Raw genomic sequence first — 72,089 nt, forward strand, 5'->3', positions numbered from 1 at the left:
TTTGCTACCTGTACATGTTGTTGAACTATTTCAGAGGAGCACAAGCTCAAATAAACTCATTTACAGGCAGCATTCTTGTGTCCTGACATTTATAAAACACACACACACACACACACACACACACACACACACACACACACACACACACATAAACACACACACACACACACACACACACACACACACACACACACACATAAACACACACACACACTTCTCAGAACTTTGGTTAATGCAGACCTTCTCATGTGTGACGTGTTTATGTTGTAATGTAATATAGTGAACACTGTTAGGCGCTATTGTCACCATCTTCATTATAGACAGACACGAGTAAATCTCCTGTACACATTACATGAACTCCGACTTAAAGCTACACTGTGTAACTTTTTTAGTTTATTCTTAGTTAAAAACACTTAGTTCTTTCAAAAATATATGTGCTCATTAATGTATATTTACTTCTTTCAAGTAATAAAGTATTCTCGTAAGTTAATAATATACCATTGAAAATACATACGGGTGAGGGGTTCGAATGCCGGTCGCCATGTTGCTCCCTCCATCTTGAAAGTACATTAGCCAAAGAGGGACATACCCGTAAATTCAAGCTTCGCCTTTCACGTTTTAACACTCGATGGCACCGTGTTGAATGTGAAGAGGGGGATTGCCGTGTTAATCTTGGACTAAATCGGCCACCGTAGGAGTTAAAACTAAATCAGAATTGAGAGGAACAGAAACTATTTACAGGATGGTCATATACCTTTACACCGCTAGATGGGGAAAAATATCACACAGTGTAGCTTTAATGTGATAAACAATGGCTCGATTGAAGCCCTCAGGAGCTCTGCGCTAGGAGGGAAACCTCGCTGAGAACGGGAGGTTACTTCCAAGGATCCAGGAGTTTGAACTGTCATCACGATATCTTTTAAATTATATTTATATTTAAATTATATATGGGTCTCAAAAAATATTGACAGCACGTTATTTTGGAATGAAGTTTCAGTTTTGTGTAATCTTCATGGATTATAATGTGTAAAGTTACAAAAATATAATAATTTATGCGTGACTATGACAATAATTCATGCAGGGCGATTTAAATCTAATTTACTTACAATACAACATAGGTGCTGTTCATATAATTAGAATATCATCAAAAAGTTTATTGATTTAACTAATTCCAGTTAATTATAATCATCAAAATTAAAAGAAATAAACATTTGTAATATACGTGATCCGTTACGGAAACCAGGGACACAAGTTGGCAGCACTACTTTCGAGCAAAATAAGAGAGAAGCGTTTTTTTTTTTTTTTTTTTTTTTTTGCAGAATCTGTTAGTTGAGATCACGAAGAAGCCTCTCTGTGTTTGAGAAAGCAGTATTGGTGTATTTTAAAGTACATTTTGAGGTTGAAATCGGCTTGTTTTCTGGAGATTCTAGCACGCAGTAGAGGCACTATTTTTCCTGTTGTATCAGTCATTACTATACTGTTAGGTGTTACAGTTTTGACCCATAGACCAGATATGCGAAATGAAGACCAGGAGTCAGGATGTTCAATCATCGGAGAGAATTTTACTGAAGAATAGTTTGCAGTTTCATCAGTAGAGTCAGCTTCAGAGTCTCTCAGGGCGGTGTCAGGCCAGACTCTACTCTACACAAAATTACCACACCAGTTATACCAATTTCAAGGGCATGATTTACATCATTACAAACACGTGGAATATTACTGATTGGCATAAAGTCTAAACAATGTGTCACACGAGAAAAGATAGGAGATGTTGTTGTTGTTAATCAGGATGTATACATCAGACAACCCCAAGATTGGGGTAGTGTTGACTTCAGGGGAGTCCTAGAAAGACGCCAAGAGGTCTAGAGTGTGAGAAAAGCGGTCCAATCCATTCCATAGACTTGCACAGAACATGTAACACACACACACAAGACTCTAGGGCACATCTCTCCTCCAAGGTTAGTGCAGCAGTGAGCTTATCAACAGAACAAGATATCAACACCACATGACAAACAAATCTCCAGAAAGAAAAGTATGACTAATGTCATCTACCTCATTCTATAAAGAAATATAAAGACAAAAATGTACTTCTATCAATGGGAAAAATCACACTATATAGATGGGAAGAAATCACAATTGGGAGACTCAAATCCCCCCACGCCTTCCTGTCCTAGGGTTACTAACAACAGGCAGGATTCACCTCTTAGAAGTTCTAACTTTCTCTCCAAGGCCCTGTTGGTCAGGACCCAGAGATAGAGGTCAGGCTATCTATGTCAGGACCCAGAGATAGAGGTCAGGCTATCTATGTCAGGGCCCATAGATAGGGGTCAGACTGTCTTTGTCAGACCGTCTCTGGAAAGCAAATTAGACACCATACAGCAGACATCATATTAAATAATAGTTAAATGTATTAATGATCAAATAAAATTGATTGTCAATAATTCATTATTTTGGAAGGATAATAACTCATTATTTAATTCATGAGGTTATTAAAAATCATTCAAAAGGATAAGATGCATATGATGAAGAGGCAAGGGTGTTCCCCCCCTTCAATACAACCATGCAGCTTTACAGGGGGTATGGCTTCCCAGGTGAAACAGTCGTACTATTAAATATATTAAAAATATACTTGAAATGCTTATAATACATTTGAATTTCCAACATACTTATTTGAAGTGCATTAAAAATAATGAGTATGAGTAAGATACATTATTATTATTATAAAGTTATACATAAGATGAGTGGGGTCAGGCTTTGAGTATTGTTTTAAATAAAAGTCTTTATTTAAAGTGAATTTAGTATCATTTTCAATGACCGCAGATTTCTAGTGTAGTCTATTTACTTGAACTTCTTAGGTAGTCTAATATCTATGGTTTCAAACGCAGCCAAAATCTGAATTTGAATGACCTGAATAAAGCTCTCTCTACGGGCCTGACATGCGATGCCGCGCTGAGTGACATATCACTGTCTCACGCAAATAATTGCAGATTAAATATTGCAAATCAGCTACTACATCATACAATCTGAACAAGTAGATAAAACAGAAGACAAACAGAATGTGGGACCGGACAGCCAAAGGAGAAGCAACAAACAGAAAGTGTGCCCGAACGACTTATTTCATTGGAGGCAACGAGATCTGCAAGAATCATTCTCAGTTTCTTATGGAGTTACTTTCCATCAACATCAAAGTTTGTCGTTTTGTGTTCATTCTAAGAACACGTACACATTCTCTCATGTTTAGACCTTCCCATACCTACCTAATGTTATTAACTACATTTACATTTATGCATTTGGCAGACGCTTTTATCCAAAGCGACTTACATTGGATTCAGGGTTCACAAATTTTCTTTTTTTTTTTTACATCATTGTCAGTTCTTGCTTTCCCTGGGAATCGAACCCATGACCTTGGTGTTGCTAGCGCCATGCTCTACTGGTTGAGCTACAGGAAAGCTAGTTTCTTAGCTAGCTTTTCTTACATGAAAGCTACACTGAAAAAAACAATAAGTAGAATTTACTAAGTTTTTGCAAAAACATTTTTAAAGTAAAGTAAATTTAACACCTAAGGAAATTAAGTAACTTTACTTAACTAAGCTGAGTAAAATTTACAAAGTGCACAAGTACATATAACTTGGCCTGTTAAATTTTATTGAGTAATTTTTACTTACAAATTGGATGTAGTTAATATAATGAAGTAAATCTATTGACTCTTTTTAATGCATTTTACTTGTTTTATGCAGTGCTGGTTATTTTAAATTAAATTAAATGTTGCCTTTATAATGTGACAAAATAATACTGTGACAATGTGCAGTTAAGGGTAATTTATTGACAAGAAATAAAAAATAAGCACATATAGAAACATGTAGCTAATGCTTCACTCTGGTTTAAATGTTTAAGGGGGGGGGGGTGAAACACTCAGTTTCTTCAGTCAATCTCATGTCAATCTTGAGTATCTATAGAGTAGTATTGCATCCTTCATATCTCCGAAAAGTCTTTCGTTTTATTATATTTGTAAAAGAAATATGGGCTGTACCGAGACTTTCCGGAAAAAACCGAGCGCCTGGAGGCGTATCGTGTGGGCGGAGCTAAAAAATGACATATGCAAAGCGGTGACGTCCTCAAGCGTGGAGAAACCCATCTCAGCTATCTCAGCTAATAGATATGATCCAGAATCTAATTCGGAGGCTGAAATAGAAACAGCAACAGCAGGACGTCCGTCTCTGTGGTAAGTACTGTATTTAGAGGCCTGTCAACATGACATGATTCGGTTTATGGACTATTGTATGCGACCAAACCTTAGTAGCAAGCAGAACGATTTTGCACGTCAGACTAGTGTAACGTTATAAGTTACATAGAACAGCAATGAAGTCCGATAGCGCATGACGAATGACGAAGCACGCGATCGTGTCGTTTACTGATGTTTACTCACGCGACGATAAGCACAGCACAGACATTTGAAGCAGTTTTACTTACCGGCTGCTTTCTGGACCGAACCTTTATCGCTGGGACGGCTCCGTCAAAAACACACTTCTTGGAGTGTGGAGATCCACTTTGCGATGCGACTGAAGTGATGTTGTGAAGCTTCCCGTCATTTCTGTGTTCAAATCAGTTCAAACGCAGCGCTGCCTTCCCGGAATGCTGTGCTGAAGCGTTGAAGTCGCCTTAATGTCAAAGTGGAGGAATGAAGTGAAGCGCGGCGCGGACTAACCGACATAAGTGTTCACGGACGACTGGATCTGCAGCTGAGAGACTGTTTACAGCCGTGCATTTCCTCTCTCGCGCGTGCACCCTACCGGGAGAAGAGCCCGTACAGCCCATACTAGGACCTTCCACTCTATTAACGTCAAGCCGACCCATACTCGAAAAAAACTCTCCGAAACTTGTGAGAAACCGGAAGGAGGATTTTTGACACAGAAATACTCCATCAAACGTCCAACATTAGTTTTTGAAACTTTGTCTATGTTTAGGATGGGAATCCAAGTCTTTAACAGTGTAAAAAGCTCAGTATGCAGGAAACATTTTTTCAACAACTTTAAACCCTCATCATCAACTCAGATGTTGTAATACAACATAAGAAATTTGCATGCAACTAACACAAGTGTAAATGTAAGGGTTACACACAACATTATGGATGTCAAAGGGTACAGGTTTTCTCAAGGGTACAGTTCTCCACAAAAAAACAAAAAACAAAAACAAGACAGATAATTGCTTTTGGATGGAAACATGTAAAGTCAGTCAAGTTATTTATTAGTATCAAAACATTAAAGCTCCACTGTGTGATATTTTCCCCCATCTAGCGGTGAAAAGGTATATGACCATCCAGTGAATAATAGTTTCTGTTCCTCTCAAAATCAAAAATGTTTTGTTAAAACTTTACTATAAGTTTTTATTTGTTAACATTAGTTATTCTATTAACTAACATGAACCAACAATGAGCAATACATTTGTTACAGTATTTATTAATCTTTGTTAATGTTAGCTAATAAAAATACAGCTGTTCATTGTTTGTTCATGTTAGTTCACAGTGCATTTACTTAATGTTAACAAATATTAATAATTGCTGAAGTATTGACCATTATGTAAAGTATCCAACTAATGAACCTAATTGTAAAATGTTTATTCAGTTCCAATATTTATTCAGTTTAAAAAATAAAATAAAAAAACAAGTGGCCTATTCAGGTAATTTATAGGAATAATTAGATGTTACTTACAAATCCACCTCCTTTTCCATCAACCTGAACCCTTAAGGATGGAAACGTGGTGATGATGCGCATTGCTAAAATGAGCTTTTCATCACTTGATGGGTAACTGTGGAGACAGAGAAGAGCAAAATCTACACACTGAACTACAACCAGACCAAAAATGTAACAACAGTATCAAAGCTGTATTATATTGTATACTGACAGAGGAGGTAGCAGTTCATTTTCATTTTCACATTCACAACATAACATACATATGGACCTATAATATTTAAAAACAAAAATACAAGTAAAAACGGTGTTGTGTGGCAGGGCAACTTTAAAAGTCTGTCAGAACCGTCTCTGCTGTGTCCTGATGGTGGAATCTGTCACACAGTTGCTAGGCGACAGGAGCAGTGGGCGGGAACGGCTGGTGACGTAAACAGTGAATCCACCTTAGACCAGAACGTTCACTTCAGTCTTCAAAGACTTAGAGGATGAAGCTCTGAACTGGGACACAGTTATGGTATAACTTTTCTGTTGTTACAGTAAAACTAACAGATTAATAAGACTGACTGAAGTTACATATAATATGACTAGAAAAATAACACACTGTTTCTCCTTCTGTTTCACTTCAGAGATGTAAATATTGTCCATCCTGAATGTCTAAATGTGGCGTGACAAACAAATGAGTGATGAGGATGTGTTTACATGCAAATATATTCATATCTCATAAACAAACAGGCTTTGCAATACAGGAAACAAAACAAGAATTTTCACTAAGAGATTAATACAATTCTTTTTTATGCTTTGAATTTAATTTCTGGTATTTAATTCACAAAATTGGATTATGGATTTAATTGATATAGTATTAATATAAAAGAAAATCTAAAGAGAAATCATATGTTCAATATTAGGAGATAACCAACATTTATTCAGACACTAATAAAGTGGTATTCATTCAACCATAAATTCCACACACGTGTAAACTTTGAACATGTTTTAGAAAAGATACGCTTAACCCTCTTTTATTGTTATCCCTCCTCAGCTTTTGACTCTTAGACTCATTGAATGAAGTCCATGTTTTATTTGTTTAGAAGGCATGTCTGAAAAAAACATCAGGTTTTAAAATGGATTATTAAAGGGATTAAAAAGTTGCCTTTTTGACTCAGGATCAGACGTATTTCATGTGAACAAGATTGGATTGCATCATTGTAAAGTTTTCTTCTGTTTCACGTCAGAGATTTAAATATTTTCCATCCTGGATGTCTAAATGTGGCGTGACAAACAAATGAGTGATGAGGATGTGTTTACATGGAAACATATTCATATCTCATAAACAAACAGACGGACTGTCTGCACACAGTAAACACAAGAATCTCAATCAAGTATTCATAGGAAATAATGACATGTTAATTCTGAACTAGAAGATGATTTTATTATTTCAGTGGATAATGAGAGTTCATCAACCTTTACTAACATTTTAAATGAACTGAGTGATCAAAATGAGCACTTTAATGTCTTCATCTCTAAACGCCTGCTGTCGTCTTGTCCATTATAATAAATAACACAAGGAAACATCTCTTCTTTCTGTTCGTCTTGTCTTTTTTTAATTCATGAAACCTCCTCTCAACACACAAACTCATTCCTTCATCTTGTACACATTTCTCTCTCTCTGGCCCCCGTTCCCACTGCAGGCAAAAGTGGCCCAAATCTGATTTTTTTGGGGTCAAGTGACCGGGTCAGACTTCTTCAGAGGTAGTGTGAACACTCAAATCTAGCCCAGATCTGATTTTTTCCAATGCGGCCGCAGTGTGAACAACCAAAGCGGATTTGATGCGGATATGATGCATATTTTACATCAATCTATGTCGACATTTGTCACAATTATGCACCAGCGAGTTAGCCCTAGACACAACAGACACAGACAGTAACATTAAAAACTTGACTAGATATAGAGAACAGCGATGGAGCGAGTCAGTGGAGGGAGAGTGAGGTGTTAAACCTCATTAGTATATGGGGAGATACTTCAGTTCAAGCTAAACGAGAAGGATCCTACCCTAACCGCTCCGTTTTTTGAAAGCACACGAAATGGAAGAACGGGGACACAGAAAAACGTGGCTTCAGTGACAAAGGAAGGTGACAAAAGGCCAAAATAACCAATTTTGCTCTCTTTCTTTTCATTCTTCCCCTCTTCAGCACCTGCTCATTAATGTTATGGCTTCCATTACACAAACATGTTTAAATAAAAGTGAAAATGCTTACTTCCTCTATAACCTCCCGAACTTTAGTGCAACAGTGTGCTGCGTCTGATGTCATTGATATTGTTCTTTTGCACATGCGGGTTAGTTTGAAACCTCAAACAGTTCAGACTGGAATCAGATTTAGGCCACATTTTAAAAGGTAATGTGAACAGCCAAACAAAAAATCAGATCTGAGCAAAAAATCTGAATTGAGCATTAGGACTTACAGTGTGAACGGGCCCTATAAGATCCGACTATGCCTAATCAAGTGTTTAAATGAACCGACTCAGTCTTTTCGACTCTTCAAATGAACTGACTCTTCGGTTCTTTTCCTCCCTTTTGAATCCTGCCTATGTCGTTCTCTCTGGACGTTGGTTGACACATTCTAAGGGAATACTGGGTCAGTCAGCACACACAGCATTTTACATTGTGTTCCCATACGCAATACGAGGAACCTCTCGATAAGGGAACGTACTCGGTTACTTTCGGAACCTCGGTTCCCTGACAGAGGGAACGAGTATTGCGTTCCGCGCCGTGTTCGTGCTTCTCAGGTATCGCTTCAGTCGATTTTAAAACCTGACACCTATGATGAATCAGGGTCTTTTATAGCCACCTGTATGCTAATATAAGCCCCCTTTTCCGGCGGGCTCTCTGGAGCGCCCCCATTGGTTCGTTCCTCTCAGCCGCCTCACCATAGGTTCCTGCAGTTGTCGCGGCCTGGCCAATCAGAACGCGCCTCGCGCCTGACTATTGCCGTGCAGCTGCACTGCGCTTTACATAGATAGCTTTATTAATAAAGTTTTGCTTCATATTCTCAAGAAAATTATTTTTTTCCCATACACAATACTCGTTCCCTCTCTCAGGGAACCGAGGTTACAAAAGTAACCGAGTACGTTTTCCTCTATAAACTCCAGTCACGCAGCGGCTCTTCTGCCACCCAGCTCCGGCTGAGGGGGCGTGTTCCGGCTGGAAAATAACGTCACTGCATTCCCTCTATAGTGGTAAAGGCCTCTGCCAGCTCGGTCGCACAGACCTTTAGCACCTGGCCTAGTACTCCGTCTGCTGGACCAGATGCCTTCCTGGGGTTGATGTTACCAAGGCAGAAACTCACTTCATGAGGGCTCAGAACGGGTGTAGTATCGTCGTTGGAGGGCAGGTAGGGCCACAAAGCAACCTTATTCTCCCTATCAAAACAGGCATAGAACAGGTTCAATTCTACATCTAGAGTGGAAGAAACACTCACAGAGGCAGATGTAATTCCCTTTTAGTCCAATATCACCCGCATTCCCTTTCCACAACTGCCTTGAGTCTGAGGAGGTGTTAAAAGTTGTCAAAAGTGCTTCAATCCTCGTTTTATAGCCCAATTTGGCAGACTTGATGCCTCTTCTAAGAGCCCATCTGGCTGTGCTGTAAAATCCTCTGTCACTAGACCTATCGGCTGCATCCCTGTCTTTAATCAGCAGTCGAGTCTCATGTGTTAGCCATGGTTTTGATTGGGATAAATGAGGATCAGCTTCCAGGATGTAACCCTGTCTACACAAAAATTAATGTAATCCATAACTGTGGTAGTATACCTATCAAAGGCCTGTCATGTTGATAACTCCCAGTATCTTAAAACAACATGTGCAGTGAAAACAGTCCTGTAGCTCAGAGATAGTATTTTTTGGCCATATTCCAACTGGTTTCTCCACGGGCCCGGAAGACTTTATAAATGGAGTGTACTGGGGATGAAGCATAAATTGAGTGTCAGCGTCCGTTCTGGCAGGCCAAGTAGTCAAGAGCTGCTAACGCAACAACACGGTCTCATCAGCTGATTCAACTCCCCTCACTGCCAATGGTAACCCAAACAGGGAGCCGTATTTAAAGCAGATTCAGTTCACTCTTACTACTTGCTGTTTGCTTCTTTGCATCCCACCACTTCCCCACCTCCTCTTGTCGTGTATAACAGGACATTTGTTTTGTCATCGTTGCTGCTCTGCTCATAGGAGGAATAGATAAACTCTCTCAGTCCTAAACTGTGTGAGCATTCAATAATGCTTCTGCTATCCTCTGACTCTCTGCAATTTCATGGTGCTCATGAATGGTCAGAGGACTCCCTGAACAGAGCCATACCGCCAACACAAATTCAATTCAGAATTCATCACCTATTTCCAATTTATTCAATACAAATATTCTATATAATTTTTATTGTCGTGTGTGTTCTTTACTTAATGGACCTGACAGAAGTGAAATATGGTGATGAAGTAAATAAGCCTCAGTCGATCATCTAACCCCAATCAGCTGTTCTGTCGGCTCAGTGAGCAGTAAGGCCAGCTAACTCAATAGCGGTGTCTGGGGTGGTGTAGTCCAGCCAGGTTTCCGTGAAGATCATGCTGCAACAGTTCGTTATATTCCTCTGTGTTGTAAGTCACAATCAAATATCGTCCATCTTATTTGCGGATTGACCGGGCTTTGGAGAAGAAGATCCTTAAAGAATAAAATTTGTTACAAGATGGTAGGGAGCGGGAGCGGGAGCGGGAGCGGGAGCGGGAGCGGGAGCTTAGATGGATTAGCCTTTACCCCTAGCTACCACGCCAGCCCGCTTGCCTCTCTTCTGCTGCCGCTCACAGTGTCTCCTCTTCCATCTCGTTTCTACGAGTGACCCGAGAGGTGGCTTTAGATCTCAGGATAAAAAGATCTGCTGTTAACATTTGTCCCTGGTGTTGAGTTCGAGAAGTTCAGTATGGCTAAACTGAAGTGCCTCAGTTAGATGGATATGTGAGAGAATGCACAAAAACAGCACCACCATGAAAACATTACGCCAGCTGAGAGTGCAGTTGGGGTTAGATATCTTGCTCATGGACACCTCGACACTTGGTCAGGTGGAACCGGGGATTGAACCACCAACCTTCTGGTTTGTAGAAAACCTACATGAAGCACTGAGCCACTGCCGTTAATAATTTTGATAAATATACATTTGCCAAAAGTGGTCCAGACTGAAACTGTTATGCTAAAGAGTGAAGTGAACTATGCTGCTCTGTTGCGGTTGTGCTGTGGCTGTTTCCTCTGTCTCCCCTAGAGGCTGCGCTGTGTCCTGCTGGTTGCTGATTGTGGGTTGGGCAACCGCTTTAAAAACACCTGCCTGATGTCCGGCTTCTATTTTCCACCTGCTCTTTTAGGTAGACGGAGCGAAAGCTCCGTGCGAGACGCGCTCGTACATCTTACTATGCTCCTGGAAGAGGATGAATCATTGTCTTAGTTTAAAAGTTATTTTGAGAGCAGATGGGAGCTTGGTGAGGGGTTTCACATTATTTATCTTGTCGGTAGTTTAGTAGCTAGAAGAACCTGAAGACTCACAACGAACTTGTCTTTTGTTTGGACGGGAGGTAGGCAAGTTCCACCTTTCTTTTCAGACATGTGTAGTCAGGGTTGTTTTTTTTTGTTATTTTTCCCACCATGCTCTGTTTGTTAAACTTTCATGAGTTTACACTTACAAATAAGTCAGATAGAATAAATGGTATGCGTATTTGGCATGCTGTCCGAGGAGAGGGCTCCGAGCTTGGTATTTGGCCCGAACCCAGGTACTCCCCCCGTATCTCTGGTTAGGAAATTAAAATAAAGTACTAAAGTAATAAAGTAAAATAATAATTAGTCCATGTTGCTGCTTATAGCCTTTATTTTGCAGACATTGTAGATTAACTGATACTGTTAATATGCAAAATAAAGAAAAAGAGAGGTGGAAGAATACACAAATAAGGAGGAAGTAAAATATGAAAATTAATTTATAAGGTAATAAACAAATGATGTGATGCGCTGAATGAGGGATGAGAGCAGATATAATAATCACGTAGTTTAAAGCTGCAGACAGAAACATCAGACTCAGGACAGAAACACACAACCTCTAAAGTAAGAACAACTCACATGTTCATTCTTCACACACAATTAGACTTTGAGATGTTCATATTGTCTGAATGATTATGTGTTTCATTAATGCTGCTGTTAAGAAACTGAAACTGTCATATTTTACTCCTAAATGAATCAGTGAATGTTTTGTAGACTGGAAATTTATTATTTTAATATTATTTTATTATTTTAATATTATTTTATTCATAAATGGATGTATAATGTGTTTGTGAAGTTTAAATGCATGAGAGAGTTATGTATATACTGCATGAACATACATTGGAATCATATGGCAGACACAGGGGAGGAAGAGATAATTTTGCCCATACAGGAATGCATACATTGTAACACGTGGCATTAGTGACGTATCATTGACTGATGGAACACATGTGTATGCATGAAGTATACATTCTATTTTAACCATAGGATGCAAGTTTTGCTACCTTGTAAGGAATTGTAAATCCTTTTGTCAGTGGTATATAATGCTCACTGTAAATGCACTGCCCCAGAGAAACAGAGAAAACGGAAACAGGGAAACATGCAGCTGGCATGACGACAACAAGTTTCTCTCCTATGCCTGATACATATGACAATAAAAGAGCTTTTTGACATGGCAACTGGTATCCGGTCCTGTGATTTCATCATAACGGGGACAAAGCTGTAAATTACAGATCAACATTTGGCGTCACGAACAGGATCTGCATTTCAGACATTTGTCTCAATCAATTCATCAGGTAAGACATTTTCTTTTTCTTAAAAAAAAAATACAATAAAATAAAAATGCTAAGTCTACCTGGATGATATATATATAGTGTTGAGACAGTGACTGAAACTGCTTAAAAAGAACTGTGCAATTTTAAAATACCAGTTGTGTTGCCAATAAATGTGTGTCAGGCATAGCCAAATTTTAAGTAATTAATTTGATGTGATTTAATAAGTTGTTCTGATCAGTGGGTCTCCAAATATTTGAATGAAGCTGGGTAAAAGTAGATCTTTTGTGCAAAAGACTGTCTTGTCAAATTTTCGGGAGAATAATCCGTAAAACGGTTAAGCAATTAGCTTGTTGTGACTATGAGGTGGTGGAATGTGGCGAGTCTGCAGTAAAAGGTGGCAGAATAAACTCTAAAACATGTCCACACACCAGAGCCGCACTTAGAAGAAGCGCGGGGAAAGTGCAACTTGCTGTGAAATAAGAGCGGTTTAAAGTTAAGGGTCTGTGCTAAAAGTAGTACTGTTTGAGAACCCTAGAACATTTAAACACGCTAAAGTAAAAGGTACCTGTCTAATAGTAGCTAGGATCGTGGGCCTTCTGATTTTGACTAAAGCTGTTCAAATGTTTGGGGAGGAGACTGATCTGACTTCAACTGAAAGAAAAGAGAAAATTTGGAATTTGTAAGAATATTTAGGATTTAACTTTTGTTTTCTTTCTCTTCTTTCTTTGTTTTCTGAGTTGTCATCTAGGGAGTGAGAGAGAGAGAAAGAGGGTAGGGCAGGACCCTTCCCTTCAGCTGTCACGCACACACACACACACACACACACACACACACACACACACACACATAGTTATATATATATATAGCCCTGCTGCTGAGAGCACAGAGACACAGATCATCTGCGAGATGGCAGAGAGTGGCTTTAACAGCAGAACAATATCTGCTTGGTATCTGGAGAAGAAAAATAAAAAACAAGCCAAGTTCTTGAAGAAAGGACTGGATGTTGATGCTTCTTTGGATGAACAGTTTAGATGGTTCACCATCCAAAAAGACTCTGTCAAACTTAAAGCCTTTCCAATCCTAGCAGCTCACTGGATTGTGAAACAAGGTGGAATTTGTTGCAGTGCGGATGGGAGTCCAGTTCCACTTGTTGAAGCAATGAAGCCCCAGATTGAAGCATATAACAAGTTGAATAAAATAATGTCCATTACATGTTCAGAAAAAGATAACACAATCCTTGATGATTCATTTGATCCAGATTGGACAAATATAATAGCCAAGGCTGAAAGTAAGTTTTTGCAAGCACAAGTAAACTCAGCAAAAACTGTAATGCCTCCTCCATACAACCCAATTTATCCAGCTTTGCCTGGACAATGTAAAAGTTATTGTAAGCCAAATGAAGGTCCAGTTGACAAAATATTTGTTGCATCTGCACAGGCCGCTCCAGTAATAACCAGATCCAAATCAGCCCATCCAAACAGAGACATGTTGCGTTGTACACCAGCACCTGCTTCTGATTGGGGTGATGACACAAGAGATGACATGATCACAATTGATAAGGTCAGTCCTGAATTTTCTTCACCTATTGTTAAATATGAAGAAGTAAAATCTGAAATGATGACAGAAGAAAGACCATTCACACCAGGAGAGCGTCAAGCAATTCTCACAGCTTTGCCTCCTTTGAAGAGACAAGATCCAAACACAGAGTTTTGGAGAGAACTAGATTCCTTGGTTGAAGCACATCAAATGTCACTGAAAGACATACACACCATTGTAAAAGCTAAAATCCCGAGAGACAGATGGGAACGCCTACCATCGTCAATCACAACAGCCCAATGGATAGACTTGTGGGTTGATGGCCAGGGACGACCCCTGGGTCTTTGGCAAGCCTTAGATGTGTTCCGAAAAGAAATCCAGGAGATCCTGGGCACTGGTAAGATACCTTTTACATCAGTAACATTGATTAAACAAAAAGATGATGAATCGCCAGATGAATATGCATTGCGTAAATGGAATGCTTATGAAAGATGGGCACTTTGTGCTAAGAAAGAACCAGATAGAGATGATGTACAGTTTACTGACACACTTGTGGATGGTTTAAGCACAAAATACCAACAAGCATTATTACTTGGAGTTAACCCAGGAGAAACATTTGACCAAATTATGCAATGGGCTGGTCGTCTGGAGATGGCTATCAGATCAAACAAGGATGAGGGAAACAAGCCAAATCGAAGAGGGGTGGCATTCGTTCAATCCAACAACAACAATGCGGATAAGATGTTAAAGGTTTGCAGCAATTGTGGAAAGCCTGGTCACATCATAACAGACTGTTGGTCTAAAGGAGGTGGAGCAGAAGGTAAAGGCCCATCGTTTAGACAGGACAGGGTGAAAACCAATGATAAGCCCCCTCAAGGAAAAACATGGACTGAAGCACAAGTTCGGCAGCTCATCAAGGGAATTATGAGTCTGCAATAGGAATCAGCGGCCCCCTGTAAGAGTAAGAAAAGAGACAATCGCCTTTTTATTTCAGCTTTGATAGGGGGCCATCAATGTGACTGTTTAATTGATACAGGAGCTTCCCTCTCCATAACTGATTTGAACCTACCTACAACCCATGAAACCATAGAAGTTGAAGGAGTTGGAGGAGATATCATGAAACTTCACAAAAGTATACCAGTTCCTCTGCAGATACATGAAGATGAAGTCTTATGGACACCTTTCTGGGTGGGACCGAATTCACAAGGAAGCCTTATAGGTATGGACATTTTACCATTGTTAAACATGATCATATTTACTGACAGTCGCCAATTAGCTACAGCAGCTGGAATAATACCCCATGAAGATCGCACATGTAATATAAGTTCTGTTGGTATAGCAAAACCAATTATCAGAAACTGGGGGAAAGAAGGCGTGTGGGGACTTCTGTGTAGCTTATATCCAGATGTTTGGGCTAAACACAAATTGGACTGTGGTAAAGCAAACATTGACCCTGTTGTTATTGAGGGACCGATACATGCCCCTCATAAACAGTACCCAATTCGACCAGAAGCAAGACAAGCTGTGGCAGAGATTGTGGCAGACTTGGAAGCTGAAGGAATTGTTCGACAAACAACTTCTACTACCAACAGCCCTGTCTGGCCGGTCAGGAAATCAGACAATTCATGGAGATTAACCATCGATTATACAAGACTTAATAGTGTTACGCCAAAACCACATCCTATTGTGGCTAACCCTGCTACCATTTTGAATGACATTCCAGGGAATGCAAGAATCTTCACGGTATTAGATGTGCTATCAGCTTTCTGGTCTATACCCATTGATGAAAGATCTCAGGAAAAATTGGCCTTCACTGTGGGGGCATTCCAGTATGTTTGGACAAGACTTCCACAAGGCCTTAATTTATCTCCAGTTGTATTTCATAGAGCACTGGACCAATTCTTAACGGAGCGAAAAGCTGAAATTGAGAGTTCAGGAAGTGTTTGCCTCCAATATGTTGATGACTTGTTGATTGCAAGCCCAGATGAAAACAGCCATATATTTGCTCTAAGTATAACTCTGCAAGCTCTAAGGAAAGGAGGATTTAAAGTCAACCCCGACAAAGCCCAGCTGGCTCAATCCAAAGTTATCTATTTAGGCCAAGAAATATCTGTCGAGGGAAGGAGGATGACAACAGAGCGTGTAGAGGCATTGCAGCAACTTCCGAGACCTCTGACAGTAACAGGAATACGAAAGGTGATGGGACTCTTCAACTATTGTCGACAGTATATACCTGATTTTGCTAGCATCACTAGTCCTCTCATTGATCTGTATAAAGGGGGGAAGCCTGGAGTGGAACCAATAGAATGGACATCAGAAGCTGAGGAAGCGTTTACTTCTATGAAAGAGAAACTGATTTCAGCCCCAGCCTTGGGACTTCCTGATGGTCGTTTGCCATTTCATTTGTTGACCAGGGTGGGAGATGAGACCTATTCAGCAGTGCTGTGTCAAAAACCAGGTGATCGGTACAAACCAGTCGGATACTTTTCTACAAAGATTCCTGTCACCATGATAGGTCAACCACGATGTATACAAGCTCTTGATGGTGCCACGTGGGCAGTGAATGCTGTGGAAAATCTGATAGGTGCACAAACCATCACTTTGCACACTCCACACAGTATAGTAACGCTGTTGAACAACACAAACATCAAAACAATCACTGATGCAAGAAGAGCAAAATGGGAAGCAACTTTGTTGAACAAGGACTTGAGAGTGGAAATCATCAGAGACACTTCTCTCAACCCCGCAACAATGATGTTGGAACCACATGAGGGAATACCACACGAGTGTGAGAAACAAGTAGAAAATGAAAGCCTTGGACCAGTTAATCCAATCCCGCTTGAAAATCCAGACAAAGAGTTATGGGTCGATGGATCCAGTTACTACATTGATGGAAAACGACACACTGGATGGGCAGTGGTTAAGGCTGATGGAACTGTTGTGAAGAAAGGAGCTCTTTCGGGACAATTTTCAGCACAAGTAGCTGAACTGATAGCGCTTACAGAAGCTCTTGAACTATCAGAAGGAGACCGAGTCAACATCTATACAGATAGTCGTTATGCTTTCGGAGTGGTCCATGACTACCTTGTCCTATGGAAACGACGTGGACTCATCACTAATAGTGGGAGTGAAATACAACATGCTTCTATAATTCGTCGCTTGATTGCAGCATGCCACCTGCCAAGAGAAGCAGCCGTGATAAAGGTAAAATCACACCAATCTGACAAGTCTAAAGAAAGTCAAGGAAACATGGCAGCAGATGCAGCAGCCAAAGGAGCAGCTTTACTTGCCCCTACTCCTGTTACCTTGGTACAAGAAAACAGAAAAGATAATCCTGACTTCCATCTTCTGTCATATCACACAGAGACAGAAAAAGAGAAAGAACAATGGGAAAAGGCAGGAGCAAAGGAAGATGATCAAGGTATTTGGAGAATTCCAACAGGACAAGTAGTAATGCCTATTGGTACAAGGAAAGAGCTAATGCAGCTGTATCACGGGAAGGTGCATGCTGGAGCAAAAGCAATGAAAGCTCAAATCAGCGAGACATGGTGGTGGCCTCGAATGATGAGAGACATTGATGATTACTGTAGGAGATGTTTGATCTGCATAAAAGCCAATGTGGGAAAAACTGTAAAGGTGAGGATGTCACATGCACCCAGACCAACGGGGCCATGGACAAATCTTCAAATTGATTTTACAGGACCATTGTCACCCAGTGGAGGGTACCGGTACATAATTGTAATCATAGATCGATTTACTAGATGGGTGGAAGCATTTCCGACAAGAACTTGCACTGCTGAAGCTGCAGCACGAGTAATGGTGGAAGAAGTTTTTCCTCGCTGGGGTCTTCCATATGAAATAGATTCTGACAATGGAACTCACTTCACTGGAAAATTGATGAAGGAAGCAATGAAATTAATGGGGATTAAACAAAAGTTTCACATTCCCTATCGTCCAGAATCTTCGGGGTTCGTAGAACGAACGAATCGCTCGTTAAAGACGTCTCTGACCAAAGCCATTATGCAGACTGGCCAAGGTTGGCATAAATTGTTACCTGCTATTTTGTGGAACTTAAGAGCAACTCCAAACAGAGTAACAGGACTAACCCCTTTTGAATTAATGACTGGGAGAGCAATGATTCTACCTCCTGATGCTCCGCCTCCCACGGGAACAGGAGGAGATTCAACTTTGTTCCAAGAAAAGTTACGACGATATCTCACTATGCTGGACAAAGCTACCAAAGAAAACACTCAGAAAGTGCGAGAAGCTCAGCAGCAGTGGGATGAAAAACACACCACTACTGACATTCAACACATTCCTGAGTTAGGCAGTTTTGTTATGGTCAAAAGAATTGCTAGGAAAGGTTTAGAGCCTAGGTGGGAAGGACCATATGAGATACTTCTAACAACAGATACAAGTGTGTGCCTTAAAGGGAAGGGTGTAGGAACAGATAGATGGTATCATTGGTCACAAGTTAAACCTTGTCTAGTGAATGAACAAAATGATAGCGATAGCTTATGGCCTGAAACTGAGCAATGTTCATCCATTACTTTTAAAGACTGGGTAACAAGGAGTGATATTAATGATTCTTCTGCTTCCATTTCAGGAATCAATTCCATTGACATTGATTAGAGATGGTTGCAAGTTATTATATTTTACACACTGCACCACTTACAGAACACAACCTTATAAACAATCAACGCCTGTTTACTGATTCACAACCCCAAGGGATAGGACTTTTTAACATCAACATTTATGTTTGTTTGTTATTTTGACCAGGAACTGGAGGAGTTCAGGGCCCGAACGAGTCCAGGCACTGGTGAAGATTCATTAGTTTTTACTTTCCTTTAAATGACTGGGGTTCATTTTAAATACATGCACATAGACATAATCACACACATAGAATGCGGGAACATATCACGGGTGGGGTAATTTAATTTTGTTTTGTTTAGTTTTATTCCCAATTCCTTATGTTTCTATTCTTCTGTCCTTTGTATGTCCTTTGTTTTTGGTTTGCCTTTTCTCTCCTCACTATCACTCTATTAGGTGGTGATGATGGTGTGGAACTGACGGTCGGTAGTTCCAAAGGGGGGACTGTAGACTGGAAATTTATTATTTTAATATTATTTTATTATTTTAATATTATTTTATTCATAAATGGATGTATAATGTGTTTGTGAAGTTTAAATGCATGAGAGAGTTATGTATATACTGCATGAACATACATTGGAATCATATGGCAGACACAGGGGAGGAAGAGATAATTTTGCCCATACAGGAATGCATACATTGTAACACGTGGCATTAGTGACGTATCATTGACTGATGGAACACATGTGTATGCATGAAGTATACATTCTATTTTAACCATAGGATGCAAGTTTTGCTACCTTGTAAGGAATTGTAAATCCTTTTGTCAGTGGTATATAATGCTCACTGTAAATGCACTGCCCCAGAGAAACAGAGAAAACGGAAACAGGGAAACATGCAGCTGGCATGACGACAACAAGTTTCTCTCCTATGCCTGATACATATGACAATAAAAGAGCTTTTTGACATGGCAACTGGTATCCGGTCCTGTGATTTCATCATAACGGGGACAAAGCTGTAAATTACAGATCAACAGTTTGATTTCTGAGTTTTTCAATGTGTTTCTTCCTCAGAAATGGAGCAAACTCTATATTTGGTTCTTCTTCTCATTGGTGAGTGTGTTTGTAGTTTTATTTCTGGTTTATAGTTTCATCAGGTTTGACCCTGTTATGAAAAGCATTAAATCAAACCCTCTCTTTCACAGCTCTCTGCTCCGTATCTGAATGTGTTCAGCGTCAGTATCACTTTATAAACGAGGGGAAGAACTGGACTGAAGCTCAGAGATACTGCAGAGAGAATTACACAGATCTGGCCACCGTTGACAACATGAACGACATGAACGAGCTGAAGAAGAGTGTGACTGGTGGAGGAGGTCTGTATGTCTGGATTGGGCTGCAGAAGACGAGTGTTAATAAATGGCAGTGGTCTTCAGGTGATCCTGCGCTCTATCTGAACTGGGGATCTGGACAACCTGATGGCACAGACGAGTGTGCTTTTATGAGAAATGGAGAATGGCATGATGGGGGATGTAGTGACAGCCTTTCTTTAATCTGCAGTTCATCTAACAACAGTAAGTGAAGATCCATACAATGACAATAACATTAATTTATGAAACCATAAATTGCAAAAAAAAAAAAAAAAAAAGGATTGCAAAATGAAGTGCTGCTACTGTTTATTGTGGTCATAAATATATGGGAGAATGCAGTGATAATCTTTTGTTGTTGATAACTGTGGGAATTTGCCATTGCCTAGATTTTTTTTTTCTTCAGCTGAAATCTAAACTGTAAATTATAAATTAAAAAATATCAAATTATTGTTTTGACCAACATAAATTGTAATGAATTAATGAATGTATACAATTTCAACATATCCCAGGTGGAAAAGGTGCGGTATTTAATGTATTAAAAATATACTTTAAATGCAGGTATTATGCTTATAATACATTTGTATTTCCAACATACTTATTTGAAGTGCATTAAAAATATACTGAATTGCATTTTAATATATTTATAAAAAAGTATATTTTAAGTACATGCTTAAATATACTTTTAAGAAATATGCTAAACACAAGCATACTTTTAGTGAAGTTTTAGTGTATTTATGCAATATACAGCGTGGAAAAAATTAAGAGACCACTTAACATGGATTTCTCTTAATTTTTCTTAATAATACATATATAATGCAATATATTAAATATTTAGCGTATGCATTTATCATTTTAATGTTTTCAAAATTGTTTTCAAAGTTGACAAATATATATATATATATATATATATATATATATATATATATATATATATATATATATATATATATATATATATATGTACATCTCTCATTATTTTTTTTACTCCAGGTAAGATCTGTATTTACTTAACTTTTTACTTTTGTGGCAGTTGTATTTCTGATACAAAATGTAATTTTAACAGCACTTCAGCTAACGTTAATAGCTACATTCAATTTGACCATCAGAACCAAGCTTTTCAAATCTACATTTATCAATCAATCAATGTTTATTTATAGAGCACATTTAAACACAATCAAGGTTGACCAAAGTGCTGTACAAGGTTTAAAAGAAAACAAAGTAAAACAAGGAAATAAAGAAGTAAAAGAACAAAAACATGCACACAAATAAACAATCAATAATAAACAAGGAAAGCCAAGCTAGCATACTAAGCAGTGTTAAAAGCCAATGCAAATAAATGTCTTAAAGGGGTCATATAATGGTACATGCACTTTTACAAGTTGATTTTATGGAAATGTGTGTTGGCCGTGCCTGTACACAACCATCCTATAATGATAAAAATCCATCCAGTGTTTTTTTTTTTTTAATCTCCTTATTGATGGCTTCCGATGCTGGACACTTATCAATATTGATTTTGCTTGATCTCAGTGCCGCTTTTGACACTATTGATCATTGTACCTTACTTTCTCGTCTAAAGTCTGTCTTTGGTGTATCTGACTCCGCTCTGAGCTGGTTTAAGTCTTATTTTTCAGATCGCAAACAATTCGTTGTGCTGGGTGGCTGCAGATCTGAGGTTGGCTTGGTAAAATATGGTGTACCTCAGGGTTCAATTTTAGGTCCTTTACTTTTTAGCCTTTATATTTTTCCTCTTGGCCAACTTTTGAGGTCTCTTGGTCTCGATTTCCATTTTTATGCTGATGACACCCAGATATACATTCACTCAAATTCTGATGTTACTTTGGCTGCTGCACATCTTTCTGACTGTATCACAGATATAGAGAATTGGATGTCTGCAAATTTTCTATGTCTAAATAGTGATAAGACAGAAGTGTTGCTTATTGGTTCGCCCTACCAGTTACGCAGAGTGAAACCGGGAGCCTTGCAGGTGGATGGCTCTGTTATACAGTTGCAATCTAAATTAAAAAATCTGGGAGTAATTTTCGATTCTAATCTAACATTTGAACTTCATGTACGTAATACTGTTAAAGTTTCTTTCTTCCATCTCAGAAATATATCCAGATTACGGTCCATGCTGTCTTTTCCTGTAGCTGAAAAATTAATAAATACTCTGGTTTCTCCAGAATTGATTACTGTAATGCCTTGTTAGCAGGTGCATCAAAATCTATTCTGCACAAGCTTCAATGGGTACAAAATTCTGCTGCACGTATTCTGACTAGGACAAGACATAGAGATCATATAAAACCTATTTTAGAGACCTTGCACTGGCTACCGGTGAAGTTTCGTGTTGATTTTAAGATCCTTATTCTGACATACAAGGCATTAAATGGACTTGCTCCTCAATATCTTTCTGAGCTTTTAACACCTTACATTCCTACACGTAATCTACGCTCGGCCGACGCTGGTCTTTTAGTTGTTCCGGTAATGCACCAAAAAAAAATGGGTGATAGGGCGTTCTCTTCAGTTGCCCCTAAATTATGGAATTATCTGCCTGCCAACATTAGAAATGCACCATCCTTGAATATGTTTAAATCCTTACTTAAAACGTATTATTTTAAGGAAGCATTCGGGTGAAAGGGGATTTCCTGTGGTTGGTTAAGAGATGTATTTTATGAGTTTGCTATGTCTTGGATTTTTTTATTTTTTTTATTTTATTTTATTTTTTTATTATTTATTATTATTATTATTATTTTATTTATTTTTAATTTTTAATTAATTTATTTTTTATTTTTGTATTATTTTATTGTATTATGTAATTTTTTTTATTGTGTTTACCATCCCTGTTTTATCTGTCTTGATTTTACTAATGTGAAGTGCTCTGAGAATTTACTTTTAAAAGCGCTATATAAAATAAAGTTATTATTATTATTATTATTATTATTATTATGTTTTCACCTGTCTCAAATCGAGCCGTCACAGGACCCGACACCCCTCCCATGACTGTTGATTGACAAGCAGTTTCATCTCAGACCCGCCCTGAGCGAGTTCTGTCACAGTCCGCCATTGTCAATAGGCTGGAGCAGAATGGAGTCTAAGCGATTGTGGTGTTCTGTTCTTGGGTGTAATAATGAACACAGCAGTCATTCTGATGTTCCTAAATCCAAACCGCTCAAGACGCAGTGGCTGAGTTTTGTTTTAATAAATTAATAAATCGTGTTGTAACAGTTATTACACTGCATTGATAACGTTAAGCATCACTGACAAGCCAAAATTTACAGAAAAAAACGTTTTTATTGGCATTAGCTGTAACATCAATCTGTCAAAGAACTAATGTAAACATCAGTAAACACATAGCATTCATCGCTAACGTTACCCTGCCTTTTCATACAGACAGATCAGTGACATTACGTTAAGCAACCATTCAGAAACGTCCTGTTTAGCCTTAATTGTTGAATTTCGTTGGAGCTGTTGTCTTGTCCCATTGTCAGACACCGGTTCATATTGCTAAAGTTGCACAGATCTCCTCAGAGACTGGCTTCGCCATTCTTTTGGCTCTACTGTTGTCAACGGCAACACTCCTTATTAGTGATGTGTCGTTCATGAACGATTCGTTCATTTTGAACGAATCTTTATTATGACTCGGGACTACCGAGTTGTCTCAGATAGTGATTCGTTCATTTTGTGTTGACCGCGCATGCGCATTACGCAACATATGGCCTCTGAATGAGCTCTGAATCTCCGAATGATTAGTTCTTTTGAGTCTCGAGTTTGAGTCTTTCGTTCTTGCTGTCAGTCACATGCTGTGTGTGTGTGTGTGTGTGTGTGTGTGTGTGTGTGTGTGTGTGTGTATATATATATATGTGTGTGTATATATATATATACATATATATATATATATATATATATATATATACACACACACACACACACACACACACACACACACACACACAGTTGATTCAAAATTAGTCTAATTGAATTTGTGATGTTAGACTTGAATAGTCAATATATTTCCCATATTTGTATATGTCTGATATTAACTGAGAATAATATAAAAAATAAAATAAATAACTACGTGCTTTTTACTAAAAAGGTTGTGAACTTGTGTTCTATACACGGTGACAAGTCACGTGACAAAAGAACGAACGACTCAAACCCGAGACTCGATCAAAAGAACTAATCTTTTCTGTTTCCGTTATTGAAAGCATAGACTCTATGGGACTAACAGGAAGAACGAAAGACTCAAACCTGAAAGACTCGTAAGAACTAATCATTTTTGTTTCCGGACCTGTGTCACGCACGGTCCGGGCGGCCCAGCCCCCAGATCTGATCAGAGTCAGACACAGACGAGTCGACAGCTAACGTCTCGAGGAGCTCGAAGACACAAGAGGTGGAGAATAAACGTGATAAATATGAAGTTGCAAGAGAAAGAATGTTTTGGATCAGGAGGTGAGGTGAACTAACAGAGAAACTGCAATAGCCTGCCCTGACCCAACAACTAATCAATTAATTAAACATTTCAGTTTCTTATAATTTGGCTTTGGTTGCTGTACCCTATAGTTTATTTGTATGTAGTTTTAAAATGTAATCAACATTTTCATAAGTACTAGATGTGTTGGGCTATTTAACATGTCATTTTGGTGAAATGAACGAAATGACTCGAAATGACTCGAAAAAAGATTCGTTCATTTTGCTGAACGAGACTCAAAGATCAGAGTCAGTAAAATGATCCGAACTTCCCACCACTACTCCTTATGTGTGTGAGAGAGTGAAAGCACCCCACAGAACAGAGGGGTGGAGTGAGCAAAGCTCATTAGCATTTAAAGCCGTATGCACGAGAACGGCTTGCTGAAAACAGAGCTGTTTTTGACCAGGTAAAATGAGTGTTTTCTTACAATACTAATGATACTTTTTAATTAAAGTATATTACAAAGTTTTCATTTAGACACTAAAGAATCATATTAACTTGTACAAAAATGGCACTAGAGCGACTAGAGCGAGAGAGCAAATGCACGCTCATAAACACTCGCTCAGCTGCAGATCCACTCCTCCGTGAACACTTCTGTCGTTATAGTCTGCGCCGCGCTCCACTTTATTCCTATGGGTGACGTCAAGCGACTTCAACGCTTCAGCACAGCATTCCGGGAAGGCAGCGCTGCATTTGAACCGATTTGACCGCAGAAATGACGGGAAGCGGCACAACATCACAGATCTCGACGGTGACTGCTGTCACAGGACTTCACCAAATCATACCAAAGAAGTGTGTTTTTGACGGAGCGGTCCCATCGATAAAGGTTCGGTCCTGCTTTGGAAGCAGCCGGTGAGTAAAACTGCTTCAAATGTCTCTGCTATTGGCTACCGTCGCGTGAGTAAACATCAGTAAACGACACGATCGCGTGCTTCGTCATTCAAATGCGCTAACGGTCTTCATTGTTGTTCTCTGTATAACGTTACAGTAGTCTGACGTGCAAAACTGTTTTGCTTGCTACTGCTAAGGTTTAGTCACATACAATAGTCCATAAACCGAATCATGTCCTCATAAACTGCGAGTAAACACAGAGAAATGTTGACAGGCCACTAAATGCAGTCCATACCACAGAGACAGACATCCTGATGTTGCTGTTTCTCCTGTTCAATTTATTTCAGCCTCCGGATCTGATTCTGGATCATATATCTATTAGCTGAATCTGATCGATAGCCATGGGCTTCTCCACGCTTGAGGACGTCACCGCTTTGTGCGCATTCGTCATTCTTTAGCTCCGCCCACTCGATACGCCTCCAGGCGCTCTGTTTTTTTCCAGAAAGACTCGGTACAGCCTATATTTCTTTTATAAATATAATAAAACTAAAGACTTTTCGGAGATTCCGGAGTGTTTCACCCACCTTTAAGATAAGATTTAAACGTACTGAGAGAAGGATCGACTCTAATATAGGGAGGAAGGCTATTCCAGAGATTGGATCCAGCAGTAGCGAAAGCACGATCATCACGATTTTTAAGTCTAACTCTAGGTACTGTCCGTAGGCCATGATCACTTGATCTCAAGTCTCGTGTCAGGCTATACGGAACTAATAGTTCAGTAAGATAGCGAGGGGCAAGGTCATTCAGGGCTTTATAAACAAATAACACAATTTTAAAGTCAATCCTATACTTGACAGGGAGCCAATGCAGAGACATTAAAATAGGTGATCATATTTTATTTTCCTGTCAAGCAGTCTAGCAGCAGCGTTTTGGACCCACTGCAGATGAGAGATGGAGGCCCTGAGAGATACCATAGTACAGCGAGTTACAATAGTCAAGCCGCGATGTTACAAAAGCATGGATAGCAATTTCAAAATTGCTCCTTGATAAAAAGGGTTTAACCTTATTGAGAAGGCGAAGTTGATAAAAGCATGATTTGACAACAGCAGTGATCTGCTTGTCAAATTTTAAGCTGGAGTCAAAAAGGATGCCAAGATTCTTGGCACACTGTGTATTATACGGAGTAAGAATTCCGAGATCAAAATCAAAGGTGCTGGTTTCCCTAGGGCCAAACATAATAATTTCTGTTTTATTTTCATTTAAAAGTAAGAAATTGCTTGAAAGCCATACCTTTAGTTCAATAAGGCAATGTAAAAAAGGCTAAAGAGAAAATTTGTTATTGTGCTGTAAGGGAAGGTAGATTTGAGTATCATCGGCATACAGATGGAAGGAGACACCATATTTTTCAAAAATAGAAGCCAGGGGGAAGCAAATACAGGGAGAACCCGCACAGGTCCAAGAATAGATCCCTGTGGGACACCACACCCAAGAGGTATGTTGGAGGATGAAGAACACCCCAGGTTAACAGCGAAACATGTATTAGTCAGATAAGAGCCAAACCACTTTAATACAGTATCACAAAGTCCCACACAAGACTCTAAATGTGACAGTAGTATGTTGTGGTCAACTAAGTCAAATCCAGCACTAAGATCCAGGAGGACCAGAGCCATTGATTTTCCTGAATCTGTTGTGTAATAAAAACACAGGTTAAAAGAGCTGATTCAGTGCTATGTAGAGTTTTAAAACCTGATTGAAAACTTCATTGCTAGAATTGACAGACAAGAAAGATTGCAATTGAGCAAGCACAGCTTTTTCCATGATCTTTTAGATAAAAGGCAAGTTAGAGATGGGCCTAAAATTAGAGAGAGATGACGGATCAAGATTGGGTTTTTTAAGATACGGCGTTACAACAGCATGTTTAAGGCAGACTGGAACAGTGCCAGTGAGCAAGCATTTATTAATTACTGCTAACAGTCCCGGACCAACTGCATCCATAATACTTTTAAGGAAATATGGAGGAATAATGTACTGAGGGCATAATGTGGGCTTAAGATGATCCACAATTTTCTTACAGGAAAGCAAGTTAAGTGGCTCAAACAAAGACCACATAGAGGAGTGTAAGGGAGCATCAGGCAGATTATAACCATTAAGAGGTATCTGAAATCTGATTGTGGAGACCTTATTCGTGAAAAACATTCCGAAACTTTCACAGAGGGAAACAGAGGGCTCAGGAAACAGTTTAACAGGTGGATTTAAGTCAATAGTGGAAAAAAGAACACAAGGTCTATTCTGATTTTTAGTCATAATATCAGACAGATATTTGCATTTTGCAGCCTTGGCTGCCCTCTGGAACATAGTAAGAGAATTCATAAGAACTAATTTCATAAGTAATCGTCAATTTGTCCTTTTTTCACTTGTGCTCGGAATGTCTGCAGGCCTGTCTGAGAGAGTGTGTTGTTTCGTTGTGCCAAGGAACTGGCACTGGCTTATGATTTTTAAGCTTTAGTGGTGCTATGCTATTTAGAACAGAGACACAAGTAGAGTTGAAAAGGCTGAGGTGAAACCGTGAAAGGGAATGTCCACGGTTATGACTGTAACCTTAGTTCCCTGAGAACAGGGAACGAGACGCTGCGTCACTTTGCCATGCCTCGGGGCCTGCCTGCGAAAAGTCCCTTCAGACGAAGAAGTTGGTGTCATGTTTGCAAGGCGCCCTTATATACTTCCTGGTCGCACCTTGATGACATCATAGGCTGTTGCCGGTCAATAGGATTGCTGTGATTTGATAGTAGCTCAGACACCGGTCACGCTGAAGGCGTTCCCCATAGCGTCAAGCTGACGCAGCATCTCGTTCCCTGTTCTCAGGGAACTAAGGTTACAGTCGTAACTGGGGACGTTTGGTTTCGATGGTGAGACCGTTCCGGTGAGGGATCCCGGTCGTAGAACATCAGAGACCCAGAGCTCACTTTGCTTTTTCCTGGCATTTAGTTATTTATTTAATTTGATTTGACCCTTGTATAAGTTATGATTTTTTCCTCCTTGAATAAACCAATATTTTGTTTACTTTATGAATGCCTCCTGAAAAGTTTGGAAATACCTGACGAGATGGTAACACAATAACACACTGTTTCTCCTGTTTCATGTCAGGGACGTAAATATAATCCATCCTGAACATCTAAATGTAGCGTGACATAAACAAATGAGTGATGAGGATGTGTTTACATGCAAATGTGTTCATATTTTATAAACAGCAACAAAACAAACAATAAACAGCAGGAATATGACACAAAGCTAAATAAGCATTTTCTCAAAGAGAATATTTTTTTTAAAAAGTGCTTCAATGTTAATTTTCTGATGTTTAATTTCCTAAATTAAATGTGAGTTATGGGTTAAAGTATTTATATAGAAGAAATTGTCATATGTTCAATATTAGGAGACCTTTATTCAGATGCTTGTGTTCATTCAGACCTTAAATCACCACACACACATTTAAACTTTGAACATGTTTTAGAAAAGATATGCTTAACCCTCTTTTTATTGTTATCCCTCCTCAGCTTTTGACTCTTAGATTCATTGAATGAAGTCCATTTTTTATTTGTTTAGATGGCATGTGTAAAAAAGACATCAGGTTTTGAAATGGATTATTAAAAGAGGTTAAAAAGTTGCTTTTTTAAATCAGGATCAGACTTATTTCAAGTAAAAAAATGATTTGATTGCATCTTTTTATCCTTCAGTTTCATGTCAGAGATGTAAATATTGTCCATCCTGAACGTCTAAATGTGGCGTGACAAACAAATGAGTGATGAGGATGTGTTTACATGCAAACATATTCATATCTCATAAACAAAGAAACAGACAGCCTGCACACAGTAAACAAAACTATATAAGAATTTTCACAAAGAGATTAATTCTAAATTAAAATAAACAATGTTTTAATGTCTGCATTCCAGCCAATCACAATCAAGTATTCAGAGGAAATAAAAAGACATTTATTCTGAAGTAGATGTTATTATTTCAGTGGATAATGAAAGTTTATTAACCTTTACTAACATTATAAATTAAATGAACCCAGTCCTTCAGATGAGATGTTAAACTAAGGTCCTGACTCTCTGTGGTCATTAAAAATCTAAGGATGTCCTTTGGAAAAATGAATAGGGTGTATGGAGCCTCAAATGGAGGGTTTGTAAAGGCTATTCGGCCTAGGCCACACTTATTTTTATAACCAGAGTTTTTCCTCCTCCTTTTTTAAAAACAATCGCGTCCACACAAGCACGGTTTAAATCAAATCTGTCCACATGAAAATACGCTATGATTGTCTGCCTGATATCCATGTGTCCCATCCACAGCACCAATAAACAGCGGGATGCCATGGGCTCGGTGAAAGTGACAGGTAACTGTATATACACAGGGGCAGGGCCCAAGTGGACTGTAATAGCTTCAAACACTTGCCTTACTATTTTGTATTAATGCATTCTGGCGTCTCTGTTCTGCAATACAATGAGATAACCGCGCATGTATCTGTAGGCTATACTGCACATGTGATAAGCGCTGTTAGCAGAGTTATTAAAAGCTATGTCTGCCATTGCATAGACTCGACTCACATAAACAAAAGACATAACGACACACAACCTGACGTCAAACATAACCAAACCTGACACACACTTCGACTTCGCAATCTCCGGTTTCACCATCTACACGACAGCGCTGAAGTCCGGTTTCAGTAACTGGATGCAGCATTTGCGTGTGGACAAATAACCAAACCGTGTAGAAAGAGCAGCTGTTTTGAAAATACCTGTGTTCATGTGGACAGGGCCTTAGTGACCAGTATCACCTGTCTTCACTAATGAACTCAACCCTCATCAATCCGCTCATTAGTGGGTAGTTTAGTTCACACAAAACCAGATAAAAGAAGTATAAATGAAACTAGTCCAATCCTTATTGGTGTTACGTAAGGACGTAGATGTAATGGCATACCCGGAAGCTATACAGGGGAGACCGGCGCATAGTAGCGTCAGCGCTCTGTGTGAATTGTTTATTTATTGTTGTTTGTCATATATATATATATATATATATATATATATATATATATATATATATATATATATATATATATATATATATATATATATATATATATATATATATATATATATATATATATATATATATATATATATATATGTATATATGTATATATATATATATATATATGTTTATGTATATATATATATATATATATATATATATATATATACGTATATGTATATATACAGTCTTGTTCAAAATAATAGCAGTACAATGTGACTAACCAGAATAATCAAGGTTTTTCGTATATTTTTTTATTGCTACGTGGCAAACAAGTTACCAGTAGGTTCAGTAGATTCTCAGAAAACAAATGAGACCCAGCAATTGGGCAATTAGTTGAATTAGTTGAAAGGGGTGTGTTCAAAAAAATAGCAGTGTGGCATTCAATCACTGAGGTCATCAATTTTGTGAAGAAACAGGTGTGAATCAGGTGGCCCCTATTTAAGGATGAAGCCAACACTTGTTGAACATGCATTTGAAAGCTGAGGAAAATGGGTCGTTCAAGACATTGTTCAGAAGAACAGCGTACTTTGATTAAAAAGTTGATTTGAGAGGGGAAAACCTATAAAGAGGTGCAAAAAATGATAGGCTGTTCAGCTAAAATGATCTCCAATGCCTTAAAATGGAGAGCAAAACCAGAGAGACGTGGAAGAAAACGGAAGACAACCATCAAAATGGATAGAAGAATAACCAGAATGGCAAAGGCTCAGCCAATGATCACCTCCAGGATGATCAAAGACAGTCTGGAGTTACCTGTAAGTACTGTGACAGTTAGAAGACGTCTGTGTGAAGCTAATCTATTTTCAAGAATCCCCCGCAAAGTCCCTCTGTTAAAAAAAAGGCATGTTCAGAAGAGGTTACAATTTGCCAAAGAACACATCAACTGGCCTAAAGATAAATGGAGCAACATTTTGTGGACTGATGAGAGTAAAATTGTTCTTTTTGGGTCCAAGGGCCACAGGCAGTTTGTGAGACGACCCCCAAACTCTGAATTCAAGCCACAGTACACAGTGAAGACAGTGAAGCATGGAGGTGCAAGCATCATGATATGGGCATGTTTCTCCTACTATGGTGTTGGGCCTATTTATCGCATACCAGGGATCATGGATCAGTTTGCATATGTTAAAATACTTGAAGAGGTCATGTTGCCCTATGCTGAATAGGACATGCCCTTGAAACGGTTGTTTCAACAAGACAATGACCCAAAACACACTAGTAAACGGGCAAAGTCTTGGTTCCAAACCAACAAAATTAATGTTATGGAGTGGCCAGCCCAATCTCCAGACCTTAACCCAATTGAGAACTTGTGGGGTGATATCAAAAATGCTGTTTCTGAAGCAAAACCAAGAAATGTGAATAAATTGTGGAATGTTGTTAAAGAATCATGGAGTGGAATAACAGCTGAGAGGTGCCACAAGTTGGTTGACTCCATGCCACACAGATGTCAAGCAGTTTTAAAAAACTGTGGTCATACAACTAAATATTAGTTTAGTGATTCACAGGATTGCTAAATCCCAGAAAAAAAAATTTTTGTACAAAATAGTTTTGAGTTTGTACAGTCAAAGGTAGACACTGCTATTTTTTTGAACACACCCCTTTCAACTAATTGCCCAATTGCACAGCCTTAAGAGCGTGCATATCATGAATGTTGGGTCTTGTTTGTTTTCTGACAATCTACTGAACCTACTGGTAATTTGTTTGCCACGTAGCAATAAAAAAATATACTAAAAACCTTGATTATTCTGGTTAGTCACATTGTACTGCTATTATTTTGAACAAGACTGTATATACATATACATATATATATATATATATATATATATATATATATATATATATATATATATATATATATATATATATATATATATATATATATATGTATATGTATATACAGTCTTGTTCAAAATAATAGCAGTACAATGTGACTAACCAGAATAATCAAGGTTTTTAATATATTTTTTTATTATATATATATATATATATATATATATATATATATATATATATATATATATATATATGTATATATGTGTATATATGTGTATATATATATATATATATATATGTGTATATATATATATATGTATATATATATATATATATATATATATATATATATATATATATGTATATATGTGTATATATGTGTATATATATATATATATATATATATATATGTGTATATATATATATATATATATGTATATATATATATATATATATATATGTATATATATATATATATATGTATATATATGTATATATATATATATATATGTATATATATGTATATATATATATATATATATATATATATATATATATATATATATATATATATATATATATGTATATATATATATATATATATATATATATATATATATATATATATGTATATATATATATATATATATATATATGTGTATATATATATATATATATATATATATATATATATATATATATATATATATATATATATATATATATATATATATGTGATGATTTTGATATCGAGGCGGGTGGTGAAGCTCATGTGTCAACACTTCATCCACCCGTCCATGAGGAGCTGGTAGAGTTACTGACCCGCGCAGTGGCCAAGTTAAAAATCGATTGGCCACAAAAAACGCATGAAATCCAGCCACCCAGTAGGCTGGATGATCGCTTTCTTTCTCGGTTTAGTTGCCTTGACGGGGCTTGCCATTTTTTCTTAGAACAAACCATACTCGGCGCGTGTATCCAATCCCCCAGTACTAGATTATTCTAATGTGCTGGGGGCGCATGAGGGACAATGCCACGTGTGGAAGATATTTCGCCTGAATCGGCATCGTCCCTTAAAGCCCCGGTACTGCCCACCAAATCATGCCGAGATACATCAGCTTTGGCGGGGAGGGCATATATGGTGGCTGGGCGGGCTGGTATCTCCCTGCTTACTTTATCCATCTTGCAGGCATACCAGGCCGACCTCCTTAAAGAGCTAGATGAGGGCGAGGGTCCCTCTCCAGAGGATATTTTAAAGCTCCGGAAAGCTGCCGATCTGTCTCTCCGCATCACCAAGGAGACGACCCGTGCCATCGGCCGCTCCATGGCGTCAATTGTGACTGTGGAGAGACACCTATGGCTAAATCTCTCAGGGATGAAGGAGAAGGGTAAAACCCTCTTCCTAGATTCCCCGATTTCGCCTTCGGGTCTGTTCGGCAACGCCGTTAACACCATCGTCGACAGATTCCAGGAGGCGAAAAAGCAATCGGCAGCTTTCCGGCAAATTTCTCCCTCGCCTCTCAAAGCCTGGGAAGGCTGCCCCTCAGCCGTCATTCAGCTCCTCGCACCGGCAGGTGCAGAAAAAGAGCGTCGCTTTTAGAGCCCCTCCCCCGGGAGCCTGGTAACAAAGGCGGTGCTCTCACCAGCAGTCTTTGATACCAAAGGGCTATCTGAGGAACGTCTTTCCAGAGGTGTGGACTAGAGTCATGTGACTTGGACTCGAGTCAGACTCGAGTCATGAATTTGATGACTTCGGACTCGACTCGACAAAATGTACAAAGACTTGCAACTCGACTTGGACTTTAACATCAATGACTCGGGACTTTACTTGGACTTGAGCCTTATGACTAGAGAAGACTTGCTACTTCCCATGAAAACCTGAGGCAATTTTTTCACACGGCCGCGCTGCTCTCAGTGTATCTGCATCTGTGAAAAAAAACTGCACCTGTATGCATGCAGAGAGCACGCGCGCTGCCTGCACGACATTCAATCACTGTAGCCCCACGTTGGTTTGATTCGACAGTATCCATAGCTACTAACTCCGCGTATAACACGTGACTTTGGGCTTCTTTTTTTGGCAAGTCACGGTAAAAAATCTTGAGTTGCGGGTCGCGTTTTTGGGGATTATTTGAAAAAATGTGGTTGCTTGTTAGGAAAATATGACAAGCAACTTCATTTCTTTATATTTATGGTCGAACTGTCATACATCATACTCATCATACATCCCGCCTCCTTCCCCTCATTGAAGAAAAATCGCGTTCAACGTGCAGGCATGTGATGTGACGTTATAAATGTAATGATAGTTCGTAGACTTAAATAGACAAATACATTTTTATTTTTTACAAACAATGCAGCCAGCAGAGATGTAAAGAGATGAAGAGGAAACAGGGAGGAGAGGCACCTAATTTAATTTTAAAAATATTTTTATAACATAAGCTATTTATTATGACAGGCTTTTATAAAACAACAACAACAACAACAACAACAAAGGATAGGCTACTAATAATAACAGTAGGTATGGTTCGAATGTATTTTATTATAAATATGTCTTTATATTGCAGCGCTCCCTTAGTGTTTTCCTGTGCCCCAACTCCCAATCATAGACTGTAAAAAAGTGCATATTAATCCTAAATAGTAGCTATGTGACATTAGTAATTTAGTTTAGTTTAGTTAATTTAGTACTATTTAGAGCAGATTGCACATTGAGATGCAGGGCTTATCCTTTTTTACGGTTTATAGTGTGCCTGTTCACCACTGCTCCTTATATGTGTGCAATAACTCCGACTGGAGTTATAATCCTTCACGTCACTTTTTCTCTTTTTCCATCTCCAAACCTCTTCTGTTCACAGTCTTTATTGCAACTTGAAGAATTTTGTAAAATCCCATTTGTATTTGCTTTTTAAACTCCAAGAGATTTCAATTGAATATGTTGCAGGCTTATTTATTAATAAATTATTGATCATAAATTATACTGATGACAATAAATAATATAATGATATTGGGCTTGTTTTGGGCCCCTCAGCCAGAATACCTCTAGGTATTCTTCATACCTGAGAAGAATATGAAACAGATGTCAGAAAATACATTATAGCCTCACATGTTGTATTTGAAACTACCCTTTACTCATGTCAATGTTGTTGTGTTAATATTCATTGTCTATTATACACTACGGTATACGATAATATATTTTATTTTCAGTGTATGCAATATTAAGAATATTTTCACTGCTTCAAAAGTCATTAGAAAGCCCTTTCCCCTCAAGAAACTGAAGTCATATGCTTTATAGCAGTGATTTTCAAAGTGGGGACAGGGACCCCTGGGTGCCGCGAGGGGGTGCTAGGGGGGCCATGGCAAGCTGGCATGAAAAGAATAGCAAAACAAAATAATTTAAGAAATTAAATAATTAAAGTAAACCCAATTAAAACCAAAAATAAGCTAAACAATATTCACATAATGGCCCTAAGTTTAGACTAAAAGGACCCATGTCTTTTTGAAAGTTGAACTGTTTTGCAATATGAGGTCAATACAATACAGGACTGAAGCTGTTGTGCATTGTTCTAGTGCAATATGCTGTTGAAATACAATAATTTTCTGTGAAAATTTACATTTTCTGTTTTTTTTAAAACTGTATTTGCTTAATGTCATTGTATAAAAAGAGGTTTAAATAAATTCAAATCTTACAGACATACATGATTTGTATAATTGTTATTTCTGTGGTAAGATGACTTGAAGTGACTCTTGGACCCGACTTGAGACTTGTTGGCTTTGACTTCTGACTCGACTCGAGACTTGCCTCATCTTTGATTCGACTTGACTCGGGACTCAAGGGCAAAGACTTGAGACTTACTTGTGACTTGCATAACAATGACTTTGTCCCACCTCTGCGTCTTTCTGGCTAAGAAGGCTGCTGGGAAGAAGTCCTAGCTGCGGCAGAACTTCTGAGAGCTGTCCCTCCTGAGCGGGGGCAACTGAGGTTGCATCCTGTGCGGCACTCTTGGGAAAATGATGTAGTAATCCCGCCGTCACAGACGCTTCGGCCCACATCTTTTTCCCATGGACAGGTGCTGCTCCAGTCGCTTCGAAAAATACCTGTGACTGGGGTTCAACGGGGTGACATGGACTGCAGTGGTGCCAGAGCGGGTTCGGGTAATGGAACAAGAAGTAAAACTTGCTGGCAAAGGAAGCCATAGAAATGGTTCCGCAGTCGGAGAGGGAGGCCGGGTTCTACAGCCGGTACTTTATAGTTCCAAAAAAGGATGGAGGGCTACAGACAATTTTAGATCTGAGGTATCTGAACCGGTTTCTTAGGAGATTCTGGTTCAAGATGTTGACCATTTCCACCATCGGGAGTCAGATCCAGCCCAAGGACTGGTTTGTCACGATAGATTTAAAAGATGCCTATTTTCATATCTCCATCCTTCCATGCCACAGGAAGTTCCTGAGGTTCGCTTTCGGGGGCGAAGCGCACCAATATCGTGTACTTCTGTTCGGTCTAGCTCTTTCCCCTTGCACATTCACCAAGTGCATGGATGCAGCTCTGGCTCCATTAAGACTTCAGGGCATTCGTGTACTGAATTATATCAACGACTGGCTAATCCACAGTCATACGAGATGGCAGTTCAACATCTAGATGTAGCTCTGGCCTACATTCAGTGCTTGGGGCTTATACTCAACACAAAAAGAGTGTCTTGACGCCGTCTCAGAAGACACGTTTTCTGGGGATAATATGGGACTCGATTTCGATGCGGGCACAGTTATCTCCCGCGCGAGTCGAGACCATTCTGGCGATAGTCTCAGGAATAAGGCTGGGCCACAGTATCACTGTGAAACACTTCCAGAAAATGTTAGGGCACTTAGCAACAGCGTCCAACGTAATTCCCTTTAGCCTGTTGCACATGAGAGCCCTACAGTGGTGGCTAAAGACCAAAGGGTTTTCCCCCAAGGGGAACCCGTTCTGTATGATCACAGTAATGAGCAGATGCGTTTGGGCTCTAGTCATATGGAAGAAAGTTTGGTTTCTGGGGACCAGTGCTGGGAGCATCATGTTGCCGGAAAACCGTTTCAACAAATGCCTCCCTCACTGGTTGGGGCGCGGTCATGGAAGGCCGCTTTGCGAGAGGTCCGTGGGAGGACCGTCATTCCTCCTGGCACATAAATTGTCTGGAGATGATGGCAGTCTACAAAGCTCTGAGGAGTTTTTTCCCGAACTCTGCAGGCACCACGTTCTGGTTCGCACAAACAATATGGCAGTCGTGGCATACCTGAACCGCCAGGTGGGGTTAAGATCACGCTCTATGTGCAGATTGGCGCATCTCATTCTCCTGTGGTCACAAGACAAATTGTTATCTCTCAGAGCAATGTGAAATATTCCGGGGATACAGAATCAGGGAGCAGACATCCTGTCGAGACCTCGAGGTTGTGGAGTCGATATGCAAAAAGTTTGGCCCAGTGGAAGTGGATCTGTTCACGTCTCAAGAGACGTCCCATTGTCCACTGTGGTTTTCCCTTATGCATCCACCCTCACTGGGGTTGGATGCCATGGTTCAGACGTGGCCGAGGCTGCGTCTGTATGCATGCCTTCACCTATATCCGTGAGGGACCATTCCACCTGGGGCATGGCCTCCGAGGTGGCCCTTCTCTCTGGAGTCCCTATGCAGGACATTTCAAAAAGATCGGTACCAACTATTCGTGTTCCTGCTGCACCTCCAGAAGAAATTAGTGTACCGTCTGAAAAGCTCATTATCATTTAATGTATGCACTGAAATGGCTTGTTGAAAACAGAGCTGTTTTTTACCAGGTAAAATTAGTGTTTTCTTCCAGTACTAAGGACAATTTTAATTAAAGTATATTACAAACTTTTCATTTAGACAATAAAGAATCGTATTAACTTGTACAAAAATGGCATTATATGACCCCTTTAAGTCTGGAGATCTGGGATCTAATCTGATATATGTTTTAAGATTATCTTCAGTGATATAAGCAAAGTTTTACATTGTAATCATCCTCTTTCATGTATTTGGCTTGTTTACAACAACTCCTGTTTCACGAGTTCACATTTATTTTTACATTTTAAATTAAATTTATTAAATGTATTTATTAATTATAGAGTAAATTTAAATGTGTATTTGGCGTGCTGACAGGGGGGAAGACTTCGAGCTTGGACTTTGGCCCGAACCCAGAGTATCACCCGAGTATGTAAGTGGTTTAGAACTAAAAAGAGCAAAATATGGAGAAGGGGTGGTGGAGGGATGCTGATAAACTGTCAACAAAATGGAGTTAAGACTGTCATGGTTCATGAATTCATTAGGCTTGTTTGAGATGCGCCTTGCCTTGCCTGAAATAAAGGCGAGACTAGGCGGCTGCAGTGAGGGGAGGAGTGAAAAAAGAGCAGGCTAGCCAGACAGTTCTCTCCTCTTGTAGTGGATCAGACACCTGCGAGATCAGTTGCAGATATCGCGGGATTCACACTCGTGCGTTCTGTTGCTGATAAACTGGATGTAATTTAAGTTCTGTTGCTTTTATATGAAAATAAATATTATGAACAAGACACCCAAAGTTTTTGTTATTTATTTCCTTTCGAAAGGCCTGTTTATCAAGCATTTTTATTTTATTTACACACGTTTTTATATATTTTTATTAATATGACAACGATTACATAGCCCACAGAGAGATCGCACTGTCCGAGAGTTTGGGAATATTCACACATAATTTATACACATTAAAACATGATATCAGAGTTTTAAAATCAAATATTTTAAATAGCAGCCTTACATCACGGTTATTTAAACAAATGAGCATTAAGCTGTGTCGTCAGCAAGTCGTTTCCCATCATGCTTTCGTTCAGCGCAGTCGGTGAAGAGCAACTGCGCTCGACTGCAGAATCCGACACGTCCGCCTCGCCATCGCGAGAGATTTTTGGCATACGTCGGCATGACATCAGAGCAAGGCGGACCGCCCTCGGACACATTTCTAACCGGCATGCATCTCGCGCTGATCACCGGTGATCGGTTCTGCGCAGATTTTGCTCATCTCAAACAAGCCTACTGTCTCATTCTGTCTGTGTTGTGTGGTTTTGTTGGAGGCGTGGTCACTGATTACTCAGCACCGATCACTCTCACCTGCTTCACCTCATTACTGGGCCCATATATTCCTGTCTCACTCAGTCTTGTGTCAGATCGTTGCAGTGTGTCCTGTGGGTTTCCTGTGTGTTCGTGTTCTTCGTGGGATTGCTTCGCTCCGGTTCCGTCCGACCGCGTCTGCCCATGCCTCCCTGCTTCACGGATCTTCTTGTGCCTGCCGGTTTCCCCTCACGGACTGCGCTGCCTCACTGCCCTTGTGGTCACCAGAGACTTATCTACCTTTCTGGCTTGAGACTTACTGTTCTGATACAGCGTGCTAAGAGAGAAATAAACCATTGTATTTCACAATTGGATCTTGCTGTTCTTTCTTCCCAGCGCACACGACAAAGACAGCTGCATATATAAACCTCTTTTGTTGATTAGCTGAGTACTCTCCGCCTTTGTCAATTATTTGAGCGAGCTCCTCCCGAACATTGTTTAATAAAAACATTTAATTTTGTGAATTTGAATAATTTATTTTATGAATGATTACTGGATCTGTTCTGTTACCCCAAAGGAGACTTGACTTGCTTCTCACAGGCATCTTAGTGGCTGCATTCAAAATCACATACTTCCCTACATAGTTGTCACAAGCTCCATTCATCATGCCTGTCTCCTCAGCACTATACCTCCCAGAATTCTCCCTGCTCACCATCAACCACACCTGCCAGCAATTATACTTGCTATTTCACCCTACATCAGCAGTCATAATCCACATCACACGTGTAGTCTCGTCATTGTATACACTGAAAAGCCTGAATTACCTACCTGTACTACTTACCAGTCTTTGATCATCTGTCTTCAGTCGTCAGCGTACATTCTCCTGTTCTCCTGAGACTGTTTTCCATCAGCATCTGCAATTTTAAGATTCCCCTCATCCATCATCAAACTAAGTAGACTCGGTCAATTAAGTAGACTCGGTCAGACATTGGATTTTGGTTCAAAAGAAAAGTCGGATCCAAATCGAACGTTTGTTCGACATCACGCTCTAATGTGCTCTTAACACATTATACTCCATCGCATCCATTGCGGTCTCAAAACTCTGGCCAGTTGATAATGCCTAGAATATCTAAATTAACTGCAGGTGGAATAGTCTATACTAGTCTATAATAGTCTATACCTAAACTCTGGAATAGTCTTCCTAGTATTGTTTGGGAAGCAGACACACTCTGTCAGTTTAAATCTAGACTAAAATCACATCTCTTTACAATGGCATACACATAGAATTTTTTAAAATTTCATTATTCAGATCAATTGACTGATTGTTAGGCTGTATTAACTAGGTTAGCTGGAACCGGGAACACTTCCCATAATAACTGATGTACTCATTACATCATAAAAAGAGTGGCATCCACACTAATGTTAGTCTCTCACGTCATCCTCATTTGTCCTTAATTATGGTCCATATTCATATTTACTAAAAAAGACGCAGTACGCGAACCGTGGGGTTTCAGTCAGGACCTTGACTAACGATCAACACACTCCATGCTGCTGCCATAAGACCACACACACCGATACATTCAAAATACTGTCATGCACTGTATGCACTACTGTTATGAACCCTGTTTTCAAAGTGCTTTTTGTGCTATTCACCTGCAGCACCATGGAGAGCATTACCAGAGGATTAGAGGGCAATTAGCAGCCACATAAAGGAGGGTGAGCAGAGGCTGTATGCTGTATGATAATACTGCACACCCAGTGGAGTGATCTTATTCCACTATATCCTGGAGAATAGAGGCCTAAGCAGAGGATGGGAGTAGTCTGAACCTCCTTAACTAACCCGACATCTCTTCTACCTCTCCCTTCCAGAAATAACCGTGATGCCATTTATAGCTTCCTAGGAAAGGAAAAGCCTGAGTTATAGTTTTCTCCCCTGCCTTATGGAGAATAAAAGTTAAGTTGTTGCATTAAAACTCTGCCTGGTGAATTGTTCTCTTTAAGTAAATCCTTCCAAGTCTGGTATTCAAAGGTCACACACTGTATGTTTAGGCAACTGGTGAAATTAATCAAAATCAACTCACTGACACAAATGATCTCACTTAAACAACAAAAACACAGACCAAAAAGAACATCAAAAGAAACACAGAAAAAACACAGCTTGTCAGCTACCGGCTTGACAACAAAGCCCACTAGAACGCAGCCCATCATCAGCACTGGCTCAGCTCAGCCCTGGTCTTAGGGGTCATAGTTACCCTCAGTGAAGTGCTGCACAAATAATTTCCCGGCCTTGGTCAGCCCATCCGGCTTATGTGTAGGTCTTACCTTTGAGATGATCGTACTTCTCTCCAAAAAAATCACCTTGAAAAAGACACACAAAGAAAAAAACAATACCTTATTTTACATAGATCGCACACAACCCACCAATGTTCCCACAGCTGATGACCCACATACTGTAGTATGGTTCTATCACTACACATCAAATTTTAATTGGCTGATGACCCACATCAGTCAAAGCTATGATCCATTGGAAAATGGCAGCTTCAACGGAAGGCTATACTACTAGTCTTTTTAGTAAACTTTACTTAATGACCAATAATTTGTTGAACTTACTTTTTTTTAAATAATTTAGTAATTGAACTATTTGCATGCTATGCCTTTTGTTACTTAGAAAAACCAAGTAAACATTACTTGATTGGTTTGAGTACCATTTTGCCAAAGGAAAAACAAACAAACAAACAAACAAACAAGAACAGGTGGAGAGGCAAAAGGTTGAGGCGGGGCATTTCTTAATAGACTTTTCACTCATTTCCTCCACTTCTGCGGTCATCGTTCCTCTTAGCTGCATTCACTCATTTTCCAGTCATCTTGTATGTTATTGAAAATACAATTAAATACTTTGGGAGAGCGTCACATAAGCTGACTTCGTACATTTTTATGATTTATGTGTCACATGCCTTTCTTGTCTTGTGTGCACATGTGGGTTTTGTTATTCTGAGCATGTGCTCATGTAATTGTCTGATCCGTCCCCCATTGTTATCTTACACATACAGTGCCTTGCGAAAGTATTCGGCCCCCTTGAACTTTGCGACCTTTTGCCACATTTCAGGCTTCAAACATAAAGATATAAAACTGTAATTTTTTGTGAAGAATCAAAAACAAGTGGGACACAATCATGAAGTGGAATGAAATTGATTGGATATTTCAAACTTTTTTAACAAATCAAAAACTGAAAAATTGGGCGTGCAAAATTATTCGGCCCCCTTAAGTTAATACTTTGTAGCGCCCCCTTTTGCTGCGATTACAGCTGTAAGTCTCTTGGGGTCTGTCTCTATCAGTTTTGCACATCGAGAGACTGAAATTTCTGCCCATTCCTCCTCCAGAACAGCTGGAGCTCAGTGAGGTTGGATGGAGTGTGTTTGTGAACAGCAGTTTTCAGTTCTTTCCACAGATTCTCGATTGGATTCAGGTCTGGACTTTGACTTGGCCATTCTAACACCTGGATATGTTTATTTTTGAACCATTCCATTGTAGATTTTGCTTTATGTTTTGGATCATTGTCTTGTTGGAAGACAAATCTCCATCCCAGTCTCAGGTCTTTTGCAGACTCCATCAGGTTTTCTTCCAGAATGGTCCTGTATTTGGCTCCATCCATCATCCCATCAATTTTAACCATCTCCCCTGTCCCAGCTGAAGAAAAGCAGGCCCACACCATGATGCTGCCGCCACCATGTTTGACAGTGGGGATGGTGTGTTCAGGGTGAGGAGCTGTGTTGCTTTTAAGCCAAACATAACGTTTTGCATTGTTGCCGAAAAGTTCAATTTTGGTTTCATCTGACCAGAGCACCTTCTTCTCCCAGGTGGCTTGTGGCAAACTTTAAACGACACTTTTTATGGATATCTTTAAGAAATGGCTTTCTTCTTGCCACTCTTCCATAAAGGCCAGATTTGTGCAGTATACGACTGATTGTTGTCCTATGGACAGAGTCTCTCACCTCAGCTGTAGATCTCTGCAGTTCCTCCAGAGTGATCATGGGCCTCTTGGCTGCATCTCTGATCAGTCTTCTCCTTCTATGAGCTGAAAGTTTAGAGGGATGGCCAGGTCTTGGTAGATTTGCAGTGGTCTGATACTCCTTCCATTTCAATATTATCGCTTGCACAGTGCTCCTTGGGATGTTTAAAGCTTGGGAAATCTTTTTGTATCCAAATCCGGCTTTAAACTTCTCCACAACAGTATCTCGGACCTGCCTGGTGTGTTCCTTGTTCTTCATGATGCTCTCTGCGCTTTAAACGGACCTCTGAGACTATCACAGTGCAGGTGCATTTATACGGAGACTTGATTACACACAGGTGGATTCTCTTTATCATCATTAGTCATTTAGGTCAACACTGGATCATTCAGAGATCCTCACTGAACTTCTGGAGAGAGTTTGCTGCACTGAAAGTAAAGGGGACGAATAATTTTGCACGGCCAATTTTTCAGTTTTTGATTTGTTAAAAGTTTGAAATATCCAATAAATTTCGTTCCACTTCATGATTGTGTCCCACTTGTTCTTGATTCTTCACAAAAAAGTACAGTTTTATATCTTTATGTTTGAAGCCTGAAATGTACTTTCGCAAGGCGCTATATATATATATATATATATATATATATATATATATATATATATATATATATATATATATATATATATATATAATGTAATGCCAATTAATGATCTTTTAACATTTTATTGCTAACACTTATGCCAAACTTTTAATTGTGTTGTGTGCCTCTATATTTGTGATAATATCCAACAATTGACCATGACACAACAATGGTAACATAGTTTTTTTTTACACTTAAGACCATTACAAGTTCATTTGCTGTCATTATTGGGGTTATACTGACAAAAGACGGCAAATAAAATGGTAAAATAAAGCCAAAAATAATTACAGTTATTTTAAGTTATATAATTAGAGTTACAATTGCCCTGTGATTAATTTATTCGTAATGCAATGCATTATGGGAGTACACTTCCACAGCTCACAGACAGAATTATGTCGACACAACTTGAATGGCTTAAGTAAGAACAACTTGATGCAATTAAGCTTACTTGATTGAGTGTTAAGTTCAGCTTACTTGAGAATTAAGGCAATCAGTTTCCTAATATTTTCCTAGTAATGTGAGCACTAATAACAAGTTAACAAAGCTAATAATTTTAAGTTACGTATACTTCATTAATAGGGGTGTAACGATTCGTTTTAACAACGATTAGATTCGCATCACGATTTGAGGTTGTCGATACGATTCAAGGATGATATTGGTTAATTTAGAACAATTCGATCCAAAACGATTCAGTGACTTAAAATTGATTCAGTAACTTTTTAGCCAAAAATTTTAATCAGTGTGACTGAAATAAATACGTGCAGATGAAGTTTCCTAGATTCCTGTTGTTTCTTTTAAGGGAATCAGATATCAATTAATTATGGATATAAACAAACAAGTAAAGAATTAATGGCAATTGTGTTCACATTGTATTTGAATAAAGTGCAACCAACAGTTTAGGTTGAATGAACAGGAAGTTAACCTTTTCTGCTCTCATTTTCAATAAAAGTACAGTAAGTGCAACCAATCAACATACTACTACTGCTACTTCTGCTTGTTTTTCAAAATAAAAATATTACAATATTAATATCAAAAATAAAGTGCAACCAACATCTCTTCAGGTTGAATGAGCAGTGGCTGAACCTGCTACTACTACAAACAGCGAGAGACTCCTTTAGAACATCTCCGTCTTTACAAAAGTGCCAAAGTGTTTCCACCATAGACCATAAAAAAATACGTTTCCACAAACTGGACCGCAATAGTGGCCTGATAGTTTCTCGCTCGTTGGCTTCTGCTCTGTCATCCGCTGTCATGACAAATCCTGTCCGCGCTGTGTTTTGTTTTCTTTGCGCTGCTGCTGGCGCTTGCAGCTGACGTCACGTATAGGTTGACTGAGTAATGTTTAACACCTTTATCATTAAAAGTGCTAAGAAAAAACATCCATATAAAGTCTGACGTGCTTAAATCAAATGCGTTGTTTCCTATTATCGATACAATCGATCGATTACCTTTTAAATCGATATTAGATTGATGACGTCTGGAAGCCAACTTGCCGAGCGCAGATCGATGTAGTTGGATCATTGGAATATAAATCGATACATCAATGTAGTAGATGAATCGTTACACCCCCATTTTATCAACAAGTTTTCTGTAAAAAAAAATTCTGTTTTGCCAACAAAAAAATAATATGCTACTTTACTTGAATATTTTAATCGGCAATCGGTTTCCTCACTTTTTTCTCACTTATTACATTTATAACCACATTCTTTCCGGAAATATAATTGTAACGAACTTAAATATAAATAGCATTTCAATTTAGACAAGTTCAAACACACATTGATTTAATAATGAATTTTATATATATATATATTTATTAATTTATTTATTTATTTATTTTTTGACAGTGCCAGCAGAGAAGTCCCTGATGGCCCACCAGTGAACAGACGTCAATATGCAAATAAGGAGAAAGAGTTGGACAAATACACAAATATAGAGGAAGTGAAATATGACATGGTGTCTTTTTAGAGAAATAACCAAATGATGTGATGCGCTGCGCTGAATGAGGGATGAGAGCAGATATAATAATCACGTAGTTTAAAGCTGCAGACAGAAACATCAGACTCAGGACAGAAACACACAACCTCTAAAGTAAGAACAACTCACATGTTCATTCTTCACACACAATTAGACTTTGAGATGTTCATATTGTCTGAATGATTATGTGTTTCATTAATGCTGCTGTTAAGAAACCGAAACGGTCATATTTTACTCCTAAATGAATCAGTGAATGTTTGATTTCTGAGTTTTTCAATGTGTTTCTTCCTCAGAAATGGAGCAAACTCTATATTTGGTTCTTCTTCTCATTGGTGAGTGTGTTTGTAGTTTTATTTCTGGTTTATAGTTTCATCAGGTTTGACCCTGTTATGAAAAGCATTAAATCAAACCCTCTCTTTCACAGCTCTCTGCTCCGTATCTGAATGTGTTCAGCGTCAGTATCACTTTATAAACGTGTTGAAGACCTGGACTGAAGCTCAGAGATACTGCAGAGAGAATTACACAGATCTGGCCACCGTTGACAACATGAACGACATGAAGGAGCTGAACAAGAGTGTGACTGATGGAAGTGTTGAGTATATCTGGATTGGGCTGCAGAAGACGAGTGTTAATAAATGGCAGTGGTCTTCAGGTGATCCTGCTGATCCTGTACTCTATCTGAACTGGAGATCTGGACAACCTGATGGCAAAGACGAGTGTGCTTTTATGAGAAATGGAGAATGGCATGATGGAGGATGTAGTGACAGACTGACTTTCATCTGCAGTTCATCTATCAACAGTAAGTGCAGCTCCATACAATGACAAAAACACTTATTTATAAAAAAAAATAAAAAATAAACATTTTAATGCAATACGTCTACTTTTAATGTGGTCATAAATATAGAAGAGACTGTTGATTTCATGAGTTCACACTTACATATAATTTATAGAGAGTAAAATTAAATGCATATTTGGCATGCTGTTTTGGGTGGATCTGCTACAGTGGTTCTGACTGCAGGGTTGCCAAAAGACTAAAGAAACGTTATGAGCGTGATGGTAGAAAACTGAACATTTCTTGTCTATAACCACCCATTGCTACTTATACCAACGACGGAAATAAGCACAGTTACAATAGCAAAATATGTGGGAGAGCGTTGCTTTAATGTGACTATATTGTATTGCAATAGGAAACACTTCAAAGTCAATACCAAACCAAAACTAGCTAGCAAATGATTTATAATTGAAAGAATTTAATGATATTCTTTAATGAATCTGGTTATGGTTACACTTAAATAGTTACAAAATGGATGAATGTGATTATAAAAACGTATACCATTAATCGTACCAAGCATGTATGTTACCAGAGAGAGAGAGAGAGAGAGAGAGAGAGAGAGAGAGAGAGAGAGAGAGAGAGAACTTTTTTGAATTTAGCAATCCATTTATTACAAAATTCTCAAACTCCAGTCACAATATACATTATTACAAAAAATACATAAAAAAAATACAATTAAAAATAAGATTAAAAATAATAATTAAATAGTTACATCAACACTTCTGAAATAGCAACTTCATTATCAACTAATGCACATAGCACATTTTCACAGCACCATTCAATTTCAAAAACATTCAATGCACTCATTAGTTTATAAAAGTTAAACTCAATTACAAGTCGGGATGTTACCATTTTTTAAAAAACTGGTACAAGTTCTTTGTCCCCTTTCTGTTCAGTTTTATTTTTTCCTAGTTATATAGATGGCTAATTTTGCAATACCAACAATAAAATTGAGCAATTGACATTTCAACTTTTCTTTCATACTATACCCACAACCAAGAATAAAATCCTGCCTTGTAACACATACCTCAAAAGATTCAAAAATAATCTCTAAAAGGTTAAACAAAATGGGAAGTCTTTTACAAAACATAAAACAATGAAACAGTCTCCCTTTCATTGCAAAAAGGACAATTCTCACTTACATTTGGGTTCAACATTTCCACAAAAGAATTAACCGCTATAGCTCCATGGAGTATCCTCCATTGAAGATCAACTCTTTTAGGTAAGGGAGGTTTATAAAGAACCCTCCACACTGGTTTTGTTGTTTCAGTCATTTCTAACGCGTCTCTCCATACAGTATCACTTCTGTTCTTTAACCACTTAATGTTTGTCACTTTCACAATACTTCTGTATAATATTTTGCCTTTAGCAGCAAAAAAGTCTATTTGCTCATCAAATTCCTTTAACAAGGGATTTGTGTAATTTGATGAAATAAAATCAGGTACAATACTTATATCTGGGAAGAGATCTATAGAGTCTGGAAATATGCATTTCTTATTATACTCCTCAAGTAGAGGTCTTTCTTGTACATTCAAGGCCCCCTGCAGTTTATCTAAAAAACGTTTAATGAAGCGTGCAGACTTTACCTTTAAAAAGGCTGAAACTGCATCTACGTCTTTAAAATCAGGGCCTGCATTATTAATGATGTGTTTCAATTGTAGAGATCCGTTTCTGTACAGCAAATCTTTAAGACCAGGTATTTCTTCACCAGCTACATCAAGCCATGCTCCACACACAATAGGCTCTTCAAGTAACCAGTATAGGGACGTTAAAGGTTCCATCCACTGATGTTTAAACAGACTCCATACTTTAAAGAGACTTCAATAAAAAAACGGAACTCCTCTAAAATCAAGTTTTTTGAAATCCATTAAAAACAAAGCAGTGTCCAGGCCAAGTCCACTTATTCTGCGTAAAATGCATTGAGCCACTGGTCTCCATACCAGTCTTTCAGATCCCAGCATAAACTTCTGCAGAAACTGAAGACGATAAGCAGCACATCTACTTGTCAAATGCACTAAACCTTGGCCGCCATCTTCTTTAGCAAGAAACTAGACACTTTGAGGGATCCAATGTAAATTGTCCCAAAAGAAGTCCACCCTTTCTGCTTGAATTTTAGATAAAAAACCAACAGGAGGGTCAATGCATGCAAGTCTATGCCACAGGGAGGAAGCTGCAAGATTGTTGATAACAAGTGTGCGTCCTTTAAAAGACAATTGAGGAAGCAGCCATTTCAATTTTTTCAAACGTCCTGTTACTTTATCTGCCATCCCTTCCCAGTTTTTCTTTATGAAAGAGTCATTGCCAATGAATTTTAACCCGTCTTTTCGCCATAGTAAACCACCAGGTAGAATGGGATTTCCTCCCTCCCAATTGCCAAGCAATAAAGCATCACTTTTTCCCCAATTTACAATTGCTGATGAAATATCTTTAAAATCATTAACAGTTTGTTGTAAAATTCGAACATCATCACTGTCATTTATAAAAACAATAACATCACCAGCGTATGCAGACAAATAAAAAGCAGTGTTACACAGTGGCAATGTCAAACCCTTTAACTTGCTTCGTAACATAAAAAGCAGGGGTTCTATAGCCAGCACATATAATAGCCCAGACATGGCACAACCCTGTCTGACCCCTCTCTGTACTTTAAAAGGGGTACACAGACCAACATTGATTTTGATCACACTCTCAATTTCACAGTACATTGGTCTGATCATATGAATACAATTTGAATTAAAACCAAAGGCTTGTAATGTATGCCACAAATAAAAGTGTTATCTCTCCACCGTCAAGACTCCTACAGTGCCTCCTTGCGGCCACACATGGAAACTGGGCCCTAGCGGACCCAGGCTGAACTGTAGGGGATCTCGGAGCAGCAGTGGGCCCCAGAGGCGCAGTGTGCAGGCCCACCAAGCGGTGGACATGTCCTGGCACTCGCCAACCACAGCCCCAGCTATGGGTAAATAGTCCCACTGCCTTGTGGGGTAGCCTTTAGAGGCAAAGGCTAAGGGAGCACACCCCTAAAAAAAACACGTCAAAAGACCTCAACGTCGGAACAGGCAGAGGATGATGGCTGTCTTAAGTGGAGCATCACAACGGCTGGGAAGGCGGATGAAGGCTGCAGCAGTGATGGGTCCCCAGTCGTCTTGGACTCCATGCCACTGGATCCTGACCCAGACCTGCCAAAGACCGTGTGGTGGTTGTCTGTGCACCAGCCTCCACACGTTAAACAATGCCACGCACAGGCGTCCTCCACAAAGGGAATCCACCCTACCACCCTGGATAAAGGCCTATGGCGACCAGCAAGTGGCAACGGGGGCAGGGTTGTGTAGCCTGGAAGTCCCTAGTCATGAGCTGGCACATCTAGGCGATGGGTGTCAGAATCAGTCGCTGGGCTCTTGGAACGAGGCAGAAGAGCTCTTCGGCAGCTACACCCATGACTAAGCAGTCCTATTTAGGATCCGCTCTGCTTACCCCACATGGGGAGGGGGCTAGAAAAGGTGCCCTAAAAATAGCCTGCCTCATACCTCCCGACTGGATTACCGCGTCCAGAGGGAACACCCATTTGCGGTCAGAAACAAAATAAATTTAACTTTGGAGCCTGGAATGTGCGCACTCTGATGGACAGCACCTCCAGTGACAGACCTGAGAGACGAACGGCTATCATAGCCAGAGAACTGCAGAGATGCCGGATTGATATAGCTGCTCTCTCCGAAACACGACGGGCAGGTGAGGGACAGCTGAAGGAGGAGAAAGGTGGTTACACTTTCTTTTGGAAAGGAAAGTCAACCGATGAGGCTAGAAACCATGGAGTTGGACTTGCTATCAAAAACCAGCTTGTCAACCACCTCTCCGAACTTCCTGTGGGAATCAGCGAGCGCCTCATGACAATCCGCCTGGTGTTGGCCAACAACCAGACAGCGACAGTAGTGAGCGCCTATGCCCCTACCCTAGACTCCGACGTTGAAGAAAAAGAAGCTTTTTACGACTGCCTGGAAGAAACCCTGTCAAAAATCCCCAGGGAGGATAAGATAATCCTCCTTGGAGACTTTAATGCTAGGGTAGGCCGGGACCAACACCTCTGGAAGGGCACTATTGGCAAGGAGGGCATCGGTAACATCAACGCCAACGGGGTGCTACTTCTGAGTAAGTGTGCTCAGCACAACCTCGTCATTACCAATACTCTCTATCGACAGAAAAACAAATTTAAGGCATCTTGGAGACACCCTCGATCCAAGCAATGGCACCTTATTGATTATGTGATTGTAAGGGCCAGGGACCGCTGTGATGTGAACATCACTAGGGCCATGATAGACTCTGACAACTGCTGGACAGACCACCGCCTCATCCGATCCACAATGTCAATTAAACTTAAAAAAAGGAGAAGGATTCAGAAGAAGCAGACCCTGCAAAGACTGAACCTTGAAAGCCTGAATGAAACTGCCATCCAGCAACAGCTTCAGGACTCTCTCGATAAAAGTCTTCAGCAAGAATATCCTGATAACGTCGAAGAGCACTGGAGTCTTCTCAAATCCACCATCCATGACTCATGTATATCCACTCTTGGATATCAGTCCAGGAAACATCAGGACTGGTTTGATGGAAATGATACAGAGATAGAACAATTTATCTCTAGAAAACGAAAAGCCTTCAGAGTGTGGCAAAATGACATAACATGTGAGGCCAAAAGGGCAGCACACTCTAGAGCCAAGGCTGACGTTCAGAGATTGGTAAGGGAACTCAAGAACAACTGGTGGACAGAAAAGTCTCTAGAACTCCAGATACTGGCAGACTCAGGTAACACCAGAGGGTTTTTTAACGCCACTAAGGCTGTCTATGGCCCTAGCCACAGCGGTTTAAATCCCCTGCGCCCAAAAGATGGACAGACTCTTCTGAAAGACAGTGCCTCCATCAACGCACGTTGGAAGGAGCACTTTCAAGAACTCCTGAACCGTGACAGTTCAGCCGAACCAGACATCGCCGACCATATCCCACAGAGTGCCATCAGAGATGACATGGGGGAACCTCCTACCGAAAGTGAGGTTCACAATGCCATCAAAAATCTGAGGAACAACAAGGCCACTGGTCCTGATGGGATCCCCGCAGAGATTTTAAAAGAAGGAGGACCAAGGCTCTGGCACCACATCCACCATCTACTCATCAAGATCTGGGAAAGGGAAGAGCTCCCCTCTGAGCTCCGGGATGCCCAAATCGTTACCATATTTAAGAAAGGGGACAAGGCTGAATGCGGAAACTACAGAGGCATTTCGCTCTTTTCAACAACAGGCAAAGTCCTTGCTCGTGTCCTCGTCAACCGCCTGCTACCACTATCTGAGGAGATACTCCCTGAATCACAGTGCGGTTTCCGTCCATCCAGGGGAACAACTGACATGATCTTTTCTGCTCGCCAACTACAAGAAAAATGTCGGGAACAAGGACTGCCTCTGTACATGGTCTTTATAGACTTGGCAAAGGCCTTTGACTCTGTGGATCGGCAGGCACTGTGGAGCATACTATCAAAGTATGGATGTCATCCCAAATACATCCGTGTACTGAGGCTATTACATGACGGCATGTCAGCCACAGTGCTCAACAGTGGCTCTGAATCTGAGCCTTTCACCGTAGAAACTGGGGTCAAACAGGGATGTATCACTGCACCCACCCTATTTGCCATCTTCATTGCAGCCATACTTAACCTTATTGGCCAGGAGTTGCCACAGGGGATCCCAATCCTTTATAGGACTGATGGTAGGCTCTTTAACCTTAACCGGTTTAAAGCCAAGAGTAAAGTCAGGAATATCACCATCATGGAGCTGCAATACGCTGATGATAACGCTATTGTGGCACATTCCCCTGAAGACCTCCAGGGCATCCTAAATGCCTTTGCCAAGGCATACAGAGCCCTGGGTCTGGCCTTGAACATCAAGAAGACTCTGGTTCTGCATCAACCACCACCCAACCAGCCATCACTCCAGCCCATAATTACAGTAGACAACACCACTCTGGAAAGCGTGGACCACTTCACCTACCTTGGTAGCATTCTCTCTTCCAAAGCTGATATAGACTATGAAATTAAACATCGCCTGAGCTGTGCCAGCGGAGCCTATGCCAAACTTAGGGCAAGAGTCTTTGATGACCGAGACCTGAGGGCTCAAACCAAGGTCCTGGTTTACAGAGCTGTGATTCTCCCAACTCTGCTGTATGGATCGGAATCCTGGACAACCTACAGCAGACATATGAGAGCACTAGAACTATTCCATCAAAGAACCTTAAGAAAAATCTTCCCAGTTGATCCAGTTGAGGATCAACTGGGAAGACAGACGTACAAATTCCAGTATTCTGGAGGAAACGAACATGACGAGCATTACTACCATCATAATGCAGAACCAACTCCGATGGATAGGACATGTCATCCGAATGCCCAATAACCGTCTCCCAAAGCAGATCCTGTACTCCCAGCTAAAGCAAGGACAGCGAGCCCCTGGGGGACCAAAGAAACGCTTTAAGGACAATATCAAGACCACCCTGAAAAAGTTTAACATCACGTCCAGTGACTGGGAGAATCTAGTGTTTAACAGGGACTACTGGAGAAAGGCAGTGCAGGAAGGTGCAGCACACCACGAAACAGAACTCCGCCGCGCCGCAGATGCAAGGCGGCAACACCGCAAGGACAAACAGAGAAGGGCTCCACAACTATACACCACCTCAACCTTCAGATGCCAACATTGCAGCAGAATCTGTGGATCACAGATCGGCCTTTACAGCCACCTGAGGATCCACAAATAAGACGACCCGACAGAGAGGACAGTCATACTCGTTTCGAGTGACCGCCGAAGAAGGTCAGGTCACTGGTTCTACAGGCATTTCATCCTCCGCCTCATGTGGCGGCGGAAGAAGGGAGACTTCACCTACTCTGCCCGGTTAGGGCACTTAGAGTCTATTTGGAGAAGTCTGCACAATGGAGGAGATCTCAGCAGCTGTTAGTGTGTTTTGGTTCACCTAAGAAAGGGTTGCCTGCTTCTACTCAGACAATCAGTAATTGGATTGTCCAGGCAATAACCATGGCCTATCGGATGCGCAGTTTGCCTTCACCCTTGGCCGTGAGGGCTCATTCCACCAGAGGCATGGCCTCTTCAGTGGCCCTCCTTTCTGGGGTCCCCTTGCAGGATATCTGTGAGGCGGCTGGGTGGGCCACCCCGCACACCTTTATCAGGTTTTACAGCCTGGATCTCCCTGTGACGCCTGGTGCCAGGGTGCTCCAGTCCTAGTTGTGCCCGGTTTCCGGCTTCACACTAGGGCAGGCGCTACCCTCGGTGTGGCCTAGTGGGTACTCATCCCCATTTCGTCGTTCCGACGCAGTGTGAAGTTCCCTCGATAAAGGGAACGGCTCGGGTTATGTATATAACCCTTGTTCCCTGAGAGGGAACGAGCACTGCGTCGCGCCGCCACACCTCGGCACGCCTGGAGCGCATGCTTCAGAGCAAATAACTGCCGCCATTATGCGCCGGCTCCCCTTTTATACTTCCGGGTACGCCGTCACAATGACGTCATCACGCACGCCAATCGGATTGGTCTAGTTTCTATTCAGACTTCAGAGCCGCTGATGCTTAGGGAGCATCCCCATTTCGTCGTTCCGACGCAGTGCTCGTTCCCTCTCAGGGAACAAGGGTTATATACATAACCCGAGCCGTTTTTCAGAGAAGTGTTGATTAAATTTAAAAACAAAACTCTTTCTGCTCCACTATTAGGAGCATAAATATTTAAAAAACACCATAACAATCTTTTCAAATTTAACAACAACTTTTAAAAAACAACCTTTTTCAATTTCCTCAAAATCATAAGAAACTGGAGTCACATTTTTAGAAAACAAAATTGCTACGCCTCCACTAATAGAGGATTTATGACTAAGGAAAAGTTGACATCCCCACTCTCTTTTCCAGTCAACCTCATTTCTTTGATCGCTATGCGTTTCCTGTACAAACATAACATCAACAGACTTCTGATTGATAAAATCATACATCATCATCCTTTTCCGAACATCTCTAGCTCCATTTATATTTAAAGTTCCCATTCTTAGCTCTCTCAACAAGAAGCTAAGAGGGAAAAGAGCTGAGATCAAGAATACCAAACTCGGAAAATTAAACCATAGCGTTCTTCTCATCTCTAAAAATTAGTTTTTTACCTTGTTTACAAACTTTCTTAAACGGTACACTTCAAGATCCGAAAAAGCCCCTTTTTTAATCAAATATCTGGTGTCCTTCACAAAATGAGCACGGTTAGGGAAATAATCCTCAACCTGTACACCTTTTAGGCTTTTCGTTTCCTGAAGAAAAACACTAATATCTTCAGCTTTATACAAAAAGGGTCACATTTTCATTTTGAGAACAAACAGAGAACTCTGAACAAACAGAAGCACTAGAGTCCGAATCATCATCATCCGAACTATGATCATTACCACCACATTTTTTAACTTGTTTACTGTTTTTATCATTTCAACCTTTTTTCCTTTTAATAGGAGTTTTAAAAGTCGATTTAACTTCCATGTCCAGTTCACAATCATTCAATCTGAAGTCTACATATAACTTCACTATCTTGTTCTAGAGCAGGGGTGCCCAAACTTTTTCCTATGAAGGGCCAAAAATCAAACTTGATTGAGAGACGTGGGCCGAAAGTAATTTAAAAAAAAATCATAAATCAAACTGTATTAGGCCTACATTAAAGTTGCTATGGGTTTATTCATTTCATAATGTTTACAATAAATATAAAACAAATGTAATCTGATTAACTAATGCAGTTTTATTTGTAAAGTGTTACAAATAAAATTAAATTAAACCAATTAAATGGGCAACAATCCCCAAGTGTTCAATGTAAAATACGGTTCAATGTCAAATACACAATGATCCAGATTCATAATGTTGACGGATATTTTACTCTTTTAAAAAAGGAACAGACTGTTTGCAAATAGGGTTGGGCGATATCCCCTAAATTGGCAGTTGACAATGTTTACAGTAAAACATCGCAATGGACGATGATATCGTCGTTTATTTTTATTTTTATAAAAAGATAAAATACAGAGTATAGTAAATTATATCTCTTTACATAAATACTATTTTCTACTTAAAAACTATAATTTCATTATTTTATTAACCCAAATAAGGACTCACCCGCACAAGTTTCCACGTGATGGGGAAAAAAGGTAGCTTCCTTCCACTTAAGAAGAGTTGTGCACTTTTTATTCTAATTTATCTCTTTACATAAAAACTATTTTCTACTTAAAGCTCTATTTTCGTCATTAACCCAGTGTTTTGTATGTGAATGCTGTTTTACGTGAATATTACCACAGGAGTAAAAGCACAAAACTTTGTTTAAAAAGGAAATAAATTCGCAGATGTAACATTGCAGCCCTGGATGAGAGAGGTGGGCTGAGCCCAATTTAAGATCTGCCAGCTTTTTAATTCTGTTTTGCGTTCTGGTCTCCCGATTTGATGGACATCTGGTTTCTTTTCTCAAATCTTCACTCGCGTCGCACTCATTTTCACAGGAAAATATTAATGCTTCTTCCTTTCGTTTGCGTATAATTAAGTATATTATACCCATTCACATCTATGGTAAAGACTGTAGGACGAATACCTTTTGACAAATTTTATTTTATTAAATTTTATGTTTGTGCTTGTTATTAGACTTGAGGCGCGTCAAGTTTATTTGAATAGCGCAGTTCACGTGCACCCAGCTGTTTTACGCGTCAAGTTTATTGGAATAGCGCAGTTCACGTGCACCCAGCGGTTTTACTTTCGCTTTTTCTACCGGTGCATACTCAAACATAGCCTAGATGTCTTGGCCCTGTGGAAGATAAAATTCACTCTTCAGCCCTTTTACAACAAGTGTTGCTTTGCAACATCATGAAGACAAAGATATTAGAAAAGGTGTCTATCCAGCTCATGTCCCACATTCATCTCAAAGCGCAGACCGGCATAGGACGCATCTTTAAGGGGGAAAAGGCTAGGAATCTATCTACAAATCTTTTTTTAAAGGGGGGGTGAAACACTCAGTTTCAGTCAATCTCATGTCAATCTTGAGTACCTATAGAGTAGTATTGCATCCTTCATATCTCCGAAAAGTCTTTAGTTTTATCATATTTATAAAAGAAATATAGGCTGTACCGAGTCTTTCCGGAAAAAAACGAGCGCCTGGAGGCGTATCGTGTGGGCGGAGCTAAAGAATGACAAGCGCGCAAAGCGGTGACGTCCTCAAGCGTGGAGAAACCCATCTATCTCAGCTAATACAGATAATGATCCACAATCAAATCTGAGGGAGAAATAAATTGAACAGGAGAAACGGCAACAGCAGGACGTCCGTCTCTGTGGTATGTAAGTTACTGTATTTAATGGCCTCTCCACATTTCTGTGTGTTTACTCGCAGTGTATGAGGACATGATTCGGTTTATGGACTATTGTATGCGACTAGACCTTAGAAGTAGCAAGCAAAACGGTTTTGCACGTCAGAATACTGTAACGTTATACAGAGAACAACAATGGAGTAACCGTTAGCGCATTTGAATGACGAAGCACGCGATCGTGTCGTTTACTGATGTTTACTCATGCGACGGTAGCCAATAGCAGAGACATTTAAAGCAGTTTAAGTTAACTCACCGTCGAAGCTTTATCGCTGGGACCGCTCCGTCAGAAACACACTTCTTTGGTATGATTTGGTAAAGTCCTGTGACAGCAGTGGCGTGTAAATCCATTTTGAGACGCAACTGAAACGATGTTGTCAAGCTTCCCGTCATTTCTGCGTTCAAATTGGTTCAAATGCAGCGCTGCCTTTCCGGAATGCTGTGCTGAGTCGTTGAAGTCGCTCAACGTCACCCATAGGAATAAAGTGGAGCGCGGCGCCGTTCACGGACGACTGGATCTGCAGCTGAGAGACTGTTTACAGCGTGCTCTAGTCACGCGCGCGCGCGCACCCTACCGGGAGAAGAGCCCGTACAGCCCATACAAGGACCTTCCGCTCTTATTAACGTCAAATAGACCCATACTCGAAAAAAACTCGCCGAAACTTGTGAGAAACCGGAAGGAGTATTTTTGACACAGAAATACTCCATCAAACGTCCAACATTAGTTTTTGAAACTTTGTCTAGGTTTAGGATGGGAATCCAAGTCTTTAACAGTGTAAAAAGCTCAGTATGCATGAAACAGCACTTCACCCCCCCTTTAACTAATAATTAATTTTCTTATACTCTTTGGGCTACCATTATTTACTGATAATTGTTTAATTGTTTTACAGGCTGCAGTGAGTTGTTTCACTGACGGAAAATAAACATGCATGCTTATTATAATGTTTGAGCGTTTATCATTTCAAAATGTAGGCTCTCTCTCTCGGACCTCGGTGGGCCAAATCAAAGGTTACCACGGGCCAACTTTGGCCCGCGGGCCCTAGTTTGGGCATCTCTGTTCTAGAGGTACAGATACCGCATTACTCAAGCCAACAGCGATCTCTGCCGCCACGGACTCGGACTCAACCACAACACCTCCATCAAGACCAGCAGCAGACACCGGGAGTGACCCCGAATTACTCGCTCCCGCGACCGGTTCGTCTAACGGTATACCCGCAGCTGCGCTAGTTTCGACCTCCAGTGGAGCAGCCGCAGATGCGCTAGTCTCACCGACAGCGCTCCCCTGCGTCAATCTGCCCTGTGTTTTTGTTAACTTTATCAGGACAGCTACGAATGAGGTGTCCGATCTTTCCACAACCAAAGCATTTGATCGTCGTATCAGATGATGGAAAAACGTCATAATCAAAACCATCTATTTTGAATTTAAAAACCAGCTCAAGTTCATCTTCGCCATTTTTTAAAATCATAAACACCTGTCTCCTAAAAGACACGAGATGTTTTACCAAAGGCGATTTACACCCGAGCTGAATTTTTTTGATAGGGGAAACAATCTTTCCATAACGTGACAATTCCTGCACGATGATCTCATCTTTTACAAAAGGAAGAACGTTTGAAAGTATTATTTTCTTGGCTGGAGTACTCAGAGGAAACACCGGCGTGAGTGAACCTTTGATTACAACACCATGCTGTACTATTGCATTGGCTTTCTCGATCGTGCTAAAAAAAGCACAATCGCATTGTTCATTCGCGAAGCTGACACAATAGTTTCGTGACCCACAACATCTCCTACGGCCAAACAAACATCTTCCACGTTGGCGTTAGAATCTATCTTCACTCCATGACGCCGAGTTAAATGTTCAAATCCCATTATGTTTGGAGTCGTCATGCTTCCCTGCAAAAAGCTGGAAGCAGACTATCCTCACAAGGTTTAACCAACAAAAAACAAACAAACAAACAAACACAAACAAAACACTTACAAAGAAAAAAAAAGTTTGAGAACTATCTTACCAAGCACAGACGGCTACCACTCTCACTCACCACGCTCCGCCCACACACTCCCAGCATGCACGTGAGAGAGAGAGAGAGACAAAGAGAAGGCCCCTAAAAGAGAGAGAGACAGATAATAAGAGCCAGAGCAACAGTTGCAATCTTCTTTTATCCATCCCTTGATCATGTGATTGAAACCCTGAGACATTCAAACTGTCCAATCAGACCAAACTTCCCCCACTGTACTACAGCTGTGGCACCATTTGGTCAACATCTCATTGTCTTTAGGAATTCCAAATTGAATAACATTTCAGAGTATTACAGGGAAACATGCAAGAAAATATAATGGCGAAATATAAAGATGCAATACAATTACTACAGTTACTTCATTTTATATCAGCAAAGTCATCAAGAATATGTTCTGAATATTTAATATATCATCAGCTGTAGAATCAGTCTCTGAATGATCAGTGTTTCTGATGCTCCACCGCTGCTCTTATTCACATCCAAACCATAAATCAGAGTAAGAATAATGAACAAACTGACTCATGAATCGGTTTCTGTGTGTTTTTTTCTTAAAGTGAGCACAGGACTCGTCTTTGTCAATCAGATGATGAATTGGAGAGACGCTCAGAGTTACTGCAGACAGAATCACATTGATCTGGTCAGTGTGAGGAACCAGAATGAGAATCAACAGATTCAGAAGTTTATCAATGGTCGTCTCATATCTAATGATGTCTGGATCGGTCTGTTCAGAGACTCATGGCAGTGGTCAGATCAGAGGAACTCCTCATTTAGAAACTGGAAGTCTGGTGAACCTAATAATCAGGGAGGTAATGAAAACTGTGCAGTGATCATACCAAAGGCTCAGGGACAATGGAATGACATCCCTTGCAGCAATCAATATCCTTTTGTGTGTCATGAAGGTGAGCAGATCCTCTCAAACACACACAATCCATCCATCACCTCCAGATATCTTAAAGTTCACGCTACATGTCTGACATGACAGATTCCTCCACAGTGTTTGTTCTGCATGTTGTTTTTGATCAGTCTCTCTCTAGTTTTTGCTTGTGGTTTGTTTTGTGTCCAGATAAACTGATTCTGATCAAAGAGAGCCGGACGTGGTCTGAAGCTCTGAGATACTGCAGACAGAATCATGTGGATCTGGTCTCGGTTCATTCAGAGGAGATGCAGCTCGAGGTGATGAATGTGGTTAAAGGGGCGTCTACTGCGGAGGTGTGGTTGGGTTTACGTCACTCCTGTACTGTGGGACTCTGGTTCTGGGTGAGCGGAGAGACTCTGTGCTATCAGAAATGGGCAAAAGATGATTCAGATCAATGTGAGTCTGGAGTGAGATCTGGAGCAGTTCAGTCTGGAGGAGATCAGCGCTGGATCAGCCGTCCTGAGACTGACAAACTCAACTTCCTCTGCAGCAGATATGAGTGAAGGATATGTTGGTCTTTCTTCTTTTTTTACTGACTGTTCCCTATATCGAGGGAACTTCGCACTGCGTCGGAACGACGATTTGGGGATACTCCCTTAGCATGAACGCGTCTGAAGTATGAATGAAACTAGTCCAATCCTTATTGGTCCTACGTCATGACGTAGATGTGACGGCATACCCGGAAGCTATAAAGGGGAGCCCGGCGCATAGTAGCGTCAGTTATCGCTCTTCAGCATAACGCTCTGTGTGTGTTTGAACATTGTCTGTCTATTTATTGTTGTCTGTCCCATATATATAATATATTATATCAGTAAAAAGAGACCTAGAACGAAGATATGTCTAGTTCTGAGTTCAAGAGGTGCGTGCATCCGTGTCCCCGCTACATCTCGGGAACGGACACGCACTCTCTTTGTGTACAGTGCCTGGGCGTTCAGCATGCTCAGGCGGCTCTCGAGGGAGCCGCCTGCAGCCACTGCGAGCTGCTGACGCTCAGGGTGCTGAGGTCTCGGTTGGCGGTCTTTGACGAGGCCGGCCAACCACGCGAGCCCCGTGGTTCTGGGCCTGCGTCCGCTGAGGCGGCGCGGCGTCGCAGATCATGGGGCTCGCAGCTGGACGTATCAGCGGAGATTGAGACTGCCGAGGCACTTTCTCAATCTTCCTCTGATAGTTCAGAGATTCTCCCACCTCGTGTGGAAGCCCGCGAAGCGGCTTCATCCCCCGGGGTGGAGAATCAGATGTTGATTCTCTCCGGATCCGAGGATCCGGAAGATATCAACATCGAGGCGGGTGGGGCCGCATATATGTCACCACCGCACCCACCCGCCCAAGAGGAGCTTATCGAGGTACTGACTCGTGCCGTGGCCAAGTTAAATATCGATTGGCCACAAGAGAGGCAGGAAGTCCAGCCATCCAGCAGGCTGGACGACCGGTTTCTCTCGCGCCGGGCTCAGTCGCCTCGCCGGGGCTTGCCGTTCTTTCCGGACCTGCACAACGAGTTGTGTAGGTCCTGGAATAGACCATACTCCGCGTGCATATCCAACCCCCCAGTATTAGATTATGCTAATGTTATGGGAGCGCGCGAGGCAGGCTACGGGACGATGCCGCGGGTGGAAGATGCTCTCGCGAGCTATCTGTCACCCGAATCGGCATCGTCCCTAAAAGCCCCGGTACTGCCCACCAAGCCATGCAGGGACACATCAGCGTTGGTGGGCAGGGCATATATGGCGGCGGGTCGGGCTGGTAGCGCTCTGCACACGCTATCGATATTGCAGGCGTACCAGGCCGACCTATTAAAAGAGCTTGACGAGGGAGAAGGTCCCTCCCCGGAGGATGTATTAGAGCTTAGGAAGGCTGCTGATCTGTCTCTCCGCGTCACCAAGGAGACGGCCCGTGCCATCGGCCGCTCCATGGCCTCTATGGTGACAGTGGAGAGACACCTATGGCTAAATCTGTCGGGGATGAAGGAGAAAGATAAGACTTTTCTCCTAGACTCCCCGATCTCGCCTTCTGGCCTGTTCGGCGACGCCGTTAATTCGGTCGTCGACAGGTTTCAGGAGGCGAGGAAACAGTCAGCAGCCTTCCGACAGTTTCTCCCTCGTCGGCCAAAACCAGCAAAGGCTGCCACTAGTGGGCAGCCGCAGCCGTCAGCCAGCTCCTCGCACCGTCAGGTGCAAAAAGAGAGCGTCGCTTCTAGAGCCCCTCCTCCGGGAGCTTGGCAACAGAGGCGGCGCTCTCACCAGCAGGCTTCCGTGCAGAAGGGCGATCTAAGGAACGTCCTTCTCGCTAAGAAGGCTGCTGGGAAGAAGTCCTAGCTGTGGTAGGGCTTCAGAGAGCGGTCCCCCTCGCGCGGGAACAACCGAGGTTGTCTCTCGCGCGACGCTCTCGAAGGGAAAACGCTGTGGGGACGGGAAACGAGACTCAAATAACACCCGAGACCAGCCTCGAGAGGCTGATTCCCTTAGTAGATTATCTCGGCGCATGGAAATGCCTTCCGAATATATCCACATGGGTCCTGCGTACTGTAGAAATAGGGTACAGACTGCAGTTCGATCACCCCCTGCCAAAGTTCAATGGGGTGACATGGACTGCAGTGGTGCCAGAGCGGGTTCGGGTAATGGAACAAGAAGTAAAATCCTTGCTGGCAAAGGGGGCCATAGAGTGGGTCCCGCCGTCGGAGAGGGAGGCCGGGTTCTACAGCCGGTACTTTATAGTTCCAAAAAAGGATGGAGGGCTTCGGCCGATTTTAGATCTGAGGTATCTGAACCGGTCTCTGAGGAGATTCAGGTTCAAGATGTTAACCATTCCCACGATCGTGAGTCAGATCCAGCCCAAGGACTGGTTCGTCACGATAGATTTAAAAGACGCCTATTTTCATGTCTCCATCCTTCCATGCCACAGGAAGTTTCTGAGGTTCGCTTTCGGGGGCGAAGCGTACCAATATCGAGTGCTTCCCTTCGGTCTAGCTCTTTCCCCTCGCACGTTTACCAAATGTATGGATGCAGCTCTGGCTCCATTGAGACTTCAGGGCATCCGGGTACTAAATTACATCGACGACTGGCTTATTCTGGCCCAGTCGTCCGAAATGGCAGTTCAACATCGAGATGTAGTTCTAGCACATATCCAACGCTTGGGGTTGAGGCTCAACACAAAAAAGAGCGTGTTGGCGCCAGCCCAGAAAACGACCTTTCTGGGGGTAGTATGGGATTCGGTTTCGATGCGGGCGCAACTCTCCCCCGCACGAATCAAGACCATTCTGGCGGTAGTCTCAAGAATAAAGCTAGGCCAGAGTATCACTGTGAAACACTTTCAGATAGTGTTAGGGCATCTAGCGGCAGCGTCCAACATTATTCCGTTCGGCCTGCTACATATGAGAGCTCTACAGTGGTGGCTGAAAACCAAGGGGTTTTCCCCCAGAGGGAACCCATTCCGTATGATCAGAGTCACGCGCAAATGCCTTCGGGCTCTAGGTATATGGAAGAAAGCTTGGTTTCTGTCCCAAGGGCCAGTCCTGGGAGCATCATGTTGCCGGAAAACCGTTTCAACAGATGCTTCCCTAACTGGTTGGGGCGCGGTCATGGAAGGCCGCTTTGCGAGGGGTCTATGGGAGGACCATCATTCGACCTGGCACATAAACTGCCTGGAAATGATGGCGGTTTACAGGGCTCTCAGGAGTTTCCTCCCAGAGCTCCGCGGGTACCACGTTCTAGTCCGTACAGACAATACGGCTGTCGTGGCATATCTGAACCACCAGGGGGGGTTGAGGTCGCGCCCGCTATGCAAACTCTTGATCTCATTCTTCGCTGGTCACAAGACAGACTGTTATCCCTCAGGGCAATGTATATCCCGGGGATACAGAATCAGGGGGCAGATATACTATCGAGGCAAGGGCTGAGGCCCGGGGAATGGCGGCTCCACCCAGAGGTGGTGGAGGCGATTGTCAGGAGGTTCGGCCCAGTGGAAGTGGATCTGTTTGCGTCTCGAGAGACGTCCCACTTTCCACTGTGGTTCTCCCTCACGCACCCAGCCCCGCTGGGGTTGGACGCCATGGTACAGACGTGGCCGAGGCGGCGTCTGTATGCATTTCCCCCCGTCGCTCTGCTCCCAGGGGTCCTGGAGAGGGTTCGGCAACAGGGAGTCAGTCTCCTTCTGGTAGCTCCTTGTTGGCCAACTCGGGTATGGTTCTCGGACATAATAGCGCTGCTGGCGGATCACCCGTGGCAGGTCCCTCTGAGGAGGGACCTCCTATCACAGGCGGGGGGCACAATATTTCACCCCCGCCCCGAAATCTGGAACCTCTGGGTCTGGCCCTTGAGGGGGCCAGGTTCCGAGAGGAGGGCCTGCCGGCAGACGTTATAGAGACCTTACTTAGCTCTAGGGCCCCGTCTACTAGGAGATTGTACAGCCTCAAGTGGAATGTTTTCGTCACTTGGTGTAGAGAACGTGAGGTGGACCCAGTTAACTGCCCAGTGGCTTCAGTACTGGAGTTCCTCCAAGATCGTTTCTCTGCAGGGCTTACCCCGTCCACACTTAAGGTGTACGTGGCAGCTATTGGAGCTTTCCACGCTCCGTTAGGTGATGGGCCTTTGGGTAGGCATCAGTTGGTTGTACGCTTCCTTCGGGGGGCGCGTAGGTTAAGACCTGTAGTGCGCACCAGAGTTCCAACCTGGGATCTGGCAGTGGTTCTTGAAGGCCTGGCTGAGGCCCCCTTCGAACCACTGGAGACAGCAGAACCTAAGAATCTAACGCTTAAAGTGGCGTTCCTCCTAGCTATTACCTCTCTCAGGAGAGTGGGAGATCTTCAAGCTTTGGCCATCACGCCAACCTGCTTGGAGTTTGCCCCGGGAGGAGTAAAGGCCGTACTACACCCTAGGCCAGGGTATGTGCCGAAGGTTCCATCCAGTACGGTCAGGTCTTTGGTTCTTCAGGCATTTCATCCTCCGCCCCATGTGACGGCGGAAGAAGGGAGATTATTCCTTTTGTGTCCAGTTCGGGCCCTAAGGATCTATCTGGAAAGGTCAGCTCAGTGGAGGAAATCAGACCAACTTTTAGTGTGTTTTGGCTCACCCAAGAAAGGGCTGCCTGCGTCAACCCCTACTATCAGTAATTGGATTGTGCAGGCAATAGCCTTGGCATATCAGGTGCGCAATCTGCCGTCACCTATTGCCTTGAGAGCCCACTCGACTAGAGGCATGGCCTCTTCGGTGGCCCTTCTGTCCGGAGTCCCTATGCAGGATATCTGTGAAGCGGCTGGCTGGGCTACTCAGCACACATTTATAAGGTTTTACAGCCTACACCTCCCTGCGACCCCCGGCGGCAGGGTACTCCAGTCCTGATTGTGCCTGGTCTCCAGCTCACAATAGGGCAGGCGTATCCTTGGTGTGGCCTAGTGGGTACTCGTTCCCCAAATCGTCGTTCCGACGCAGTGCGAAGTTCCCTTGATATAGGGAACGGCTCGGGTTATGTATATAACCCTTGTTCCCTGAGAGGGAACGAGCACTGCGTCTCGTCGCCACACCGCGTATCGCCTGAGAGCATTATGCTTCATCGCGATAATTGACGCTACTATGCGCCGGGCTACCCTTTATAGCTTCCGGGTATGCCGTCACATCTACGTCATGACGTAGGACCAATAAGGATTGGACTAGTTTCATTCATACTTCAGACGCGTTCATGCTAAGGGAGTATCCCCAAATCGTCGTTCCGACGCAGTGCTCGTTCCCTCTCAGGGAACAAGGGTTATATACATAACCCGAGCCGTTTTTCATTGTGTTTGATCATATTTGTGTGTGTTATTACTGACTGTAATTGGGTTTTCAGCGGGTGGTCCTTTTAAAACGCCTCTTCTGTTCATCATCTTTGTGATTGGTTACGTATGTTGTTGTTTAATTTAATTATTAATATATATATATATATATATATATATATATATTTTTTTTTTTTTAAATTAACCAGCAAACACTTCTTATACTGTTTTCATCAGATAATGTGCTTTTTGACTTGGTCGGTGTCGTGTAATAAGTGCGTGGCTTGGAGGAAAACAATCCTTTCCACCTGACTGGAAAAGCAGAACGTTAACCCAGAACGGTTTATGTAGAATCACTTCTGCCGCTCCACAGATCAATATACAGTACATAGAAAACCTGAGCCGTCTTGGGTCAGATTGTCCATTACAAAGAGTAAAGATCAAGAGCTTGTTCAAGGTGCTTTCATTCGAATAGTTTGCTTTCCCCCCACGGCATAAACCGATATGACATTTTCGTGGGCGCTCCCTGTAATGCAGACCAAGTCTATATCAAAGTACGATGATAATTTCTGTACCTGAAGAGTATCACAGGAGACTTTTTAACATCAAATTTTTAAATACTAATGTGCACAGTAAGACCCCATGAAATCAAAATGAGTTTTAATATGTGGCTTTATTTACCTTTCAAATGTAGAGTCATTCACTTCCAGAAACACAACTCAATATTTCTGACACAAACTCTTCAAATGTACTTACAGTCAACTAGAAAGTAGAAGATCATGCTTCAAGAATGTGGAGTAAAGCATATTGGCAAAAAGTAAAGCACAAGCAACGTCAGTTGATTTCATGGGATCTTGTCATTCTGGTGGTGTGGATACTTTCTTCTACTCAATCCTGTGTGTTTACAATATTAATACCATTACAACGTGATTGTATACCATCATACCATTACAACGTAATTGTCTCAATTAACTAGAGATAACACTGTTGCATCTACTGACCCTACTGTTTTTGTTTGTAAAACCAGTAGGGTCTCTCAGGACACTGAAATAAATGTTGCAGGTCACACAGTAATTTCTTGGATTACTGATTGATTTCAATCTCATTTATTTATTTATTTATTTATTATTTATTTATTTACAGGGACAGTGCATATTAATAAACATTTCTGTCAATATGCCAGAGTTAGCCAAAAGGCTATTTTTCACCTGTAGTCCCTAGACAGATGTCATCCTAAAAGAGAGTAAAAAGTTACATTTTTTACATAACAATATAACAACTACAATACAATTTAAACAAGCACTAAGTAAAGATGTACAATTAAAACACGGACCAACATCAGACAAATACATGACCACATACACACAAAGCAAGAAGCAAGCAGGAGGCAGCGAAAACAGGTCTAGTATTGGGCTAATGTTGACAGCTCTGATTATCTATTAACCATTGCTTTATCTGAATCTTAAATGTACTGTATGTGGTTACATTTCTAATGTATAAGGGGGTGAGGTTCCACTCAGTAGCAGCTCGAACAAAAAAAGCTGTTTTGCCAAATACACTTTTCCTAAAAGGAATAATACAATCTCCCCTCGCTGCACCTCTGGTTCTGCTATAATCAGTCGTTCGAATGTTAATAAACTGACGTAGTGGAGGGGAGGACATTTAAAGCTCATGTTGAGAAAGTGAGTAAAAAAAAAAATCAAGCTACATCTTGCAACTTTTAGATCAATCAGAGGTGAAATGTCTACAGAGGCAGCAAATATATTTTCACACTCCATTACATTTAGTCATCTTATTTATTGCCAAACAGTTTGTTCATAGACAAAGCCAGTCAGCCTGGTCTTTGAGGGGCGCTAGTGAGTTGAACAGATTACCAGATGAAATTAGACAGGTAACTACTTACATCCAGCGGTATGTTATTTCCGGATAACACCCACTCATCCGGGTACTGCGAGTTATCTTGACCGCTACTACTTCTGTGCTTAACGCTGGCGCCATCTTGTGGCTTAAACAGCCGTGGGTTACAATGGAGGACTTCAAGGCAGGTTTCCTTTATAACGTTTTTAATATAAATATTTTTCTTACACAAACGCATCGATTGGAATCAGAAGGCTCTATTAACCCATCGGAGTCGTGTGGAGCACGTTATTTGACGGACAGCTGCATTTTTTATGGACTTCAAACACAACTACGACTACTGCTGGGATTAACGTTAGCCTGGACTTTTTAAATATAACTCTGATTGTATTTGTCTGACAGAAGAATGTCATAAACACCTATAATGACCTGAGGGTGAGTAAATCATAGGCTTGGTTTCATTTTTGGCTGAACTAACCCTTTCAGCATTCATTCTCAACATTTAGCAGCAATAGATAAAGGCTTAAAGCAGTCTGGAACTGTTTTTCTTCGCGGAAGCTTTGCGTAAGAGCTAATAAAATATTGAATCTCGAGACAATATTTTGTGTCTAAGAATTATTTATTTGAGACTAGTAGCCGTGTAATAAGCGGGATAATGTACACCCAGTCGGTTGTTATCGCAGAATAAACACCTTCAGAGTGATGCAACGTAAGAGCTAATAAAATATTTAATCTCAAGACAGTATTTTGTGTCTAATAATTATTTATTTGAGACTAGTAGATAGTAAATAAACTCATTTACAGGCAGCATTCTTGTGTCCTGACATTTATAAAACACACACACACACACTTCTCAGAACTTTGGTTAATGCAGACATTCTCACGTGTGACGTGTTTATGTTGTAATGTAATATAGTGAACACTGTTAGGCGCTATTATCACCATCTTCATTATAGACAGACACGAGTAAATCTCCTGTACACATTACATGAACTCCGACTTAAAGCTACACTGTGTAACTTTTTTAGTTTATTCTTAGTTAAAAACACTTAGTTCTTTCAAAAATATATGTGCTCATTAATGTATATTTACTTCTTTCAAGTTATAAAGTATTCTCGTAAGTTAATAATATGCCATTGAAAATACATACGGGTGAGGGGTTCTAATGCCGGTCGCCATGTTGCCCCTCCATCTTGAAAGTACATTAGCCAAAGAGGGACATACACATAAATTCGTAAACCCGTAGCGTTTTAACACTCGATGGCACCGTGTCGAATGTGAAGAGGGGGATTGCCATGTTAATCTTGGACTAAATCGGCCACCGTAGGAGTTAAAAAGAAATCAGAATTGATAGGAACAGAAACTATTATTCACTGGATGGTCATATACCTCTACACCGCTAGATGGGGAAAAATATCACACAGTGTAGCTTTAATGTGATAAACAATGGCTCGATTGAAGCCCTCAGGAGCTCTGCGCTAGGAGGGAAACCTCGCTGAGAACGGGAGGTTACTTCCAAGGATCCAGGAGTTTGAACTGTCATCACGATATCTTTTAAATTATATTTATATTTAAATTATATATGGGTCTCAAAAAATATTGACTGCGCGTTATTTTGGAATGAAGTTTCAGTTTTGTGTAATCTTCATGGATTATAATGTGTAAAGTTGAAAAAATATAATTCATGCGTGACTATGACAATAATTCATGCAGGGCGATTTAAATCTAATTTACTTACAATACAATATAGGTACTGTTCATATAATTAGAATATCATCAAAAAGTTGATTCATTTAACTAATTCCAGTTAATTATAATCATAAAAATTAAAAGAAATAAACATTTGAAATATACGTGATCCGTTACGGAAACCAGTGACACAAGTTGGCAGCACTACTTTCGAGCAAAATGAGAGAGAAGCTTGAAATAGGGGATTTTCGTTTTTTTGCAGAATCTGTTAGTTGAGATCACGAAGAAGCCTCTCTGTGTTTGAGAAAGCAGTATTGGTATATTTAAAAGTACATTTAGAGGTTGAAATCGGCTTGTTTTCTGGAGATTCTACCTTGCAGTAGAGGCGCTATTTTTCCTGTTGTATCAGTCATTACTATACTGTTATCCTGCGTTCACACCGCACGTGAATGACGCGATTCGCGCGAGTGATTTACATGTTAAGTAAATGCAGAGACGCGAATAGGCATTCTGCGGCGCGATTCGCACGAATGAGGCGGTGCGAATAGCGCGGCAAGGATCACGCGAATTGAGCGCTTTGAACGCGTGATTCACGCGAAACACGCGAATTGCTCAAGTTGAAAAATTTGAACTTTGGCAGATATGCGTATTCAACATGTTGAAGTGACGGATGGGAAACCCATAGAGGAAACCCCGAGGCCAGAGTAATTTAAAAATACTACTGTATTGTGTCACAAAATGTAGTTTTAATAGTTTTTCAGGTGAGAATGTAGTTGTTTAAAGCTCAATTATGTGATTTATTTATTAAGAGAGCTCCTATTTGAAAAATTGATCTGGTGTTTTCGGAGGTGTGAGACCCAGGTGATCACCGGAGCTCAGCGCTCATCAACCCCGGTGACGGCAGCCTTAACACGGATAGTCCTTCTGCCTACTTTTGTAGATGATTTATAACTGTCTTTTACTGTCCAAAAGTAAATAAATGTTGTAACAGTTATTACACTGCATAGATAAAGTTATACATCACTGACAAGCCAACATTTACAGAAAAAGAAAGTTTTATTGGCATTAGCTGTAACATCAATCTGTCAATGAACTAACTTATACATCAGTAAAAGCATAGCATTCATCACTAACTTTACCCTGCCAGTACATACAAAGATAGATCAAAGTGACATTACGTTAACCAACCATTCAGAAATGTCCCGTTCGATCCTTAATTTGCTAAGTTTGTTGGGGCCCGTCATCTTGTTCCGGGTCCGTGTGCCGGTGGTCCCTGTGCCGGTGGATCGTGTGCCGGTGGTCCCTGTGCCGGTGGATCGTGTTCCGGTGGTTCCTGTGCCGGTGGATCGTGTTCCGGTGGTCCCTGTGCCGGTGGATCGTGTTCTGGTGGTCCTTGTGCCGGTGGATCGTGTTCCGGTGGTCCCTGTGCCGGTGGATCGTGTGCCGGTGGTCCCTGTGCCGGTGGATCGTGTTCCGGTGGTTCCTGTGCCGGTGGATCGTGTGCCGGTGGTCCCTGTGCCCGTGGATCGTGTTCCGGTGGTCCCTGTGTCGGTGGATCGTGTTCCGGTGGTCCCTGTGCCGGTGGATCGTGTGCCGGTGGTCCCTGTGCCGGTGGATCGTGTGCCGGTGGTCCCTGTGCTAGTGGATTGTGTTCCGGCGGACTCTGCTCTGACCGCGCCGACCCGGCACCCTGCTCTGCCCACGCCGACCCGGCGCCCTGCACTGACCTTGCCGACCCGGTGCCCGAACTCGGCAGGCCGCCCTGACCATTTGAACTTTGTGGGCCACCATGGCCTCCTGAACATTTAGTTTTCCTTGTTCCTTGCTTGTTTACCCCTCCTTTGACTTGAATCCTCGCACCATCTTCCATTGACTGTGACGTAACATGGGCTGAATGCAAGTTACACTAGTTACATTTGCAACAATTTACATGTAAGTTACATGTAAGAAAACAATTTTTGGGAAAAAGTGAATTCAGATACAAAGAAAATAAGTGTATATAAAGGATAAAGTGTAATAAGAGGTACATAAGACATAAAAAGTGTTGACATTAAAATTAAAAAATGCAATTAGAAAAAAAAGAGTTACACAATATTAAAAGTGCAAAAAACACTACAAAGTGTTCGAACAGTTAAAAAAATCTACCTGGCAAACAATAGAGTGCCATTAGATAATTATGCACAAATATAAATATTATATAATTTGTGCTATATATATATATATATATATATATATATATATATATATATTTGTTACATTTATATAACTGCTTCTAATCCAGTATGAAATATTCAATAATTGTTATACTATAAGTTTGGAAGCAGTCCTACTCAAGCTGCAGTGATGGCAACGGATTGAATAAGTGATTGTCTGTATTGTCTGATGTGCTCTGCTGAAAACGGGCATGACGAGCAGGCACATAATAGGGCGTGGGTGCTGGAGCTGGCATACGGCTAAGAATTTCACCCAAAAAACTATTTTGGGTGTCTTGTAGCTCACGCAGCATTGTCATCTGTTTAGCCAGCTCTTCCTCCCTTGCCTGACTTGCCTCCCTCCTCAACTGGTTCTCATATTCCCTCTGCTCTGCCAAACGGACACGTTCCCTCTCCTCAAAGTCTCGGTCCATTTAAAAAAAAAGAGGTCCTTCACCTCTTTCATGAACAAATCAGTTCTGGACTGGCGCTTTCTGACTTTGTTCGCAAGGGGTGGTTGAGGTGATTCTAAAAAGACAAAATGTTGTTTAGTAACCTGAAGGAAGCATGTGATACATGGCAGACAAAGAACACTAAAGCCCCTTTCACATTGCGCGTCGGGCCCGCAAT

General features: G+C 40.9%; 2 protein-coding genes across 2 annotated transcripts; both read left to right on the forward strand.

Annotated features, from left to right (window-relative positions):
- The first annotated feature begins 19,700 nt into the window (after positions 1-19,700).
- Positions 19,701-45,806, forward strand: LOC137087744 (L-selectin-like). The gene is made up of 3 exons (XM_067452081.1): positions 19,701-19,748; positions 19,841-20,206; positions 45,695-45,806. Exons 1-3 carry the CDS (start codon positions 19,712-19,714, stop codon positions 45,727-45,729), a joined length of 438 nt encoding a protein of 145 aa, XP_067308182.1. The 5' UTR covers positions 19,701-19,711; the 3' UTR covers positions 45,730-45,806.
- A 313-nt stretch (positions 45,807-46,119) lies between these two features.
- On the forward strand, positions 46,120-60,502 carry LOC137087728 (C-type mannose receptor 2-like). The gene is made up of 4 exons (XM_067452080.1): positions 46,120-46,156; positions 46,249-46,623; positions 59,617-59,961; positions 60,126-60,502. Exons 1-4 carry the CDS (start codon positions 46,120-46,122, stop codon positions 60,479-60,481), a joined length of 1,113 nt encoding a protein of 370 aa, XP_067308181.1. The 3' UTR covers positions 60,482-60,502.
- The last annotated feature ends 11,587 nt before the right edge of the window (positions 60,503-72,089 follow it).

The sequence above is a fragment of the Pseudorasbora parva genome, chromosome 1, assembly GCF_024679245.1.
Source record: "Pseudorasbora parva isolate DD20220531a chromosome 1, ASM2467924v1, whole genome shotgun sequence".
In the NCBI taxonomy this organism is placed as follows: domain Eukaryota; kingdom Metazoa; phylum Chordata; class Actinopteri; order Cypriniformes; family Gobionidae; genus Pseudorasbora; species Pseudorasbora parva.

What these genes read in the sequence shown, in the direction of transcription:
- LOC137087744 (XM_067452081.1), top strand. Translation starts at nt 19,712, where the DNA reads ATGGAGCAAACTCTATATTTGGTTCTTCTTCTCATTG. An exon ending in TTTGGTTCTTCTTCTCATTG is followed by an intron (nt 19,749 to 19,840) that starts GTGAGTGTGTTT and finishes TCTCTTTCACAG; the next exon opens with CTCTCTGCTCCGTATCTGAA. An exon ending in CTGCAGTTCATCTAACAACA is followed by an intron (nt 20,207 to 45,694) that starts GTAAGTGAAGAT and finishes ATTTTTTGACAG; the next exon opens with TGCCAGCAGAGAAGTCCCTG.
- LOC137087728 (XM_067452080.1), top strand. Translation starts at nt 46,120, where the DNA reads ATGGAGCAAACTCTATATTTGGTTCTTCTTCTCATTG. An exon ending in TTTGGTTCTTCTTCTCATTG is followed by an intron (nt 46,157 to 46,248) that starts GTGAGTGTGTTT and finishes TCTCTTTCACAG; the next exon opens with CTCTCTGCTCCGTATCTGAA. An exon ending in CTGCAGTTCATCTATCAACA is followed by an intron (nt 46,624 to 59,616) that starts GTAAGTGCAGCT and finishes TTTTTCTTAAAG; the next exon opens with TGAGCACAGGACTCGTCTTT.